The sequence below is a fragment of the Hyaena hyaena genome, unplaced genomic scaffold (genome assembly GCF_003009895.1).
Source record: "Hyaena hyaena isolate Hyena2069 unplaced genomic scaffold, ASM300989v1 scaffold_352, whole genome shotgun sequence".
Classification (NCBI taxonomy): Eukaryota; Metazoa; Chordata; class Mammalia; order Carnivora; family Hyaenidae; genus Hyaena; species Hyaena hyaena.
The window spans coordinates 164,518-226,390 of record NW_024080984.1 but is presented as its reverse complement, the minus strand read 5'-3'; the positions used below and the strand labels follow the sequence as shown (position 1 = coordinate 226,390).

At 41.4% G+C, this 61,873-nt stretch overlaps 1 protein-coding gene across 1 annotated transcript; it reads right to left on the bottom strand.

The window, feature by feature from the left end:
* Positions 1-3,348: 3,348 nt before the first annotated feature.
* Positions 3,349-22,625, bottom strand: CSRP2 (cysteine and glycine rich protein 2). The gene is made up of 6 exons (XM_039249928.1): positions 22,534-22,625; positions 11,696-11,808; positions 8,606-8,774; positions 5,032-5,161; positions 4,250-4,343; positions 3,349-3,662 (listed from the first exon to the last, which is right to left on the bottom strand). Exons 2-6 carry the CDS (start codon positions 11,805-11,807, stop codon positions 3,586-3,588), a joined length of 582 nt encoding a protein of 193 aa, XP_039105859.1. The 5' UTR covers position 11,808; positions 22,534-22,625; the 3' UTR covers positions 3,349-3,585.
* Positions 22,626-61,873: the final 39,248 nt, after the last annotated feature.

Genomic DNA, 61,873 nt, shown 5'->3' with positions numbered 1-61,873 from the left:
CAAATTTTTATTTAAGATGACTAATAATTTTTGAATTGGTGCCAGACACTATGAATTGAGTGCTGGATATTTTTGTATTCCTACAAAAATTTCAGAGCTTTGTTCTGGGATGCAGTTATTTGGAAGCTTCAGTCCTTTCAGGTTTTGTTGGCAGGATCAGAGCGATGTTCAGTGTAGAGTTAATTATTCCCCATTATTGACATGAACAAGAGCAATGTACTCCATCCAAAGCCCCACAAATCGTGTTTCCCCGTCACCAGTGGCAACGGAACTATTCCCAGCTTCCTGTGAGCACCAGACTTTGTTCTAAGTCTTTCCGTTGTTTTTCCTCTGGTCTTGGATAGTTACCTGGGAGGTGCTATCAGTACATGGCTGAGGACTCGCAAAGTGGGGGTTAGGGTGTCGTCTTCATGTCTGTGGAGTTCCTTTTCTGTACAACTCTCTCAGGTCCCTTGAACTCTAGCTGCCCTGGCCCCTTTGGACTCCACTCAGTCTCAACTTAGGGTGCCTCCCAACCCCAGCTGTGTTTTCCCTCCTTGCACTACAGCTATAGCTTGGAAACTCTCAAAAGTAGTGAGACTGCTAATCCTAAAACCGATCTCATTTCCCTGTTATTGTTCTTTGTAACCTGTTGTCCAGGGCCTGAAAACTTTTTTTTTCCCCCAGGTAATTTGTAGTTTTGGTGTTGCAAGTGAGAGGGCAAATCTGGCCTGTTATTTTCACTTTGCTTTTTTTTTTTTTTTCCTTTCTTCTTCACTTTGCTTTAAGTGAAAGTCTGAGTTAATACATTTTTTAAAATTTTATTTTAACTTCTGATACAGAAAATATTGGTAGACATAATTGGTCATAAACAAGAGTTCTTCGGGGTCCTCAATGATTTAAGATTGTAAAGGCGTCCTGAGATTAAAAAAAAAAAAAGTTTGAGAACCAGTGGGTTAGACTCCCAGCGCTTTGGATGTTAGTGGTTACATGTGCAACGAAAGGCTCTTGAGTTGCGGCGCCTAGGTGGCTCAGTCAGTTAAGTGTCTGATTGGCTCAGGTCATGATCTCCTGCTTCGTAAGTTCGAGCCCCGCGTCCAGCTCTGTGCTGATAGCTCAGAGCCTGGAGCTGCTTCAGATTCTGTGTCTCCCCCTCTGTCTGTCCCTCCCCTGCTCATGCTCTGTCTCTCTCAATGATAAATAAACATTAAAAAAATAAGAATAAATTTAAAAAATAAAGGTTCTCGAGCTAAAACAGATTTCTCTACCACATACTCTTAAGGCCTTCGTTATGCTAGTGTGTCCTGTGAATCTACAGCTGTTTGTGTGTTGATACAGATTGACAGGAGCAACACTTGTTAAACTTAACTGATCCTGAAGACTTTTTGGAACTAGAGTTCCCAGCCCTTCTTAAATACACCAAACCACCACAAGGGACTGAAAACATCCCAATTGGGTCACTTTAAAAATAAAAGTATTTATTTACCATTACAGCATTGGATTGCTTTTGGGCTACCCTGTTGACTTATGTCCAAATGATGAAAGTGATTCCTCCCAGAATAACCGAAGCAAAACCAAATTTCCTTTTCCACTCCTAGAACCACTGGTAGCTAATTTTACATTTTTGGAGTAGCTGTTTGTTATCATTCCCAATTTAAGAATAATTTCGAGTAGGTGTCTCGCTTTTTTATTGGGTAGAAACCTCAAATTACTAGGCACCTGGCAACTTTGTTTTGAGTAATTTCCTTTCAGATATCTACTAGTATCTCCAGTACAATTTGGGAAACTTAGTAGGTATGGGAAATGTTGGTCCTGTGTGGGGAATGGTTTAATAATTTACATTTGGGTTATCTGTAGCTACCTAACCAACCACTCAAAAATTTAGTGGCATATAATGGTGTTTTTGTTAAAAATCTCTAGTTTGCTCAAGACTCAACAGGAATAGCTCACCTTGTTCCACTTGGTGTGAGCTGGGATGTTCAAAAACTTGGGACTGGAATAATCTGAAGGCTCGCTCACTCACGTCAGTTGATACCAACAAAATATGGCAAAGTTCCAAGGCTAAGCATCCGAAGGGAAAGAGGCAGGCAGAAACTACTGCCTTTTCTAACCTAGCCTTGTCCATTATATTGTGCTAGTCAAAAATGAGTCACTAGGTTGGCCTTTATTCAGAGGAGAGGAATTAGTCTCCATGTTTTGATGGGAATGTCAAACAGTCTGTGGGCAGGTTTTAAAACTACCACCTACAGAATTAGAAGTTACTCCGTAACTGTTCTTCAGTTCAGCCTCTCTTCATTTAAGGCTGATTAACTTCCCCAGCCTGCCTAACAGAAAAGCCTTCCTCTCTCCCAAGTGGAACTTGCCTTCTAAGACCATGTGAGGTGCTCAAGGCTAAGATGTAAGTAAATAAGCATGAATTCTTTCACCTAGTACATCCTCAATTGATTTCGTCCCACTAAGTTTCTGCTTATGTTTTTGATGCCATACATAGCACAACCCCTGTAGCTTTTCAAAATAAGCAATATAGAATGTTAAAATAGGCTTTGGACAAGATTAAGATGTGTTCATTGATCACGCTGCTTCAGGTTTACGCATTTACAGACCAGTGTCATACCCTGAAAATTATAGGTTGGATTGAGTCTTTGATAAAAGTTTCTAGGGAAATAATGAAAATATTCTGTGTACAGTCTGGCACCTCCTTTTCTACGTGAGCCAGTTGAATGTCAATGTGTCAGGATGGTGGAGCATTCTTTGTTAACTCATGCAGGATTGAAATATTTAAAGAAGTCACTTCAGTTTCCAGGATTTAGTAAGTTACCATGTATCAGGTCAGGGTGGAGTCTAAAAAATGTCATACTAAGCCTCAGATTCTGTAGTTGTCTCTAGGTAGCTGTTTGTAAAGATCTTTAGGTTTAGATGAATCAAAAGAATACTGCAGAGTTTTCTTTATCTGTGCCCACCACCCTGGGTCCTTGTACCTTTCTGAGGAGCTTATTAGAATGGCTTCTATGGCTCCACTTCTAGAGAGTCGGCTTCTGGAAGGCCAGGAAATCTTTGTAATACTCCCAGGTGACTCTAATGCAGGTTGTCTAAGGAGAAGTTTAACCACCAGCTAGAGTGGGGCAGGCAGGTGGACAGGAGATGCTGCCCGCCATCTCTGAGGAGCTGGCATCCGTTGCCTAGCAACCCTCACTCTAGAGGCACACTTGCCAGGCTCAAAGAGATCTTTTCCAATATCTGTAATGCAAACATTAGCCTAGTGAGTCAGCTGCATAATGGGGTGCACTCTCTTTAACCACTAGAGTGCAGGTAGGGACCCAAGGGATTTTCTGGGTCCTCCAAAACGTGAATGGAAAGACACTGAGCACCTGAATCCAGCTGAAGTTTTATTTAAAATGTCAAAGAAACACTTCTTGAAAATGCCAAGGAATAAAAAGCAAAGGGATACAGTGCTCTCTTCACACTAGTCACCCAGCCTATCCATGTATGGGGCAACAAACAGTACGTAAGTGCCGGCAAAATTTCACAGTAGTTTAGTGTTAGGTTATCTGTGCCTGGGCCACGTAGAGACTTTCCATGTGTGATCTCAGCTCTAGGCTCAGGCCTTTACTGAGCATGAACAAGAGCTCCTGCTCCTTGGCCATAGCCAATTCCCTTGGGCCCGAAGTTCTTTGCGTAGCATCCTAAAAAAGGAAAGAGAATTAGCAGAAGGTCCATTACGCTTTGCCAGGATTAGGACTCACAAAACAACAGACCCCTGTAAGTTTAAAAAAAAATGGTTTGCCATGCCCAGAAAGAGTTCGACTTATTTAAGAGATAAAATGAGCCATGTAGCAAGTATCTGAATGCTACAAAGGCGAGTCCAAACGCTCCCGACTGCACAGTACTCGGGTCACAGTCCCACTTGGGTTACAAGCATAAAAACTGGGCCAGGCAAATTACGTGTTTCTCTGTTACTTTCATATATTCATGTGCTTTGCTGGAAATATAAAATTCAAGAAAGAGTCTTTACAGTGAGGTTTTGATCTTATTTGTTGGGGGATTTTAAATGACTACTAACTTTATTGTATCATCTCACATTATTTCTGTTATCTGTGAGCATCTCTAGATCCTTTATTTTCAAATAGCCAGTGGCAGTCCCTTCCTTTCCTTCCCAATTCCTTTCCCCACTGTTGCAGTACTTTCTTTTTCTTTTATGCTGGTGACATTTCCTTAACCAGTAACAGTGTGGGATATTCAGATGGAGGGCAATAATGGAAATTAATTTTACCTTTACAATAGATTTCGCCTTCTTTCTCAGTCAGAGTTGTTGATTCAAGACTCTTCCCACACTTGGCACACCGGAAACAGTTTTTGTGCCAGGGCTGGAAGAGACAACTGAGTAAGTCTGAGAGAGTGGTTCCTTGCAGTACAGTGTAGACACGTGGGCAAGTGGCTTGGAAAGGTCAACCCAACGCGAACTCCTGAATGCTGTACTTCAACTCCCAACAAAAAGCCTGGAACTGGACCTCCCTGTGTCTACACAGTTGGCCACCTGCCAGGGCTGAGTTCAAACTTCATTCACAGAAGACATGGGCTGGGAGCTGTGCCACGCAAGGGCCGTCTCCCCACGAGCTATGTCCGACCTCGCCTCAAGCACGCTGCACCCCTTTAAAGACAGCCCCCCCTATGGGTGAGAACACTGCAGCTCGAAGAGGTGACGTGGTTCCATAACTTGCTCAGAAGCACAGCTCAGGTTAGCATCAGGGGCCCCGGCTCTGGTTTCCCACTACGTGGAATAACGTGCAGAGTGCAGATGTGTTAACAGTCTGCCTTGTTCGCTAACAGCCTTCAGGAGCGCCCCTTATGAAAACAAGCTGCTTTCAAACACAGATGTGATTTGTCAAGTAAGAGCATCGTTTCAAAAAGTTAATGATTCAGATGGAAATCTAAGCAAAATCTGAATCCAGGGCATTTATGTAAGACAGCACGCCTGAGGGGATGTGAGGGGGACGGGGAGAAAGGGAGCAGAGAAGAGTCATTTCCTGCTACTAGCTCAAGACAGCACTTTACCTTTCCAGCTCCAATGATCTTCTCGGCAGCATACACGGAGTCCCCACATCGGGAACACTTCTCAGCACCTCCGTATTTCTGAGCAAACTTAGAAGTGTTTGGATTTGTTGTAGGCCTGTGAGGTTGAACACTTGTAGAAAGCGGGAAAAATTAGGCAGTGCTTACCGAAGGGCCCCTTCTAATTAATAAGCCCACGAGACAGGCACCGCTGAACGCTCAGACTTAACTGCTGTCCTGACTCAGGGCCAGAGGCCTTCACTGAATCACTTCCAGGGGAAAGAAGAAGAGCTGTATCTCAGGCGCTGGCCAGCTGGTACCTGAACCTACTTATGGGCTCATTACTGCCACAGATAAGGCCCCAAACTTAAATACCTGTCTCTGTGAGTCTAAACTCAACAGAGTTCAGTGACTCTCCAGTGCTGGCCTCTCCATGAAACAATTAAGCTATGCTTTATAAAAACAAGACACTGGACATATTTTTACCCCATATTCATATCATTGTTCATATTATCACTGGAAATCACAAGAGTTTTTTTACTTTACTAGAGTCTGAAGAATCACTGTTAACCTAAGCAGTTAAAGGTTTCTGCAGATAGGTCAGTGGACTCAGGCAGAATTAAGAACATTAAACATTACTAAACAGATTAATTTCCTACTGTATGTTAAGTAGGGAAAAGTGTGAATAAACTACTTAGCTTCATGGAAAAATATTTAGAAAGTTTGCCTATTACTGTATGATGTTTACTTTTTCTCTGGATAGTGTTATTTTTGTCACTTATTTACAAGTCACTGGGTAAACTGTTTTCCTAGCTTTCTTTAATTTTTGCCCCTTCAGTATGTAGATGCACCTACAGTGCAGAATGCCATTCTGGGCTCCGAGAAGATTTAAAGGCCCCTCTCAAGTCCTGTCAGTCGAGCAGATAAGAGGACAATAGCAGTCAGCTCACCACATGGTACAAGTGTCCCATTTTTCCTATTGGAAAGTTTTCTTTCCTCACTCTAGTTTAAATTACATACTTATGTAAAATAAAGTTAGTTTAGAAATCCTGCCTTTTCATAAAACAGTGGATTCCAACTCCTCTCCAGTATCTTCTATTTATTCATCTCCACTGTATCCACATTTTGGTCATCTGTTTTCTGCACTTCACGTGAGGTGTTGAGTCATGTTTGCTACAACCACTGGAAACGTTATCTAAACAGCAAGTACCAATTCATGGTACTGATTCACAGTATTGGTGTTTCCAGTTGTCCCTAATGTACGCATTTTTTTTTAACTGTACAATCCACTGTAAGTAATTTATTTTGAGAATGATCTTTATTTTAATTTTTTTATGGCTTTATTTTATTTTGAGAGACAGAGACAGAGAGCAAGCAGGGGAGGGACAGAGAGAGGGATACACAGAATCCGAGGCAGGCTCCAGGCTCTGAGCTGTCAGCACAGAGCCCGATGCGGGGCTCAAACCCACAGACTGTGAGACCATGACCTGAGCTGAAGTCGGACGCTTAACCGACTGAGCCACCCAGGCGCCCCGAGAGTGATCTTTAAAAGCTATTCACAATGACATCCAAGATTTGGAATTAGGAGTTTCCCAGGAAAAATGTCCAATATGTTATGTTAACAAGAACTTAATGTAGATTATCTCCACCTCCCTGCTAATGACACATAGAGTGTGGATAATAGTTAACCTCATCAGAGATGAAGAAATAGGAGCTCAGATAGTAAATAACTTGCTGAAGAGCTACAGAATTAGTAAATTGGTGGGTCTGAACTGAAAAAAACAGTTCTGCCTCAATAAAACATTCTGCCCACACAGTGCTGTCTCCCCAGGAGACTACTGTGAAGAAATGTGGTCCCCATATGTTCTATCATTACCACATCCCACAAGAGTGCTCCAGACTACAGGTGCTCCCAGAGGTCAGTCATTAAGAGAGAGTTCTGGAAAAGGAAGTCTCTATACCCGGCCCTAGTATGTGGCCAGGCTAAGAAGAGGAAGAGGCAAGGGCGCCGATCGACAGGCCAGCACAGAGGGCTTACCACTTACTGGAGAAGGTGGAGCAGCAGCAGGAAGTAAAGAGGTGGATCTGCTGGTCTTTGTGGCTTTAAGTCTATAGCCACAATCACGGACTTAACTCTTGGGGTCATGGATGAACTTGGTTTTGTAGGCGGTGGGGGGGAGGTACATAGATACGTGTGTTTTGAAAGATTTGAAATAAAATCTTAGGAAACAAGAAAGGATTTTAACACGCTGGAAAAGGAGAGGGGAACAGGAACAATGAACTTCAACAAAGACCGAGGTAAGCTGGGTTCCTACAAGTGGTGGCACGCAACAGTAGACGAGCCAGCCTTTGTACAGCTGGAGCACAAGGCACCATGGCTCAGAAACTCTGTGGAAAAAACCCAAAGGACAGACAGGTGGGCCTCAGTGCAGTGGAAAGCGCACAGGTTTGGGAATCAAATGGGCATGCAGTCAAATCCTGGCTATGTCGCTTACCTGTGTGACCTGAGCCCTAGTGTCCCATCTGTAAAATATGGACAGTGTATCTACACTCAGAGTTACTATAGGGATTATGTAAAATGAACATAAACATTCAGACAACAGGCACTCAAGCAGACTTAGTATTATTTCAGGCATACCGTAATGCGCTGTGTTTAAGATTATAAGCTATGGAGTTATACCAAGTTAAATTCTACAGTTAGCTAACAATGTGACTTTAGGCAAATTGCTTAATATTTCATTGTCTAAATTTGTTGGGTAAGATAGGAAACCTTACCCTGTTGGGTGGCTGTGAGGATTATGTAAGGAGACGTGTTAATACTGAATGGTGTCCAACTCAACAGGGCATGATTAATGGCCTTGTCCAAGAAAAGACCATCTTACAGGAGTGTAACACCAATTTTGGGCTCTTCAATATAAAGCGGATGTGAAAAATGTGAAGTTCAAATGAGAGAATGGGTCAAAAACAGGAATTAAGAGGAAACTCCAAATGAAGAAATTATGTAGCCTGAACGTAAATACTAAATGAAGTTTAGCAGACTTAGCACCTTGCTGTTTTGGCACTGGAACCTTTAAATTTTAATGCTAATCTCTCAGCAAATCAAAAACAAATAATCTCAATTTTAAGTAAGAATTTGGTACTAATTCGAGAAAACAATTTCTTGGTGAAACAGTTTTACATGGAGTGACTGAGGAGTTTTCATTGCTTAATTGCACTTGAAATGTATGTCTCATGATACAGACACTACATTTCTGTATCACTTGATTTCATGACATCTGGTCTCCAAAACACTGTGTAATGTAAGTAAATGTAAACCACGTGCTTTTGCGAACATGAGTTCTTGATACACTGGAGCATGCCACAAAATCAAGACTAGAAGTCACTGGAAGAATCAATAAGAATTCTCTTAGGTCCAAAGCTGTCCATTTCAAGCTTAAAGAAGAGTCACTGGTTTACTAAGAAAACTGGGAGTCCTTTTGTTTGCTTATTTTAAGCTAAAATCTGTCCCAGACTCCTCGTCACCAAGCAGCGTTGTTAGAATTCCTTTCTGCAAGGAACAAACATGGTCCTAACTCACCTCTCTGGCTTGATCCCCAGTCTCTCACCCCGGTCCATGTTGAGCGTGCCAGCGCCCTGGCCGTAACCGTAGCCTTTGGGCCCATACTTCTTTCCATAGCAGGATTTGCAGTAGATCTCTTCATCGTGAATTGCCACCGTGGTGCTATCTAAATTTTTCCTGCAAACCACTGAGGGGGAATAAGTTAGACCTTTAGAAACATGCCAGAGATGCAATTTTCCTAAGAACAGTGGTGGCCCTGACACACGGTCTACAAATGGCGAAGGCATAGGCTCTCTCACGTTCCTGTTTCTCGTGTGGTTTCCCAAAAGCCATGAGACAGAATCTGGACTGGGTCGCTACCGCTGAGGGACGATTTGCCTTTCTCCATGGACAGGATAGTTGTTTCAGAAATATATCAGGATTTTAACATCCTGAAGCCTCAACTTTTCAACAGGCTTGGCCTCTCTGGCAGAAGGAAAGGTTTCAGAGATGGATAGAATTACATGAACAAAAGGAACAAAACTAATGCTTCGCTCCCAACCCTCAGCACAATCTTCCACCTCTTCACCCTAGTGTTGCCAAAGCACAACCTAACAAAGAACAAAAGGGTGGCCGAGTGCCCTGGGGGGCTGGCTCTGTAGCCCTCCTCCCCTCAAGAGCCCCCCCTAGCATAAAAATGGCTTCAACTCTGGAATTCCAGTTTTCCTCACGGGTCCAGACGGGAAAACTTATTATTCTTTCATCTCGCCACTGGCTTCTCCAGCAGTGATGAGTAGGTCTGAAAATCGTAAAGTGGTTTCAAGTCTGCATTTGTGTTTCCCTTCTGTCCCAAAGGAGAATGCATTCTTTCTTGATGGTTTTCTCGCCACAAGACATTTCCATGGATCCCACTTCATAAAACTGCCAAATGTCATCATGTTTTACCCAGACATTATTTCACTTTCTAAAACTTCAATTAAGCTTGAAAAAACACACACACACACACACACACAACTGTGAGGGAACTTACTGGGCAGCTGGAAATTGGAGGTTAGTAGAAAGGGGGATTTTTTTTCCCCTCCTACTTAAAAGAGGGAGGTGGGGGGGGGAGAAATCAAACGAGAAAGGTAAGGGGGAAGAAAGGAAGGAGAGAAAGAAGGGCAGGGAACAGCAAGTGGCTGGTGTAAAACAGTTAACATTAGGAAGCTTCTATCTAACACTTTCTCTGATGGAACAGAATGATGTCATCTGCTCTGGAACCTTGCTGTTAAGGCTCAAGAACTGAAATGGGTTTGCTGAAAGACACAGTTAACCTAAAACCACACATTACAGAAGAGTAAACACCCTTAATAGAAAAAAAATCAAAATACAAAAAATGTTCCAAAGACCACAGAGCTATTAACCAAAGCAATTTTATAAAAACTGTCCTGTGTGACCATCCTTTCTTCCCTCCGTCCTTGCTCTCTACTTTCTACGGTAAGATTCTCCTAAGTTTACAAACTGCTCTGAATTATATCCTTAAAATTATATCCTTAGTCAGCAGGGACAGATACTAGGAAGTAGCGGTAAAATTGCCAGCAAAGAAGCTGACATTTAGTAAACAGTGAGTTTATTATGGTGGAGAGACTATCCTGGCTTAACCTAGACGAAACTAAGAACAATTTCTAAAGTATCTGGTTTCCCCTTTGTTCACGTACTCCTGGTTTCAAACCTGCTGAAAAACAGATTCTTTAAAAAAAAAAAAGTAACTTCTAAGAGAAGAAATGGTCAAACCAGTTCTAAGAAATGGTAGCTATTATAGGGGTGTACACAGTAAACATAGGTTATATTTTTATTCTTTGTAACTGCGACTTTCTGTTGTTTCTCGTTGCCTGCAAAACAGTTATACCATAAAAAGGTCCCGACATGTTGAATGCTGGTGCCTAGAGAGAAAAGGACAACTACAATTTGAAGAACGGTTTTCCTGGAGATGATTTCTTAATGTAACCAAAGGCTTTTAACACGTGCAGTTTCTAGCAATAATTTTCACTATACAGTACTATAGATACAGCAAGTATCCACATGTACAGGACGGCTCCTCATGAAACAAATCCTTCATCAAAGAAAATCTGTCCTTTGAATCAGAAGATGATGATTAATGAAGAGCTTTCTGAAGTGGCTTCTCTCCTGCTTGAAACTGAGGACTTTGTTATCACCCAGGGGGTCCGAGGGGGAGGGGTCCTGCGTCTCGTTCTGTTTCTGTCAGCTATGTACGGCCTTTCGAGCACACAGGCGTGTGTTTTATGTCCTTCCTGTCTGTATCAGACACTGATAATCTTCCATCTCTGAACAGCAATAATTCCCAGCTTGCCTCATATCCTAAGCTCCTTTCCCTCAATGAGGATATCAATAACCCAGAAAAAAATGAATTCTCACGACCAGAGAAAATGGAAATTTAGCTTCTAGACATTGAATTTCAACTAACAGTGTGCCAAGAAACAAGCAAATATGTTTCAAATAGGTTTCTTCCCTCCAGGAAGAGAAAGCTTGGGTGGATGAGGAGCAAACCTGTTCATTCAGAAACGCGAGCCCAGCCCTTACGATGCCCCAGAAACTGTGCCAACTGCCAGACTATAAAGGGCACTGAGCTCTTAGTGAAGCAGGGGGGGATGGAGGTGAGAACAAGTACAGTAGGGTAAAGGCCCAGCAGAGGCTAAAAGCCATGGAGATACCGCACGGCCACACGCCATGGGTCACCCCTGCCATCCTTGCTGCTAGGCTGAGTGTTCACAATGTCCAGGACAAAAGGGCAAAAACCACCTAAGCTTCTAAAATAATCTCTGTGGGGCACCTGGGTGGCTCAGTCGGTTGAGCATCCAACTCGATTTCAGGTCAGGTCATGATCTCACGCTGCACTGAATCGAGCCCCGCATCAGGCTCTGTGCCAACAGCATGGAGCCTGCTTGGGATTCTCTCTCTCCATCTCTCTGCACCACCCCATGGTCCCGCTCATTCTCTCTCAAAATAAATAAGTAAACATTAAAAAAAAAAAATCTTGTTAACAAAATCACAATGTTTTTCCTTAAATAGGTAAATTGAAGCTTTTTACAACCCATTTTTGTCCATGGTCGAGCCCCGGGAGATACTTACTGCACAGAAAGCAGCAGCGGTGGAAGCTTCTCCCATCACACTGCACTTCTTCTGCATGGTACACGGTCCTCCCACAGGCCCCGCACTTGTTGCCACCTCCCCACACGGGCATTCTGCAGGAATAAAGGATTCATTAGAACGTCTCCACACCAGGCTAGATGCCTGCCAGGCTCCTGGGAGGGCTGTTAGACCCCGGGGCCAGCTGCAGATTTTGTCACTTTAAGAACTACTCTAACCACGTCTTGAAAGCTCTGCATTCCTCCAAGCTCGCCTCATCTCATCTTCCAAATTGTAGCTCTTCCCTTAGCAAACTCTGGCTTGTCACGCACAAGTTTTTTTTTCCCTACAGAACAAAGGACCTGCCTTCAGTAGAACAGTACAGGTCACCAGGCACAAAACAAAACTATGCCACCAGAAGCATGGGAGTTGAGAAAGAAGTTGGGGTGGGGGGTGGCGCCTGGGTGGCTTAGTCGGTTAAGCGTCCGACTTTTGCTTAGGTCATGATCTCGCGGTTCGTGGGTTCGAGCCCCACGTCGGGCTCTGTGCTGACTGCCAGCTCAGAGCCTGGAGCCTATTTCAGAGTCTGTATCTCCCTCTCTCTCTGACCGTCCCCTGCTCACGCTGTCTCTCTCTCTCTGTCCTAGAAATAAATAAAAATATTAAAAAAAAAAAAAAGCGTGGGAGTGAAAGGCAAACACTGCCCACCCCCAACACCCCCGTCTTAAGGATGGGTTCTGAAAACTCGGCTGAAGAACATGCACTCGGGTGGAGGTCTTTATCACATGTTCACTTCATCGTAACACTGGCCAGTTCTTAACACAGAACCCTACACGAGCTCCGACACTTTCAAGGGACGAACAGAGTGTTATATGGCCCTGCGAGAACTACTCTTACCTTTGTCTGCTGAAGTTATGCAAGATGACGGCATAAATAGTTGTGTCAGTGACTGGTACAACTGTGTGCCTGGAGCCCCTGCTGTAACCACAACAAACAACCATCTGGATGGCTGCGATTTAGGTTTCTATGCTTCGCTAACCCCCGGGCCCTCTGCCCTGGCCAGCAGTTGTTTCCTCCTCTTCGACAGGCCTGCCGGTCCATACAGAGTACGCTACCAAGTTCCCTTCCCGGTGAAGTCGACTGTCTTTTGAGCACATCTGCAGTGTGGCCTGACTCTGGGGTAGAGCTCCCAAATTTAAATCCTGCTATGATGTGAACAGCCTGTATGATGATCTAACCTCCCTTCGCAATGAACTGGCCTAGCTGGCCGTGGTGTCAAAGCCTACTTCTGAATGGCCAACATACTCAGATGCCTTATTAGTACAGAAAGTTGTCCTTCGAGGATGGTGCCCTGCCCCACCCTGAGTCATGTCTAAAAACAGAATTTCTTTCTTCTCCAGCCTCATTCTCACACTTCTCTTCTGTGCATGGTACGTGTAGCCCTTAGTTGTTCAGTCTCAGATGAGACACACGCCTCTCTAGGAAAGAGCTGGTTGAGAAAGTGGAGACCTCCTTACTAACTTGGACATGGCAAGCTAAATAAGGGAAAAGGAGGGCTGCTAAGCAAACAGATGGAAGAATCTTCAGTCCTTAAAATAAAAAGGAAGGCGGTCAATCCCCATCCTCCTGCCCATCCTACAGCATTAAACAATCCAGAACCCAAAGACTTCCTCAACACTGAGAGGAGGCCTTTCTTTTTTTTTTTTTTTTTACAAATAGTTTATTGTCAAGTTGGTTTCCATATAACACCCAGTGCTCATCCCCAGAGAGGAGGCCTTTCTAAAAGCAAGTTTTTACAGAATCAATCACTGTGTTGGGCCCATTTCTGGGACACAGCATTCTCTTGACCCTCTTGTAACACTTTCTCCCCCAGATTTTCTCCAGGGAAGTAACCATCTCTTTCTTGGTCCATGTGGGTTAGGAAGTGCTTTTTAAAATATGGTCTTGTGATGGTCCACCACATATGGTACCAATTCAAGATGAAATGCAGGTGAGAATTCCAAAAGTTCATACAGTTTTATGCCACAGCAATCAAGAGCATGATCAGCAGACTCATCCTGTTGAATAGCATAGAAGCAGAGAACGTGTGCTTGGAAATTAAACAAACAAAAATGGTCCTTTACCAGATAGTTTGAGAAGTACTTGTTTAGATGGTATTGACTCTACCCTCAGTTCCAGGGCTGGGCATGTGACTCGGTCATGGCAATGAGGTCACTGCATCCCCCCCCCCCCCCCCCGCCCCGCCCTCATCATGGTGTCTGGTGTGGGAGTGAGCACATGACCCTAAGGCAGTTCAGTGAAAGTTAAACCCAGGGCTTTGGTTTAGAACTGTGTGGATGTAGGTGTGGAGCAGCTAGCAGCCGTCCAGCCACTGTAAGAAAGGAACCTAAGAATGAAGCTGGCACAGAAGAGAGATGGAGAGACTAGGTTTAGACACTTTTCATCTGTGTCTTGTCATCCTAGACATTACATGAGCCAATACATCACCTTTTCAAGTCATTCTGAGATGGAGCGCCTGTTCCTCGAAACACACACACAGCGACCTGACTGGTGGGACTAGTTATCGCTAAACTCACGTTGGTCTCAACTTGCAAAAAGCCTACTTCCTTATTCAGACAGGACCAACGTAATTCTGAGGGTCCATGAGGGTAACAGCCTATCGTGAAGGCATCCACAGAGGATCAATAGCTAGCAACAACAGAATAAATCTGCAAGCTTTCCTTTAGTACTTGCATAAATCTCTTATTCCCTTCCCTGGAGACAGGTGCTCCGTTGTTTAAATCCACAATGAAATTTGAGCCTGACTGTAAAACCTCAGACACAAAGCTTTGGCTCCAACAGCCTGCACTGGCTTGGGTCTAAAGTGCAATTAGGGATATTGACTTTGCCCCCTGGCTCCAAAGTTACCAGAGTTCTGGAATGCTCATGGATGCCACAGACATCTGTTGGAAGTACCCTTATGATTCTGGAGGAAACCTAAAACCAAATCCAGGCTTGTAGGTAATGACCTTACAATTACTACTTAAAATTGGATCCCAAGCATCAACAGCCCAGCTGGCTTCTAAAATGTTTTGTTATTGTCAAGACATTTCTCATCATGTTAGAAAGTATACTATTTAATATCAACCTACTAGCTTATATTTTCCCACCTATTTACTTTGGAGCTATTACCAATAATGAATCAGATTTCTATCAGGACTAATGCCATCTTGGGTTATCTTTGAATGCCATTTAAAAATAACATTTTCCAAAAATGAACTCATCACTTCATGTTATTCCCTATTAAAGAGCAGCTTGGACTTTTAAAAAGGGAAGAAGATTGGGGTGCCTGGGTGGCTCAGTCGGTTAAGCGTCCGACTTTGGCTCAGGTCATGATCTCGCAGTTCGTGGGTTCGAGCCCCACATCAGGCTCTGTGCTGACAGCTAGCTCAGAGTCTGGAGGCTGTTTCAGATTCTGTCTCTCCCTCTCTATCTGACGCGCACGCTGTCTCTGTCTCTGTCTCTCTCTCTCTCAGAAATAAATTTTAAAAAATTTTTTTAATTCAAAAAAGGGAAGAAGATCTTTATGTAATAAAGTTACTTAAATTCACTTATTGTAAGTCAAGTCTGATTTCGACTGCACAGGCTATACCAGCCAAATGTGTCTTTTCAGGAAATACCCATCAAAGTACTACAACATTCAGCCTACTATGTTAAAAAGCTTTTTCCCCTCTAGGCCGGGGACCACATTTCTGTATTCCCCACACCATCTGCCAGAGTACTTGGCACATATCAAAATAGTTTCTATTGTTTTAAAGAATTCTTCCTTTTTTAACCTGCCTATACAATTCCCAATTCCATTGTATGCTTATCAAGACAGATGTGCCACTGGTCTACTTTCCTTTGTCACATTTTTTGATTCTCAGTAAAATTTCCAAGTCATTAACTTTGCAAAAGTTCCATCCAGTTTCAAGGCTTTCCTGAGGATTTCTGAATAAACCTCTCTGTGGTCCAAGCACACGGTATGATAGAGCATCCTCACGAAGCTTCAGCTGGAGTAATGCTTTATTTTTTTTATGTTGGATACTGGGTAGTTGGGTGTTCCTTATATTATTCTCTGCTTCATATGTCTGAAATAGCTCATAGTGGAAAGAAGCTGGCGGGGAGGGAGGTTGGTTTGGATAAATCTGTTATTTAAGATGTTATTTAAGATAGCTGTGCAACCTCGAGATTAGTTTTCTCATCTGTAAAACAGGGAAAGGCAGCCCTCGCTAACCAGTGGAGATACTGTGAAAGATAAAAGGGGGTAAACAGATGTCTTGGCAGCTGTCCTGTTAGCTGTTTGCTTGAAAACACGGGCATCTCCTAACTGTCCATCCTGCTGAAAGTACTCCAGTAAGAACACCCACTGGCTGGGCCTATAGAAAAACAGAGCTCAGAGCAAAAAAACAGGGGAAAGAAAAAACTTAGAAGGTTAGTCACTCATAAACCTTCGGGGGCATTACTACGCACTGCAAGGACAATGGTAGTTCCATTTATGGTGACAAGAAATGAAGTTCAAATTTACACTTTTGGGGCGAACCCCTGCAGCCGTTCCCTGAATTTGGCAGAAGGAAGTGTGATGATCTTCCATTTCTGTCACTCTTGGCATCGCTATACATAGAAAAAAATTCTGAAGCCTCATGTTTCCTACAAGCCCTTGGCCGCACTGCTCCACAACAGCTGACATTAATCACAGCAAACTGGGTTTGCACTCAGCAATCTGGGCTACATGCCTCTCCCCAGTCCTGTGCATTAATTTACAGAATGGTGAGAGGAGAAAAGAAATCCCACTTTACACATTTCTCGCCAAAGAGGCCAAATAGGCTTATTCTCTATTTCTCAGCCCGCTCTTTGTTTTTCAGTGTCTGAAAGAGTTCTAATACTGGGGTTTATCCACTGTGTTAGATTAAAAAGCTTGGTTTACATCTGAACACCTGTATGCAATTTCTCTTCGCTGCTTCTCCCCAGGCAAAGACACCACCCAGAATTTCATAAGACTTAGCCCTGGGAGAAAATTACTCTCGTCTAAATCTGAGTCACCTTGTGGTAAAGTTACCGCATTCTCCAGATAACCAGCAAGAGCTGCAAAGTGGCCGCATGGATCATTCTCACACTACCTGTTCTGCATTTACCATCTTCTTTTAGACTCTGAATGTCTTGGATGCATGAGTCTAGACTCTACATGTTGCCACTGGCAGTTTCAGTCAGTCACTCTATACCAAAGGTTTGGAATGAATCTGTCTATAAACCCAGATTCTAAATACTTCCAGAAGCTTTGACATTTTATTACTACATACAGGGTTTTGTTATGACTCTAGAATCTGGCTAGAATCCAATTTCCAGAAAGGGAGAATTTATTATAAACCGGTTTCATCTTGAGACACATGGAGAGGGTCGCTAGTTAAAGACTATGTAAATTAGTAGCACTGTCGCGAATTACAATGATTTTTTAACAGAGCCAGAGTTTGAGAGTCATAGTTAACTGGAAATTAAGCCCTTCTCTGTGCCCATTCTAAACATTTTTCCTTCTGCTTGCTTACCAAACTATCTGGTTGGTCTGCTTCCCTTATCTAAGTGAATTACCACTGAACCATGGATAGACTGCGCATGTTAGTAATCAGCTGCATGTTCCATTTGGCTCGCTCCTTCTGCCAAAGCCAAGACTTGAAGACATTTCGGCCCAAGAGTCCATTAAAAGCATGGCTTCTGGAGTCAACACAGTCTCATTTCCCTCATATGTAAAATGAGGATAATGTGCCTTTTTTACAGAGTTATTAAGAGACTGGGTTGGAAAAGTGCTTATAGGAGGTAGTCCGTGGAGAAGGATATACTCAGTATACCCAAGATAGAGGTTTTGTTCTCAGTTCTCATCTCCTTCCCACCTCATATGGCCATTCCTTCCTTATACCCCTAAGCCCTCCCCATCAGGGCCACTGACTTCCCACCCACCCTCATTTAGCTACATCTGAACTTCTTTCCTGTATCTCAAGTAACTCTTCCAGAGTAGGGACAGCTAATAACCGCTGTACAGTGCTTCACTGTACGGAGATTTTGTATAAATGTCTTAATTCAGCACTCTGTAAGCCACATCCTGGGTCAGGAACTGAGGATAAAATAGTTCTTGTAAGGAAGGGTGCCTGTTGCTCAGGAGGTCCTGATTTGGCGCTAGCACAACGTCAACAAATGGCGATACAACAGAATCCATGGCACAGAAGCAGGTAGAAAGGGATTCGGGAAGTGTGCAAGGTCTTCTTGTACAGGGATGGCAAAAACAGTTTCAATTCATAGATGTACTGATCGTGCGTTCCTGGAACTACGTTCAAGATACCGCATTAAAGATGACTGTGATTAATAACGTCTGCCGCGGAAAATGCAGTGCACCTGCCGCCTTTAACATGTCCCTGGTGTAAGAGAAAGAGTGCGGAGATAGAAGATTGTAAGTCCGTTACTGGCTCTGTGATCTTGGCCAAGTTCTTTAACTTCGACACCCTCAGCTGCCCCTTAGAAATGGATGAGAACGCTCATCGGGTGGTTGGAGGATTTAATGAGATAACGTTTGTGAAGTACCTGGCAAAGAGCCCGTACTCCACGAATGCCAGCTTCCTTTTCCTTCAGTGGCACTGCTGGGCCTGAATACGGCTACCGGAAGTTCAGTCCTTAGGTGACTTGCTGAGGTCACTGACCTCCAAACACCCAAAGCCCGGCTCAACCCACTCCTGTCAGATTCCAGAACCACCATCCCTTCCCCAAACCCCCATATCTGATTGAAGGGTGGAGTCCATTCAGGTCACCTGAGAATTATCAGTCCTTATGTTACCAAATTCTTGTGCACAGGAACGCCTTCTTCTCTGACCAGTCTTCATCTACCCAGCTACCAGTGGGTGGGTGTCTTCTCTGTGCCTGTCTCCCACCCAAACTGCTACTTTCAACCAGAAAGGTCTCTATCACTCCTCTCTGCTGCCCTAAGTCTGTCCTCACTACAGAGGAATCCCCCCCTTCTCTCCAGTAAGTTCTCCTGTGTTCACCTCAGCCTCCTCGTTAATTACTAGTTCTATATACTGTTTCCATTTATGTCTTCAATGTGGAGAACAGCAAAATCCTTGACACAGATTTGAGTTCTACATGCCAAGTCACATATTGTCATTAGAATGCAAGTAGGCTATAGATTTGGTCACCCGGACCCCCAGCATCTGCTGTAGCAATCCTCAATCTGTGCAATCTACAAGATACTTAATTAGTCAAATAATTTAACGTTTGTGTGATTTTTACACGGAGTCACACTGAGATTTATATGCCGAAACTACTGCTTATTTGCCAAGTGATCTTAGGTTGGTTATTTGGGCTGCTGGTTTTCTCATTTTAAAAAATGAAGACAATGCTTACTTATATCATAAACTAGTTTTGAGATTAAACAATATATAGAAAGCATTTACAATAATTCTTGCCACGTGGAAGGTAACAGTCATCACAAATACTTCTGTAATACAGGCTCTCTGCCAGGTACTTCACAAACGTTCTCTCATTAAATCCTCCAAAGCTTACTCCGTGTGTAATACTACTTGTATTACATAGTTTACTTATATTAACTCACTTAATCCTCATAACAGCTAAGGTAGACATTATCATTATACCCATTTTATGGGTGGAGAAGCTGAGGTGTAGAGATCAAGTGACTCATAACTGTGACACCAAAACAAAATTACCATTTCAATTTAAAAATGAACACCAATAAAATTCAAGTGAACTAGAGAGTTCATTTCACTATTAGAAACACAAATATAGTAGTAACCGGTAGGCTCTGGCACAGGTTCTTTTCAAATTGGGCATTTCCTGTACTACGCGAAGATTCAATTCTCTCTTCACTTTTCTCTTTTAGAAGAACTATGAAGCCACCACGAAACCTGCTTTCCTGTTGTAAGCTGGGAAGCTATTTGGCCCCAATGTATTACATGGTTACCTGTCCTCTTTCCATTACTGAAGGACAATTAGTACTGTTGGCACAATGAGATAATAAACAAAAACAGGGAACCTGATATCCTTTGCAAATGATTCACAATGTACATCAATTGGTTCTTCTTCTGACTTACACAAACACTTAATTTTTAAAAAATTTTTACTTTATTTCGAGAGCGAGAGAGAGCACGTTTGAAACTGTATGTGAGCATGTAAGCACGGGGGAGGGGCAGAGAGAGGGTGGGAGAGAGAGAATGGGTGAGCAGGCTCCACACCCAGCATGGAGCCCGGCTTGGGGCTTGATCTCATGACCCTGAGATCATGACCTGAACTGAAATCAAGAGCTGGACGCTTAACTGATGAAGCCACCCAGGCTCCCCCAAAATTTAAAAATTTTAACAATCAGAACTTGTGCCAGGTTCATCCACAATCCAGTTTGAGAAAGCTCCAAGTCAGGGTTAAACTGGGACCACAGATACCTTGAAATACCCAGGACTAATGAACTTGGTACTGTGTACTTTATTTTATGCACTTAAGAACATCTTGAAAAAGGGCTCAAAAGCTTCACCAGACTGCCAGGAGGGTCCACCACACAAAAACAGTGAAGTATCACCACCATGGGTAATCAAGGCCCCACAGGAGTCTAGAGATCCCCACCCAACAGAACCCCAAGGATGCCATACAAATACCAGCCCAGGAAACGATAGAGTACCTTGAGGAAACCGATGAATATCAGCAAAGGGAAGGAATCTGTCCTCGGGGCAAGGCCTGGTAGATATTGATAAGTCTGCATCAGTGCTCTCTCTCCTGGAAGAGGCTTTCACTGATAACCATTTCCCTATATATTCAATAAAATTCACAATCGTGTCCAGTTATAAGGAACCTCTCTCTGGCAACCCTGTTGTATGTGCTATTACATCCATTTTATTAGATGAAGTAACTGAGGCCAGACAGTAAATATGCCCAAGGTCATCAACCCAATGGGTGCCACACCTGGCATGTAACTTGGGGCATGACTGGCTTCAGTCCTGCCCTTTTCACCGGGCCATGACTCCCCACAGGAGGCTTCCTCTCCCCAGCTCTCCGGATCTACCTCATTTCTGGCAGAGAGGAACAATTAGATGTCCACATTTCCATGGCCGCTTAGTGGCAATGCTGAGGCTGGACCTAGATTTCTTTTAAAGCTCATTTATTCCTGCCCCCTCTATCCTACGCCAACATGCTTGCTGTTTTGGTATAAAATACAATTTCTCCAAAATCCAAGTTATTTCGCAATTTCATCAGGCTTCCAATGAGTATTGCTTTCATCACAGTATTTAGCATATCAGTATTTCTATTAATCAATATTTGAATACATCTGGGATAACCATTAAAAATTTATAACTGAAATCCTAAATCAAATTTGCTAATATTATTATATTCCTGAGTTCAATTAAATACTTGTGCCCCACAATTGCGATCTTACTCCTTCCTTTCTTCATTCAATTAACCAATACTGGCTCTGGTCCGTGTTCAAGGCACGCAGGTAAGTACTGTGAGTCTCAAAGACTCATGAGATGCGGATCTGGTGCCCTGTAATTTTCACTCTTAAAAGAGCAGAGAAAACTAGAAACCAGAGTAGAAAGATCATTGAGAAATACTGATCAAGTACCAGCTGCAATCAACCTGAGATAGCAATGACCAAGGATAGCCAGGGCAGACCAGGGTGGACTTCATAAAATCACTTATGGTTTGGTACACAGTTTTGAAATTATGTGATTCATTTAATCCATCGCCCGTCTCTTTCCTGAAAAATCTGAGTCAAATCAGAGCCAAATCTGTGGTTGTCCTGTTTGAATTCTTGGCATTTCATAAGTAGAGCTTTAAAACAGGTTAATTAGAAAAGAACCAAGGACATCATTTTTACTGCCGGGGTTAAAAAATTCCTACCCCAAATTAAGAGTATCCATATTGAAAGCATATTAAAGGTGAAAATATGCTCAGTCTGTAGATGGCAATAAAACAGAGACAACATTTTGGGTAAGCATTTAAACAAATATCCTTCAACAAACGTCCCGGCTTGGGAGAGTGGGAGGAAGGGAAGGTGAGTGTCTCCCGGCTTAGAAACCCCCTCCCCCCCCAGGGACTGCCTACGTGGAGCTTTGGAACTCAGGATGTGATTTCAGGACCTGTTGCAGAATTTCACAACTGTTCTTGCTTTCCCGTTTATACCTGAATCGTAGAAAGTTCTGGAAAAAGCTCGAACTGATGTTTCACTGCTGTTCTTTCAACATTTAAGGTTAAATGCTTAGTGGGCAGAGACCACTGAACAATGGGGATGCCAGAATCCTTCTGGGCTCGGCGGGCTGTGGAACCCCCCCATCTCCCTCCCAGGACTCCCAACCATTCTCTGGTAAGGTCGCCCTCATCGCAGCACACTCCGGGCAGTGGAGACCCGGAGACTCGGAACCCACCCCCTCCCCAGCTCGGAAAGAGAACCGGCTGCTGGAGTAGGGGGCCCAGTGCTACTAAAAGGCGGAATAGCAGCGACGCGGAACTCTCGGCCCCGCCTCTCTCCCAGAGAAAACGGTGTGCAGCAACCGGTAGGGAGGTCACGCACTATTATTTATCTGCCCTCAGGGCCCGGGATCCCAGGACAGGGCCGGGCAGCTGCGGGGAGCGGGGCAGGTGCGTGGAAGCGGGGTGGGAGCACCGCGGAGCAAGGGCGAGGAGAACGGCGGAGGGGAGGTCTAGCGGGGATCCGGCTGGGGAGATCGGAGATGGGGGACCGCCTGCAGGACGTCCCGAGGAGCCCTGGAGGCTGTGGGAACCTGCCCCCGTCCCCCCCGCCGACCGCACCCGGGGGGGTAGGTAGAGGCGCTACTCACTCGAGTCGGAGGCAGGACCACGCACCGCCGCGAGCAAGGCCAGATCCCAGGCACTGCTCCGCGAGTCCGCGAACGGAGGACAACCGAGAGCCCCCACCTCTTAAAGACTCCGGGATGGGCGTGGCCTGCGCGCCCCGGCCCCGCCCCCGCCCCGCCCCGCCCCGCCCCGCCCCGCCGAGCCGGGCCGATTCCAGGACCCGCTCTGGAGCGCTGGGGGAGTCTAGCGCGGGGGCTGCTCGCCGCTCCGCTTCAGGAAAGGGACCGCGAGACAAAGGGCAGAAGCCCGCCTCTTCCTGCTGTTTCCCGCCCGCCTGGCATCTTCCCACGTCCCGGGACCCTTCCGCCGGCCTTACCCCTCTCCCTCCCTACTTGATCCGACAGTTTCCAGAAGTGACTAGCACTTGGAAAAGGAGACTTCCTCACCCTGCAGAGGGACCGGGCCGCGATCCCGTCCCGTCGGGAAATAGCGCCCGCCGCCTTGTGAGGTGCCCTTCCCACGGCGGGCACCAGGTCTCCTTCAGGACGGTGCAGGCCAAGGCCGCAAGGAGAAAATCCGCCAGATCCGGGGGTTTCCACCGCCCGCTGCCTTGCCTTATCCTTGTAAGTAAACTCAACGTGATTAACTTCCCCAGTGCACAAATATTCTCCGGTCCGATTTCCAGCTTCTGGGAATCCTCAACCTTCCTGTTCTGAAAGAGCAAAATATCTCATCTAGACTAAATAAATGACGTTACGAAAACCCCTCATTCCCCAGGTGTTTTTTGCATTTCCCACCACGGTTGCACATGCGGAGTGGGGAAGAAACGTAAACCCAGTAAATCCAGCCGGAGACCAGGGCACCTAAGGGCCAAGGCTGCCAAGTGACAACACAGGGGACCTCACCTTGAGCTGCAGGATGATTTATTGTTTTAGATGTAAAGAGAAACAATGTCGGCTCTGTCCAGTTCACATTCTAGGCCTACTGATGACCTCTGTGCCAGAAGCCATGATCCCTGAGAATTGTTATCTTGGAGAAGGGAGACCGGCTGTTACTGAAACTATCCTTCAAGCCACAAATGCTATAGAGCTCGCTCTGGTCCAGAGCTTCTCAACCTGGACACTTGACATTTGGGGCTGGCCGATTCTTTGCTGTGGGAGTCTGTGCTGTGCATTGTAGGCCGCCTCCAACCAATAGATGTCAATATCACCCTTTCCCTCCACTTCCTAACAGTCAAAACCACAATTTGACTTTGCCAGATGCCCTGAGGGGAGAGGACACAGGGCACTGGTTGAGAACCACTGCCCGTGTACATCTGCATGACAACAGGCAGAACTGACTTGTGATATTACTATTGTTTTATTTTATATGCTGAGGCTAACTCAGGATAAACCCATTATAATAGCAGCTTTATAGTTTCTGCCCACCAAGTACTGTGCAAAAACACATAGTGGTGATTGACATCTCCTGATATTGTGGCCGGAGTCTGGAAGTAGAACTGCCTGCTGTGAGCTTTTCTAAATATGGGCAATCTGTATTTTCGTGGCATCAGCTAATGTGAAAGTGACCTGACTTCTGGGGCAGACAGGAAAACTCTGTCCTTCAGGTTCTACACTCACTCTAGCTCGGTTGCTTACGATAGTCATTTTGTCTTACGATACTTATTTTGTCTTGCATAGGTTCTGCAGTGTTTCTACTGAATGAAACTGTGAACTTGCCTGCTGTACTGGTTTTCAGCAAACCATTGGTTTTTCTCCCCTACGCTTGGGTTCTTGATGCCTCCAGGACCTGACCTGTTTGCTCTCTGACACTCATGTTGTCCCTAAATTTCACAGCCTCATCCTATCATTTGAAGTTGGGCTTACTTCTAACCTGGAAGTATTTCCATTATCTGTTCCTATGAGTATTTGTCTCAGTGTATTTTACAGCGAGTTTAGGGATAATGTACATTTGATTTTTAATAAGTCTGTGCTTGTATTTAAGTATCAAACATGTTTTTAAGTATTTAATTTCCCTTTAAATATTTCTTTAAACTGCTGACTCTTTTTGTTGTAAATATTAAGAAATGCTTTCAGATTATTAGACAGAATGGTACAAAAAGAAAGAGTTTGGGCTTTAGAATGAAACAGATGTGGTCTCAGCATACAGTTCTGCCACCTAGTAGCTCTGTGAGCCTGGCCTAATCCTTGATTTCTTCACACCTTTTTATTTATCTGTAAAATGAAGATACTACGCAATTTGTAGGACTGTTGGGAGAATTACAAGAGATTATGTATGTAAAATGCCAGGCAGAGCTCCTGACTCATGGTTAATTCTCAATAAATGATGGTTGTTCTGTTGAGCAAGACCATCTTGATACCTTTTTCTGCCTTGAAAAAGAAATAGAAACTGTGTTTTAGTGAGCATTCATCTTATGTTGCCTAATGAAAGGTTTGGTAGTAAGAAGGTATTAAGTGTTTTCCAAAACAATTGAGAGCCTTTCACTAGAAAGTAAATTGTGTGTCTGGGGGGAGAAGCTAGTGGGAGAAATTTGCCCTCATGGAGAAGAATAAAGCCTTCTTAATTCCATAGGCCCTAGTCTGTTTGACCCCTTCAATCTCATAAGAGGCCAAACTGAGGATTAAATGTGTCCAGCAGGATGTTTCTTTTTCCCAAGAAATGCACATTATACTTGTAACAGTTCCTTCATTCTCTGGAACCCATTAAACAATTTCAGATGAAAGTTCTTTGTCAAGGTCACTGTCCTGAGGCAAGTTGAACCAAGGTTGCCTTTCTTCATGACCTTGTGCTCAAGTTCAGATTTTTCAAATATTTTTATTATTTTTATTTCATGCTACTTTTTCTTAACAAAACTCTGAACCAGATGAGTGTGAATATAAACATAGGGCCTCTTTGTTTTATTTTAGGGCAAGGATTCCTTCCCAGAAGCCAGTTAGGCTATGGTGAAGAGGAATTTTTTAGTATATGTTAAATAAAGGAAAAAACAAATTCTCACTTTGCTAATCTACATGCTTAATAAAAAAAAAAAATAGAGAGAGAAGAAGCAGCAGCTGTTCCCTCTTATTTCTTAGCCAAGATTTAGCAGCAGTGGTAGGAATTAAAAAGCACTCATACTCAATCCTAATAAACTGTGATGCATTTTCTGGCAGAGAAAAGAATCATATAAGTTATATATGCTTAAACTTTGAAAGGTAGATTAGAGTTCCTTATTCTTGATATTTGCCATAGTTGCTTTTTTCTAAACTGACTTATAACTTCCACTTCCTTATAACTTGCATTATTTCTTAACCTTCTTTCTCCAGTGAATACTATTTCTTTCAGTGCTATCGCTTCTATTACAGCATTATTGATGTTGTTGTTTGTTGTTGTTTTTTTTCCATCAGAGCTTTCTGGATTTTCTATCTATGCTTGTGCCTTCTTATTAGAGCAGATTTTTCTAGCCCAACAAGCATGAAAAATATTATTAACCTTAATCTCCAAGACAGTCTATTCCACCCATCTTAACCACATAAATGTCCAACTACACTTTTCTCCCTCATGTTTAGTTGATGACCTCTCCTCCTTCATTCGCATTCCTCAACACAGTCAACATTTGTTCAGCCTACCTCTTCTAACTGGCTTTGTTTTCTCCCTTGTTTATACTTGCTGTTCTCTATGTCAGAAGAAGAGGTGGTTTTCTGACCACTTACCAAGAATATCCACTGTGCTGGTGCCTTTGAACCAATTTTTCAGCACTCTTAGTTGTTATATTCTCTTGCTCACCAATTTCTCAGTCTCTACAGCTTCCTTTGCTGTATTACAAAAATGCTGTGTACTCCATTTTTTTTTTTTAAAAAGCTGGCAAAACTTCTGTGACTTTCATAGGAGGCATTCATGATTGCCTTCGAGCATCTATTCCTTGTTCCCAGAGGCCCAGGTTTCTGTTTAATGTCCGTGTGGTTTCAGGGACATGCCCTCCATAAGCTCTGGTTCAGGGATAGGGCCTTGGAGGCACTGAAGGCCTTCTAACCCTGGTTTGGATGGGGGTGGGGGTCATGTGACCTAAACCCATCCTATCGGAGTGAATCTCCAAACCCTGGGGGGTGCTGAGACAGAGCCATATTTACCTGTTCTGGAAGGTTCTGTGTGCATACATGGGGCCCAGAGGTGCTGCAGTTGTTTTTGCTGGTAGGAAACCCATCTGAGGATGATTGAACATAGACTGGACAGAGAAATGGAGCTGGAGCTCTGAACAAAGTGCTCCTGAAGTTTGTCTACCTGCAGGATCTTTGAACTCCCACTGTTGTTTATTCCATTTTGAGATAGATTTTCTGTTACTTGCAATCAGGACTTCTGGTTGTGGTGGTTTAAAATTATGTCCACAAATTCTTTGATATTTCTCCCTTCCTTGGGTAGAATTTAATTCCTCTCCCCTTGAGCACGTGCTAGATTTAGTGTCTTGCCTCTAGAAAATAGAATGAAGTGTACGATTCTAAGATTAAGTAAAAAAAAAAAAAAAAGGCATTGTGACTTCCTTCTCATTCATCCCTCTAGTGCCCTTCTATCTCTGTCTCTGTCTCTGTCTCATTACTGGCTCTGGGGAAGCCAGCTGCCATATCGGGAAGACACTTTAGTGGCCTTGAAAGGGCCTACATGATGAAGAATAGAGGCTTCCAGCCAACAGCCCCGAAAAGTTGAAGCCATCTGCCAACAAAAACATGAGTGAGCTCAAAAGGAGAGTCTACAGTCCTGCTAAGCCTTGAAATACCTCGCTGACACTGCCCCCTCGTGAGAGACCCTGAGCTGCTCCCTGTGGTCATCAGAGAGACCTTAACTACCAAACCAATGACCATTTCTCAGTCCTTACCCTACTTAACCTCTTGGTTATAGGACAACACTGAATAAGTATATGATTGTGTATATATGCACAGAATGGAATTTTCTAAGAAGGTCACACTTCTGAGGTTTCACATGAATGTTAACTTCTGTCTTAAGATAGTATTCTGATGAGAAATGGGAATAAGTTCTCAAACTCATAATCACTGGGAAACTTATTTCTGCCCTCCAAAAATTGTACTGTGAGGAATAAAGTATACTGGAGGACATATTAAATAATCTATTATCTCACTTGTCACAAGAAGTGCCAGACACTTACAGGAAAATAAAATATAAATATCCTAACTTTTAACAGAATTTTTTGGGCTACAGATTACGTAAAAATAAATGTATATTTATCCACCAAATTTCAAGGAATATTTTTAGAATTTGCAGTAGGGCTTATCAAAGAATTTTTATTTTTCTCCCCCTCCCCCTCAGAAAAAGTCTAGGTAAATTAGCCTAATTTTAGATTTAAAAATTAGCATTTGGATATAATTTATTTCAAATGTAGTTAAATAAGATTTCCATATGTATTTTGATCACTGAACAGAGAAAGTCTCATAAAAATTTCCATTTAAAACATCATTCAAATATATACATATATGTATACATATATATATACGTGTGTATACATATACTTATTATATATACATATGTAATGCTTTGAGGGAAGTGATATAAAGAAGGTTAACAGGGTTTTGGAAACAATGGGCAGCTGCTATAATTGATAGGCACTTGATTATTTATTGCAAATGCCTGCCAGGATTTTTGCTCACATATGGGATTAGAAGTCATTTGTAAAATGAGATTTCTCTTGTAAAAGAAAAGAAAAACTGTCATGTTTCTGCATCTCTCACCTCATAAGAAACGTGTTGAGCTATAGACAAAAGATTAGTACTTAAGAAAAAAGCTCCTATAAATTTTGTATACGTTTATGAGGAAAGCTGACTTAGATTTTACTTTAAATATTTTTGACTTACCTCGTTCCAAAAAGGATAGTGGGAATACCTAATTCGCATTCCTAATTCTTGAATAATGTCATGTGTTAAAAGACTCAAGTTTTGGATTTATTTGTCCCTGTGTTCGCTTCAACAGAAACCTTGAAGTGCCGGAGCAGAACGAAACTCTACTGGCCTGGGAATGGCTGGGTATGAGCTCAAATATATATGTTTACATGGACTTGCAAAACCGTCGGAGTCCTCTGTGAAAGGGCATTGGGCTACCCTGGAGCAATCTTCGCCTCCTGTCGGAATTCAGCAGCAAAACCATAAATGGGAAAGAGCCACAGTTCGCACCATTGGCTGTTCTTCACGCCGACTGCACATGTTATGTCCCCAGTAACAATAACCATTTACCAAATGTCCCTTGCGTGTCAAACATTATAGGAATGCTTTTTCTGGTCCAAACAACAGCCTTTGAAGGTCATCATCTTTCTTTCCATTTTATGGATGAGTAAAGTGAGGCTCATGGAAAGTGACTAACTTGTCCCACAGCCACATCGTAAGTGGCAGAGCCGGGGCTCAAATCCATTTTGGATCCAGACCTCATTCTCTTTCCATTACCAAATGGTGTCTTTCAACAATGATCCTTCCCTGTCAGACAAGAAGAGCAAAAATGTAATTTTGTCTGACAGCACTAAGGACCACTAGCTCCTTGGGAGCAAGTCTTCAGTCAGGTAAAGCAAAAGTAAACCTTTGCAGTCTGCTCCACACCATAGCTGACTGGTATGAAGGCTACGGTACGAAGTGGCACCAGGAATAAGCCTAGTTGCTCTCAACCAGGAGAGCAGGTCTGGGCATGGGGCCTGTGCTGGTCTGGGAGGGGTAGAAATGGTGGTGGATGTAAAGAGGAAGCAAATGCACTAAAAAGACATCACGCTCTGGGGCACTTGTGTTGCTCAGTTGGTTAACCATCCGGCTCAGGTTATGATCTCACGGTTCATAGGTTGGAGCCCTGCATTGGGCTCTGCTAATGATGTGGAATCTGCTTGGAATTCTCCCTCTCTCTCTCTCTCCCTCCCTCCCCCCCCCACCCCCCTTCTCTGCTTGCTCTCTCAATCAAAAATAAAAAGGGGTGGGGGCATCACACTCTGACATGAGTGCTTTGGGCTAAATCCTGCCAGATGAAGGGTGAGCATACTAGGCAACTCAGAAACACCAAAATCTAATTTGGGCACAGCCATTGTTGTCCCATCCCCTTTCTGGGGCACAAGGGTGGAATAAATTCCTCATATGGAGTGGGAACCAGGCATGTGGCCTTCCCTCCACCTCTATCCATCTGAAAAAATGGTGAGCTCTTTAAGATTTTAGAGTTTAATTTTCCTCTATGTCTAGCTCATCACTATGGACCCTTTCGCTCTAAAATTCTATGATTCTGCTAGCAGCAATGATATGATATTATGGTCCTATATTTTCTGACATGGAAAAGTGTTCACATGTAGTTAGATAACAGATATTTGCAGATAACAGAATTTCCAAGAGAAGCAGGAAAGCAAGCGATGTGTCTGACCCCAGCCTGGTGCAGTTTTCAGGGGACCCCTCTGTTGCCCAGGCCTGCCTCTCAGTGTATATTATGCTGGAGCCCAAGAGAACACCCTCTACTTCAGGTACTGGAAGATCTGCTGTCCCTGACCATGGCCGTCACCTCATACTACTCACTCCCCTTCCAGATACACAGGGTATGTATCTACCATTAGGACTTGGTGAGAATTTGGTTACATGTGGAGCCCAAGCTGCAAGGGAGTTTGGAAATGTTTCGCTTTCTCGCCTCTGGGAACAGGGAGCCAGGTCAGAAGTGTGAGTGGGTGTTACAGTGTTTGCCTCATCCTGTTATTTTGCTGGGTGCAAAATGGGGAGATCTCTTATAGATGTCTATTAAAATACTATACAAAATGTCTGAAAGGGTATTCACTAAAATGTTAGTAGCCTTGGGGTGCCTGGGTGGCTCAGTTGGTTAAGCATCTGACTCTTGATTTCAGCTCAGGTCATGATCTTATGGTTTGTGAGTTCAAGGCCCAAGTGGGGCCCTGCACTGACAACACAGAACCTGCTTAGGATTCTGTTTCTCCCTCTTTCTCTGTCCTGCCCCTACTTGCACACACTCTTTCTCTCTCTCTGTCAAAAATGAATAAATAAATATTATTTTAAAATGTTAGTAATGTTTTGCTTTGATCAAGAGTATAACCGTTCACTTCTCTGGACCAATATCTCTACCATGAATGAGTATTGCTTGTATTATTTTTTGAAAGAATGTCCTTGTTGTTTAGGTTCCTATGATTCTACACTAAATAGAGGTGCTGTTACTGCCTCTTTGTGTCTTATAGATAATCTGTCTTTAAGATACAGGCTCACAGAATTAGACCTTGGAAAGAAGGTTGAAGGGTGTGATATCATTACCCCAACTCAGATTGTGTTACCAAATCTCTGGATACTTGAATCACTTTTTTTTTTAAGTTTATTTATTTATTTATTTTGAGAGAGAGAGAAAGCACAAGCCAGAGAGGGGCAGACAGAGAGGGAGAGAGAGAGAATCCCAAGCAGGCTTTGCATAATAAGGGACTCAAACCCACCAACCATGAGATCATGACCTGAGCCAAAGTCAGACACTCAACCAACAGAGCCACCCAGGTGACCCCTGGATCAGTTTCTTAATAAAGATTCATGGAAAATATAGTAATGACAGGGAAGCAAAGTGGGATTTGAGGAAGCATTATTATCTGGGGGAGTTGGGTTTTTTCTTAAAGCATGTATCTGGTTGCCCATTTTAAAACAATGATAAATTTTCTTATGAAGTAAGATCTGTGGTATATGCAGTTTTCTTGACAAAGATAAGCCTGAACTACGAGTCAACTGCACATACAGAAATACAGCTGGCTGGGCAGGGAGGTGAGAGCTCAATAGACTATTTATTTGGGTCTTTGAATGCTAAGTCAAGAAATATAACTTGATTCAAATTGTATCTCCTCTAACTCCTTCAATGAGTGCTGATTTTTTCAACCAGAAAATATTAAATATATTTAATCCATTGCTTAATCTTGAATATCCATTCTGAACTTGGAATAGCGTATGAGAAGTCTAAATCAATAATTGTGATTCATAAAAATTTGCTTAAATCATATGATCTATATGATGCCACAGAAAATGCTGTGAACTATTTAGGTATTAGATTGCTATAGTGCCTTTCTTATAAAAATCCTTGATGTGATTAGTGTAGTTACTTAATCTAGTATTTTTTAAATGCTTGCTATATGCAAGGTACTTTGCTAGGCTTTGGGGGATATAGCACTTAAAGAAAATTTCTCTTCTCAAAGAGTTTAAGGTTTAGTTATGAGAGGCTAGACATTCATAAAACCCTGCAATATAAGAGTATAACTTGAGACATATTACAAAACGGGAATAATGGAGCCCAGAAGGGAGAAGACCCTGATACAAGGATGCAAGAACAGGGACTTTTCTTTTGGAGGTATAAGAAGGAAGGTGAGTGGAGAAGTGAAGCAGATTAGAGAAAGTCATGGACATAAACACATTATCAAGCCAGTCACCACTATGGGCAAACAAAGCTTAAAACCCTTAGCAACCAGAGAATCATATGGACAGAACCTCAGAGTTATTCCACCCAAGAAGAAAAAGAGGTGAGGTGCTTATTCACCAGTGTTGAAATCTTAATCCCTGATGTGATGGTATTGGGAGATAGGACCTTTGGGAGGTAATTTGGTTCAGATGAGCTCACGATAGGATTAGAGCCCTTATAAGAAGAGACATCAGGCAGCTTGCCCTCTCTCTCTCTCCCTCATATGAGAGCAGAGCGAGAGTCTACTGTCTCAAACCAAGAAGAGGGCCTCACCAGGAACCAAAGAAGCTGGCATCTTGATTTTGGACTTCCTAGCCTCCAGAACGAACAGAACTAAATTTCTCTGCTGATGCCATCTCGTCCATGATATCTTATTATGGCAGGCTGAGCACACTAAAACAGGCATGTTCCATCCATCTTAGAGCAGGGGCTTTCCAGAGGAAGTTACTCCTCTAGCACTTCCAGACTGCCAAGCATGGGCAGAACAGCCTTCTCCAGGTTTGTGGGAGGTTCTAGACCAAAGACATGCTGCCCCTAGCCATGGGAAGTTGATCTGTGAGCACTGAAAGTAAAGCTAGAGGCATAAGGGTGAGAAATAGCAGCATCTGCTGGGAGGTTAATTCTGAGGATAGAGGGACGTGGAAGTCTTGATACTTCAGGGAGGATGTAGTGTTTCATCTGAGCCTTAAAGAGACAGATGTCAACAGATAGAGTCAGGAAAAAGCCATTCCAAGCACAGGGCATGGCTGGAGCCTAAACCTGGTAAAGGCAAAGTTTAGGATAATTTAGATAGTTAAGACAATTGCTTTAACTCCATTTTACTTGTTTTTCTCCTTGACATGATTTAGTTCTTGGGTTTTATGTCTAAAAAAATTGTATGTACCTCAATTTAAAGATTGCTTATTGCTAACAGACTCTAACCATCATCTGAGCTTTCAGCGAGTTAGAATCACTGATCACAGATCACTATGACAAATATAATAATACTGAAAAAATTTCAAATATTGTGAGAATTACCAAAATGTGAGACCGAGACATGAAGTGAGCAAATGCTATTGGAAAACTGGTGCTGACAGAATTGCTGAAAGCAGGGTTGCCACGAAACTCCAATTTCCAAAAACTGTCATATCTACAAAGCTTGATAATGCAAAGCACAACAAAACGAGGTGGCTTGAATCTAGATTGTTTTCAAGCTTTATTCTAAGGAATATCCATTTAATCAGTAGGTATGTATTCCACAGTATGAAGGTGAGCAAGACAGATCAAACAGCTGCCCTTATGAAGCTGACAATTTAGTAGGGGTGCCGTTGAAACCCAGCTACAGATGGTCAGTCTATAATAGATCACAAGGCCTCCACCCTTGGGAGAACAGGCAGTGACCTCAGGTGACTGTCATGAGCTCCCGGCAGGCAGGGCACTGCCTTCTTTATGTTTAAAACCTCTGTAACCATCATAGCATCTGGCCCTGAGTTAATACTGGGTAACATTGGTCAAATTATGGGAGAATATGCCTAAGCATGGTGTGAACAGGGTAATAGAGAACTTGAGTTTCGGTTTTATAAAAGAATCATTGTGATTAGCAGCACTTTTTTCCTCTACAACTTTCTGCATGTCCTGAGACATGAAATTTATTTCCCGGATATTTTCTTCTGTGGGGTCTTTAGCTTAGGATGAAATACATTTCATTTCCTTGGAATGTAGTCAGTGAAAGCCACACCTCCCTTGTTAAATCATAATACAGAAAGACAAGCTTCTCTTTAAATTCTAGAAGCAAACTTTATTTACTGTGTAAGTGTCTTCACCTCAGGTGGCTTCACAGAAACACCTGCCCAGGCTTCTGGCTTTCTCTTGAATTACATTTTGGTCAGCAGTTGCACATGTAATATTTTATCTCGTTAAGTTTTGTCTCTCGTTAAAACAGTTCATGAATCACTTTTTATGGTTTCCATATAGGTTACAGAATGAGCTCATTTACATAGAGATCCTAGTCCCTGCCAAATTTAGGAGACCACCTTTAAAATGTATCTCAAAACTTCTATTTTCTTGCTAAGACCCCCTTTCTAATATCACGTCCATCTCCACCTCCTTTTTTTTTTCATACTAATTTCTTTCCATCGCCAAAACCAACAGTTGACATTTTTCTCAGGGACATTTTCACAAGTCAAACAGATTTTTACTACTATTAAAGCTACTGCCTGAAGAGCAGCAAACTAGAAAACCACATTAGGGTATGTGTTGTGGGTCGTGGGCTGAGCTCATTCATTGGCTGGGCAACTCACTCCCCGGCCTCCATCTTGGCCCAGTAGAATCCCAGATTACTACAGCAATGGAATGTCTTCTGACAAATAGCTAACTCTGAAAATGTTAAGCTCACAAATGCCAAGGGTTTGTTCCAGTATTTCTGAAGCTGGCCTCCAAGGAGCATTAGAGTTCAAGTTGCTAATGGGTGTTTTGCAAAACAATACAGTTTTGTGGTCAAATAAGTTTGGGAAACTCTTCATATTCTATATTTCTCTTGGATAATTCATAAAATACATTAACATGTTACAGGTTCCTAACCCTATTTGACCATAGAAACCTTTTGTAAAGAAACTATTAACAACTCACCGATTATTAATATTCTAAGGAATATTGTTTGGGAAAGATTGGTCCACATGGTTTCTATGGAGTTTGTTTCCTGGATTTATCAGATAAGAGGACATGAACAGTTTTTTTAGTTCTTGATATATGTGTCACTGAATGGATTCAAACAACAATATATTTACTGATGACTGTTTTTCTATGACTGACAAGCTTTGCCTTGATTATCAAAGCGGTTCACACTGTGTTGATGATTCATAGATGAACATCACCTGATATGTTCTTAGTTGAATAGTTTACAAAGTAGTTCTCAAAGTGTGGTCCCTAGACCAGAAGCTTCCATCTGTGAACTTGTTAGAAATGCAAATTTTAAGGTCCCATACCTACTTACTTAGAAACTCTAAGGAAGGTCTTGTATCTTAACAAGCTTTCCAGTTAATTCTGATGCCCACTTAAGTTGGAGAACCATCAGTTTAAGTTGGAGAACCATCAGTTTAATACACTTTAAGACTTCTGCTTTCAGCTCAGAAGGGGTAACAGGGATTAGATTTACCCTCCTATCTGAAAGAACTAAAAAACTGAACAAAAGATAGGAAGCAATGGTTCTCAGACATTGGACATTAGGCAGCTCACGACAGTCATCCTTGAGAAATAGAAAACAAATGAAATGATCCCTATCTCTGCTCTGGCTTACTACTTAGAGAGAGTTTCCAGGTTGAAGGCAGGGGGAGGGATTTTGGGGGAGGGATCTCGTTGCATTTAGGGGATGAAGCTGGGTGGCTAGATTTTTCGGGGCAGAACACCAGATAAGAGAAAGCTACATAGAAAAAACGTTCAGAGAGCTGCAGAGGGTCCCCCTCAAGTCTTTGGCTGATTGCTGATCAGAACATGAGTCTGAGAAAACTACCCAAGGGAAAGATCTGCCCAAATGGAACAGAGGACACACCCCCTACAGCTCCCACAGGGCTGGAGATAGGTTGTGTTCCCACCATCCAGAGGCAGAACCTTCTAATTCACAGAACACTGGTAGAATACTCAGGGGTATTGGCTCAGTGGTGGGGCAAAGTTGGCTCTCGACTAAAGGCTGTTCTGGTCCTGGCCAATAAAACTTGGAAGTCTTGAAAGGATCACACTACTTCCAAATAACATAACTGCATCCCAGAACAAAGCTCTAGGATATTGATAGGAAAATGACTCGTATCTAATACAACCCACAATGAAGAGGGGGGAAAATCAATTAATAGGAACAGATCCAGGAATGACACAGACAATAAAATCCATTAAAAAAAAGACATTAAAATGGTTCTGACTACATTCATATGACCAAGTAGAGAAATACTTGAGCATGTTAATTGGAGTCATGGAAAATATTAAAAAGCCTAAATTTGACTTCTAGATATAAAAGGTACAATGTCTAAGATGAAAATTGCTATTAGATGCAACAGAATAAGAAATTAAATAACTTAAAGACACAGCTTCAAAAACTATCCAAAATGAAACTCAGGGTAAAAAGACTGAGGAAAGATTGAAGAGAGCATCAGTGAACTGTGGAACTTCACATGACCTGATATAGTGCTTACAGTTCCTTAAAGAAACAGAGACTATTTGAAAAAATGATGACCAGACATCTTCCAAATTTCATGAAAACAAGTCCAAGTCCAAGAAATTCAGCAAAGTCTAAGAACAAGAAATATGAAAACTATACCAAGGCATATTATCATTGAGTTGCTTAATCAGTGCTAACGAGACAATCTTAAAAGCTGTCAGAGGGTAAAATGCCACAGAATATGTGGAGTGGGGGCTGGCCAGTGGGGGTTGGAGGGAGGGGTGAATATAGAGGTAAGAGCAATGGCAGATTTCTTGCGGGAAGCAATGTAAGCCACGGGAGAGTGGAGCAATATCAAAAAATATCTCTCAAAAATGAAGGTTAAATACAATTTCTTTCAGGTTTGTAGAAACTAAAGAATTCATCAAGGCAACAGACTGAAGCAAAACAAATTTTTTTAAACAGTCCTTCGGGCAGAAGGAGAGTGATATTAGAAAGAAATCTAGAGCTACTTAAGGAATGAAGAACATTGGAAATAGTACAGAGATAAGTAAATACAAAACACCCCTCTACACCGCCTTTGTAAAAAATCTGCTTAATAGATAATTGACTGTTGAACAGAAAAAAATACAACATATACAATGTACTGTAGGGCGTATAATGTAGAAATCAGTTGTCAAATAGCACAAAGGCCTGGAGGTGGGAAAAGGCAGTGTGCTATTGTAAGGTTTTTATACTGTTTGTGAAGTGGCATATTATCTCTTGAAAGCTGGCAGTAATAGATTGAGGATGTACACCATAAACTCTAAGCAACCACTAAAACAAAATACAGTAGTTATGGCCAAGAAGCCACCAAAGGAAAGAAAATGGAATCATAAAAGTATTCCAAAAGAGAGTAAAAAGATATAAAAAAGAGAATAACAGATGGGCCAAATAAAAATCAAATTGCAAGATGATGGATTTAAAACCCACCATATCAGTAAGTACTTGGACACATAAACAAGATTTTTTTTTTTTTAGCCTATAAGTCTTAGGCAAATAAACAAGTTTTATCTCCCATCAGCATTAAATTTCTCTCAAAAAGTTGTGCCGTGAAAGATTAGAAAGTTGAACTAATCATAGTTATAATAGCAAAATGATCTTGGCAGTGATTCCTTTTTGAACTTAAGCATATCGCAGAAAGATGTCTAACAAGTTCAGCCAAGAGACACTGCTGAAGGCACTTTTCATTTCTTACTTCACAGAGATTTACGTAACTCAGATTGCTGTAGGGTAATGATCCAGGCATGGAGGGCTTGAAAGGGATTTCTTTCTCACAAGGCTGGGGCTCAGGAACGCTATTAAAAGGACTTTCCTTTGTTCCCCTGAGACTCAAGGCGACTGCAGGCCTTTGGAGCCCACTATCTCGTGTGGTCAGTGGTGTCTGCTCTTTGGCAGTCCAGTGCTTGAGGAGTAAGTACCTGGGCCTCTCCTCTGCCTCATCTGTGTCTTGCTCCCCTCACTCGGATTACACCTGCTACTTTTTCGTTCCTCCCTCCCTCCAGGCTCGGACCCTGTCCAATGAAGTGTTTCTTTCCCAGAACACTTTTTCACCCAGTTCACTCGTGTTCATCCTAGATCTTAATTCAGAAGCCCTTCACGGTGCACCTTACTCCCATCTCAGATGCTCATCCCGTGTTGAAATGAAATACAGTGGGGTATGATTATTTGGATGGAAGAGATGGAGGGAAAAGTGATGAGTATCTGTATTTTTCACCTCCTCAGATTAAATTAGTCCAATCTTTTGTTGCCACTCAGTGCCTCTCAGCTCCGCTCCACTCCTCCATCCCCACCTTTAAAGGAGATTTCTGAACTTTATTAAGCAGCTTGGGGTAATCAGTGGAGGGAATACTTGAAGAACAGGAAGCCTAGAGAAGCCACGCTGGAGAAGGAAAGAACTAGAGGTAACGTAAAGGTGGACTCGGACAAGGAGAGTCAAGGCACAGAAAGTGAGGCAAGGACAGCAGGCTTGTCAGATGGAGCTGGGAAGAGTTTTGTTGGGACTGGGTAACAGCCTGGGCAGAGAGGCACTGGGACATCGTGGGATATGCGAGAGAGTGAGAATGAGAGAAGAAGACAGAATATCAAGATGTGTGTCCGTGGCTGTGAACTGAATCCCCTTTGAGAATCATTGAGAGGCATCATTGAGGAGAGAAATTGCTTTCAGTGGAATTTTGGCTGCTGTATGTGACTCCAGGAATAGGAGGGCACAGACGACTAGACCACATGGGGCATATTAGCGGACAGTAGCTAGGGCACTTTGGCTGCCAGTGTCCATTTCCCCTCCTTTTGGTAAGGCATCCCCAGTTTCTTCTGGGCACCAACTCTCTCCCCACTGTCAATTCATGGGCTGCTCCTGGAATTGGCTCCACCTCCAAGTCTAAGGAAGAGCGTGTGACTTAGGCCTGGCTAATCAGAGCATCACATTCCCCCGGCCAGGATGGGTTTAGGGAGTGTGCATGAGTTCTCTTTTGAAACAGGGAAAGTCATGCCCAGGATATTTGCTGAAGGCGGAGAAATCTTTCCTTCACTACTGTTTTGTTTTGTTTGTTTTGTTTTAATTTATTTACTTCTGAGAGAGAGAGAGAGACAGCATGAACAGAGGACGGTCAGAGAGAGAGGGAGAAACAGAATCTGAAACAGGCTCCAGGCTCTGAGCTGTCAGCACAGAGCCCAACGTGCGGCTTAAACCCACGAACTGTGAGATCCTGACCTGAGCCGAAGTCGGACAGCTAACCGACTGAGCCACCCAGGTACCCCTTGAGTTTTAACATGGAATGAAGCTGAAACGTAAGTGAACAGGGCTGAAGTAAGGAGACAGGAGGTCCTGGTAACATTGATTGAGCCCCTACACCAACCCATGCCTCAGCTAGCCCTCAGCTTTTTAACTACATAAGCCAATAGATACCTTATTTATTTATTTATTTGCTTGTTTATTTATTTATTTGCTTATGGCAGTATGAATTGAGTTTTTGGCCATTGGAACTGAAAAAGTTCTAAATTATACAGCATTCAACTTATGTCCATGTTGCATTTGTTTAAGGCCCATCTCCACAACTATACTTCATAAGATAGGGTCTGTGTCTTTTCTGTTCTCTACTGTATCCCTACCACCTTGTACAGTTTCTGGAGTATTCATTGGATAAATGATTAGGTGCATCTTTGTGGCTGGTTATTGTCTGTTTTCCTGCTTTCTGAGGGTTTTTATATATATAATATGACATACATATATATACACACATATATATAATCTATATCTCATTTATCTTGAGCTTTCAGCCTAATGTACAAGACTTGGTGCTTCACAAATGTTGGTAGAATGAATGAACAAATATAGGAAAAAAGATATAATACAAAGCAGAGCAAGGGATAACAGTGCCCATCATGAAAAGGCCAAGTAACTCTTTGTAAGTTGATTTCCCAGATACATATATGCAATGCCTATGAAGTGAAACTTTGCTTTGTTTTTTATTTTTTGTATATTTTTTTAATTTTTCTATTTTGGTTATTCATTTATTTTTGAGAGGGAGAGAGAGAGAGAGAGAGAGAGAGTGTGTGTGTGTGTGTGTGTGTGTACATGAGAAGGGGAGGGGCAGAAAGAGAGGAAGAGAGAGAGGGATTCTCACAAACTGTGAGATCACGACCTGAACTGAAATTAAGAGTCAGATGCTTAACTGACTGAGCCACCCACGTGCGTCCTTGTTTTGTTTTTTTAAAAATGTTTATTTATTTATTTTGAGACAGAGTTCAAGCAGGAGAGGGACAGAGAGAGAGGGAGATAGAGAATCCCAAGCACTGGCAGCGTGGAGCCTGATGCCGGGCTTGAACTCAGGAACCGTGAGATCATGACCTGAACCAAACCAAGAATCAGACACTTAACCAACTGAGCCACCCAAGCACCCCAAGACCTTGGTTTTAATGACGGAATTAGAAGACTGAGAATGAATCAGGCAATCATCACTATCATATTTTCCTCTCTGCTCTTCTACTTATCAAAAGTGATGATATCAGCTTTGTGAGTAGATCAAACTCAAAGTTCAGGGTACTAGACATAGAATCTTTGTAGAGCTAGGAAGCAATGCTATTGCTAAAAGTGCCAATAAATTTAATCAATTTACCAAACAAACAAAAAAGTGATGATATCTTTTTACTTCATGCATGTTCCTCTGACCTAACAAGGCCCAAGCTTGTGTATAAGACTTAAAACAGAGTAGTGGTTAACATATCATTATCATAGCTTATGAATTTGCATTATCTAGAGAAAGAAAAGTGGGGCTCCATAGTAATTACAATATCAAAAGATAAGGCAAAAGTTCAAGTTACATAAGCTGTATTTCTAGGTTATTTAAAATTGTCCCTTATAAGTGACAAAGAAGTGAATATCTGGTAAAGACCCTAAAAAGCCCACAAGTGATTCTAATCCATACTCATGGGCCCATTCAAGCACCGAGTCTATTCCAAGACCAGGAAGAAACGTTTTCATCATTTCCTCTCCCTGCCTAAGTATTGTATATGATTCGACAAAGAAAGCAGAGTTTTCTGGAAAAGACTTGAATGGTGGGAGTTGTCTAAACCATCTTCAGTAGCAGGGAGGAAAGGCTGCGATTCCAGGAAAATGTGGTTTTGCCTGGGCCATCTTTTTGTGTCAGGACAGTGCTGGTGAGCAGGCTTCTGGAATGAGCAGAAGCATTCCTTTTCTCCAGCAAGCCCAAGCCCAAGCCAAACCCAAGTCTGAGAAACAAAAAGCAAACAGAGAGCAAAAGAAGACTTTTTTGCTAGTTTCTGACAGCCTTCTCTCGTTTGTGCCTTTTCCCCTGCCCCTCCTCAGGTGAAATGACCCATTAAGTGCACAGAGTTGAGCACGTCATACAGAGGAATCTCAGATTTCTTAGGTTGATTTTATCAATTAATTAATGCATGATGTTGGAAATTGTGGGCGTTGGCTCACAGTATCATGAGCTCTAGAGAGTATAAAACAAATAACTTTCATTGTAAATGAACTCATGGTTAGAAAACATGTCTGTAAGAAACAATTAATATTGATTTTGTGGGGAATTAACAAGAAAGATTGAACTCAGAAACAAGGGAATATTTCCTTCTTTATGTTAAAGTCCGGAGCGAGGATTTGAGAATTTAGATGACATAGGAAGAAATGAGTGCTTCTTTGACATTGGGACAAAAGAAATGTGTGCCTTCAGCTGCTATCCAGCTCGATGCCCCCTCTACGGGAAACAATTACAAAACTATAAAGTAACTTTTTTTTATAGAGAGACATGAAAAACTACTTGTCGAACAACAGGAAGAGTATGCTGTGGTCCGATCAATAGCACACTGACATTGTGGGTATTTCTGCTGTGATATTTATATATCTGCACGGTAGAGTCTTTCTTGAAAACAGTGTTTATAATAAGAGGATTTCATGTGTGCTATTAAAGTGATAAGGTATCCTTTAAGTACTACTTATATCCTAAATATGTAAATCCTAATGTATATCTTTAGTAGCTAGTATACGATAAGTACATAACATTTGTTTGTATCAGATATATCATGGGTGCTCATCGAGTGTTGAAATAAAAGGATAAAATGTTGATTTGTTTTAGCAAGCATTTATTTTAATCTGAAGTTTTTGGTAAGAGTAACCTGTTATGACTCAATGTGTTTATACCTTCCCTATGATGTACATCGAGATCCCACAGATGTCTGAAAATCATTTAATAGCTTCTTAATATTACAGTTAAGCACTCCTTAGCTCAGATTATAATTTTAATAGCCTTGGATGCCAAAATTAGTGGTTCTTCCCATGCTTCATACATAGGAAAGATTGTTTCTCTATGTGCCACATTCTCAAGGCAAGCTTTGCAAATTAAAGAGGAAACATCCGATCAAGTTTTTTTGTTTTTTTTTTATCATCGACTAATACTATAAAACGTGAATCCATGTGATAAGTATAGGGGGAATGAGAATAGCTGGTTATTCAGGGACTCCTGGGTGGCTCGTCGTTAAGTGTCCATCTTCGGCTCAGGTCATGATCTCCATGTCTCCCGTGTCTGTGAGTTTGAGCCCCGTGTCGGGCTCTGTGCTGACAGCTCGGAACCAGGAGCCTGCTTTGGATTCTGTGTTTCCCTCTCTCTCTCTGTTCCTCCCCATTGAGGCTCTGTTTCTCTTTCTCTCTCTTCCTCTCTCTCTCTCTCTCTCTCTCAAAAATAAATAAACATGAAGAAAAAAAAAGAATGGCTGGTTATTCAATTATCAATTATTTTTTTACTAAAATTAATACATATATTTTTAAATGTTTATTTATTTATTTGGCAGGAGGCGCCTAGGTGGCTCAGTCGGTTAAGAGACTGACTTTGGCTCAGGTCATGATCTCACAGCGAGTTTGAGCCCTACATAGGGCTCTGCACTGACAGCTCAGAGCCTGCAGCCGGCTTCCGATTCTATCTCTCCCTCTCTTTCTCTCTGGCCCTCTCCCACTTGTGCTCTCTCTTTCTCTCAAAGATAAATAAATAAACATTAAAAAAAAAAAGAAATTGCCAAACTGTTTTTAAAAAGAGTGTGTGTGAGCAGTGGAGGGGTATAGAGAGACAGAGATAGAGAGAATCCCAAGCAAGCTCTGAGCTGTCAGCACAGAACCTAACATAGGGCTCAATTCCATGAACCATAAGATCATAACCTGAGCTGAAACCAAGAGTCAGTCGCTTAACCGACTGAGCCACTCAGGTGCTCCAAAAAATGTATCTTTGAGATATGTATATTTTAAATGTTTATTCATTTTTGAGAGGGAGAGACAGAGACAGAGTGCAAGCAGGGGAGGGAGAGAGAGAGGCAGACATAGAATCTGAAGCAGGCTCCAGGCTCTGAGCTGTCAGCCCAGAGCCCGGTGCAGGGCTTGAACCCACAAACAGTGAGATCATGACCTGAGCCGAAGCTGGATCCTTAACTGACTGAGCCACCCAGGTGCCCCAAGATGTATTTTTTTGAGAAAGTCTGGATAGTGATAGAACTTTTCTCTTAACCTCACAGTTGCTCTGGATGTTTGCTGACCTTGATTTTACCCATACAAATTAAACATGGAAGGAATTTGAGATACAAGGCAGAATGTATTTTCCAAAGATGGGCACCGCAGTATATCCTACCCCTTACAATGTGACGTTGATACTGCTTCTATCCAGAGGTGGCATCTGTCTTTCCTCACCTTGAATATGATGGACCTGTGACTATGATAGAAGTGACTCTATGTGATTTCTTTTAATGTTTATTTTTATTTATTTTGAGAAAGAGGGAGGGCAAGCAGGGAAGGGGCATGAGGGGGGGGGAGGAGAGAAAGAGAACCCTAAACAGACTCTATGCTGTCAGCACAGAACCCAACGCAGGGCTTGATCCCATAAACCTGAGCAGAAATCAAGAGTCAGATGCTTAACTGATTGAACCACTTAGGGGCCATGACTATGTGATTTCTAGGCAAGATAGCTTCTGCCTAGTGCTTTTGGGTCCCTTGATATTGTAACCCAACAGCCATGTGTGAAGAAGCCCAAATCACAGACAGAGGCTGTGTATGGGTGTTCTGATCACAACTTTGACTGACATTCCTGCCAATAGCCAGAATCCACGTGCTATGCGAATGAAGAAACGTCCAAGGTGACTTCAGTACCAACAACTGTCAGACTGCATAAGCAAAAAGCCTCCAAGAGAGAATTGTCCCCTTTAGCCAAGTAAACCTTCACAATTGTGAACATCAAATAATAATAAAATGATTGTTGTTTTAAGGCAGTAAGTTCTAGGGGCACACATTATGCAATAATAGGGAACTAGAACAAGATAGAATGAGCTTCTCTTCAATTCCCTATGTGGTCTTTTGTGGTATAAGAATTCAGTGTTCTCTGTTCTCTGGAAGTTTTCCTTCTGATCACATAGCATCAAATGATGGAAAGAGAAGTCAGACTGGACTGGCAGTCATGTAGCAATCTGTGATCATCTTATCTTTCAGTGTAGTCACGGCTACTGGGAGACTAAAAAAGCCTGACAATATGAAAAATATAGTATCATTTTGGTTTTGGGGGGTTTTTTTGTTGGTTTTGTGGATTTTTGTTTTTTCTTGGTGCATAACTGAGCTCACTGAGGGCATAGATTTTGTCTGTTTTATTCTTCATGCTATACCCTCAAAGCCTAGAAGAGTGCCTAGCAGAGAGGCTCCCTAAAAATATGTTGAATAAATGAATGTAAATGCATTGAACCAAGTGAGCACCAAAATTTATTCCTGGCAGATAGAATTATATATGGTTTTCTTTCTTGTTTTTCTTAAATTCTCTACCATGATCATGGATTACTTATATAATGTACTTGTAAAAGGTCATGACATTCTATTTAGAATAATAAAAACTCTCAAATACTTAAATATAAACATATATTCAAACCTTTCTGTAAGCAAAATATCTTCTAGGAAAAAAAGGATGCATTATAATAAGTCTCAAGAGAAGGCCTTGTGTTGTATAGGCGGGGCAGTAATAAATGCAGATTTTCTTAGTTACTGTATGGATTCTCCACAAGGTATCATAGAAATACAGATTTCTGTCAAAGTTTAAATTAATTAGTTGGCTTACTTTACGGTCTTGTTATAATTTCTTTATTTAGCTCAGCTGAGATTCGTGTTATCCATCCACTTAAAAATATTGAATTTTCACCTTGTGCCAAAATAGGCCCTGAGAGAAAGTCTCGTGCCTTTATAATTGTTCAGACTTAGGATGGAAAACAGATTTCCAGTTCTGATCGACTCTACTGGAGATGACCCAGCATGCCCTGCAGAAAAGGTAACGAGGATGCCTAGTTGATTAGCAGTGTCTGCCGTGGATCAGGTGGAGAGAGCAACAGGTGTGATGGCCCTTGAGTGCATGACTTTGTCAATGACTATCTTAATCTGTCTTGTATCAGGCCCTACTTGTTTACAAGCTCTAGGTCCTAATTAGTTTCTCAGGGTGAGTTTAAAATGTGATAGGCAGAACAACGACTCCAAAAGACATCCACATTCTCACCCCTGGAATTGGGATCACAGTTGGTTTTGACTGAACTGAGAGATAAAAAGATCACTGATTGCAACGTAATTGGCAGTCTGGTTAGACTTCTCTTTCCATAGCTTGTCTTTGGGAATATGTTATGTCCCATGGCGAAGGGAAATTAGGGAACAGATGAAAAAAATTACCAGCTGGCTAACCTAAAATAGAGGGAGTACCATGGCTTATCCAGATGGGCCCATTTTAATCATAAGAGTCTTTAAAAGTGAAGAGAGAGGCAAAGAGTCACAGTCAGAGGAGAGTGTGACTGTGAAGAAGAGAACCGGAGAACTGGTCGCATGAAGGACTCTGCTTCTAGTTGCTGGCTTTGCAGATAGAGAAGGAGCTGGGAGTGAAGGAAGTCAGACTCTAGAAGCTGGAAAAGGCAAGGTAAGGGGTTCTCTTCTTGAGCCCCCAGAAAGCAGTGAGCCCTGCCAGCACTTTGCTCTTGGCCCAGTGAGATCTATGTCCTATTTCTAACTGTAGGGAGGAAAAACAATATTCCCTTTACCTTTCTGAGTTCACAGATGAGACCCTCTGTACTAAAAGACAGATTAACAAGAGAGAGGGGAAAAAAAATAGAAGTTTATTAACCTATATACTTTATGTATAAATGCGAGATGCCCAGGAAAAATGGGTAACTCAAAGAGGTAGCTTTAATTTGGGATTAAATACCATCTTCATAGGCAAAGGAAGGGCAGATGTATTCCTCTTCGGGAAGAGTAAATTACTTTTATGAAAGAAGAGTGAGCCTTTAGAAGAATAGATGGGAGATGTGATGGTCTGCGACAAAGTCTGTCTGGGTGTGGTGCTGACCTCTGATCTTCTCAGCAGTGATAAGAGTTGTCTTCCTCAGTTAATGAAGCTTGAAGGAAGGGGATTGATAACAGTTGAGTTCCTTTTGGAGAAAGGGGAGATAAGGGAAGTTCAGAGAAAGCCTCTCTGTGCATCTGCTCTTTTTCAAGTGTCTATAGCTCAAAATAACCAGTATGCCAAAGCGGCACATTTGGGGGCAGTATAGTTCATTACCTCTCATAAACTACAGAACTGTAAGATGATAAATTTGTATTAAGTTAGTGGTAATTCGTCACAGCTGCGGTGGAAAAGTGAGTCTGGGCTATTCTACCTTTAAAAAAGAAAGTGCTATTCTACAATCCCCTCCCCAACTGCTGACCCATTGGTTTTCTAGATCTCCCTTTAAAATTCATGGCCAGTTTCTTCTAATAGTTTGAGGGTCAAGTGTCTCAACTGAATAGGTTATATTGCGTGAGACACAGCCAAGTTTTAACATGGCTGATAAATGGTCTAATTTCTCTTTCTTGCAAATGATTTTTTTCTATTCAGCAAGACCACGTTCATCAAACAATTATAGGAGAGTACAAAATAAAGCATTCAAAACCGGACTGCTGCAAAGAAGGGGAGAGATTAATATTAGCTAGAAATATTGACTATGGCTTTGAGGAAAAACTATAACCACTGAATTCTGGATTGAAAAAAAAAGCTACCACTTAGGAAGAACAAACTATTGCTTTATATACATCATCTTATTTAACCTTTAGAACAACTTTCAAAGGGAGAGATTGTCGTGTTCTTTTACAAATGAGGATATCAAGGCTCAGTCCAGGAAATAACTAGTTCAAGACCAAGAAGAACTGTGTAGAGGGTCCCTTGATGGACCAGATGACCTTTTCCTTTGTGATAAGATTTCACCCCGTGACCTCCTATTGTCTCAAATCCTTAGTTTGATGACCTGATATACCTTTAAGAAAGGTTATGTGTAAACCCTCTCCCTCCAGCTATGGGGAAAAGCAGATGATTTTCTTTACTCTCAAGAGGTATGATTGGCTTTAAGAAACAATAGTCCTAATATGTAATTATAGCTGATGTAATGTCAGCAGTGCTTCTAAAGTTGTGTCATATGTTAAAACACTTGGGGAACTTTAAAAAAAATCCCAGCGTCCAGGCCATACTGCACACCAATTACATCCTAAACTCTTGGAGTAGATTCAGACAGCAATAATTTTTTAAAGTTTCTAAGGCGATTCCAAGTTTAGGATCTTTTTTTTTTTTTTAATATTTTTAAGTTTACTTATTTACAGAGACAGCATGAGCAGGGGAGGGACCAAGAGAGGGGGAGAAGAGAGAGAATCTCAGGCAGGCTCCTCACCATAAGCAGAGATCCAGACATGGGGCATGAACACACAAAGCCTGGAGATCATGTCCTGATGAGCCAAAATCAAGAGTCAGATGCTTAACCGACTGACCTGCCCAGGTGCCCCCCAAGTTTAGGAGATCTTCATCTGCAAACTAGAACCTCATTGTGGTTGTTATATCCCCAGCATTGATTGGTTTATGATATGTAACCAAGAAATGGGCACCCAAGCTCTTAAATTTTTTTTAATGTTTATTCATTTTGAGAGACAGAGACAGAGCATGAGCAGGGGAGGGGCAGAGAGAGGAGGACACAGAATACCAAGCAGGCTCCAGGCTCTGAACTATCAGCACAGAGCCCGACACAGGGCTCGAACTCAAGAACCATGAGATCATGACCTGAGCCAAAATCTGAAACCTAACTGACTAAGCCACCAGATGCCCTAAGCACACAAGTTTTTAAATGAGTATTTTGAGAAGATCACCATAAACTTGGTTTTTCAAACTTAGAAGCTTAATGAGATTCAGGTTGTCTTGAACCAAAGATTCACTGAACAGATTTTGGATGTCTGAGTGTATTGATGAAATTTCCTTTTTTCTATTTTTCTATTCACAATCCTTCTAGTGCCTTCATTCTCTGTAACTTCTCTATTTATATCACTATACATACTTAGAGAGAGTCTACCTTTCCAGCCTTTGACCACTAAGGTGGTCCTACTGTATTGACTTTAAGACAAGAACTCAGAAGCAGGAAAAACTTTTAAAATGTAATATAAATAAAGGAAATCCAAACAAAGACAGTACCAGTCTTGTGATGTGGGGTAGAAAACTCCTGTCCCAATGGGGCCAGGCAGGAAATCTAAATAAACGATACGGACTAGTGCTTTTAAAGAGAATGGGGGAGGGAGGGAGAGGGAGAGAACAGAGGGAGTAGACCATATCCATTGTTGCCAGATCTTCGTTTTTTTAAAGAGAAGCCAACTTGGATCTTTTATTTTTAAGTGTCTATATGTTTCTTGATGTCTGTTCAAACAATTTTAAAACACTGTGTCATTCAAACAAAACATGTGTTTGCTTGGGATTCAGATGCACCCGGCCTCTGTACTTTGAAGCACAGACTATGATGGATTTATCGGGCCCAGTGTCCTCCAGTGAGTCTCCTTGGGATTCAGCCTTGATTAGAATGATAGTAGATGGTGTAATCCTGAATTTTTTTTTTATTCTAGAGATAAGATCATTGGCCGTTGATTGGACCATTAGTCATGATTAGTCATTATTGGACATTGAGATAAAAATGATCACAAGGTCGAACAGTTCTGTATTAAGAGCATTGCCTAGAATACTATTTTTTGTGTGTTCTGCATAGCTAATATATATTTAATTATATAATTATTAAATATATAGAATTATTAAATGTATATTTAATAACAGCCTCTAACAGTAAAGAATTAAGACTAATCCATGGCTATGGAAGAGATCATGGAATGGTGGTAAAAGTGGCTTTTGAGATAGAAAAAGCATTGAATGACAGATGTAAGATGAGGAAAGAGATGAGAACCCAGGAAAACTGCATTTGTATCTCTTTGAGGGGAAACTGATAAAATTATTTACTTAAAAGAGGTATTTTTTATGAGGATGGAAGAATTATAGAAATCCATTTTTATAAATACTTTGATCTCTTACTTTATTATTAGCAAACACAAAGGAAAGATTTTTTTTGGCTTTGTTGCTTATTACTTACAAAGCATTTATAGACCAAATTCACTGTTTCTGACGCTTGTCTGCCTCCTTTCAGCTTTCAGTTCCTTTGTGCTAGATGCTTTGAATTACATCTAGTAATAGAGACTGGCTACAGTTGATTAGTTCTGTACAGTTGATTAGTACAGTTGGTTACCACTGGAGAGTGGTAAGATTAGTCACCTGCCAATCCACAGTGGCCAGAAGCATAAAAAAATCTTTTCATTTGCTTAGCCTCTGACTCCCAAATATGCAATTCCTTGATAAACCTGTTACTTTCCTTTCAACCCCACCCTCTGTTCAGTTTCCTGCTTTGTTAATGGAAAAATTCTTAATCCCATATAATAAAAGTAATAATCAAAAAGGCCAGTTGACATTCACCCCTTTTATTATAAACATAGCCACAGCTACCAAAGGTGAAAAGGAAGTGGTGGTGATAAGTTTGTATTTTTTTTAACATCATAGAATTTGATAGCTGGCAGAGATTAAAACCTATCTGGGCATGCCCTTGTTTTTACAGTGTGGTTAGTGACTTGGCCAAGGTCACACATCTGGCCAGTGGAGGCACTGGACCCTAAGCCACATGTTTTGACTTTGACCTCACTATAAAGTTGCTCACAATTTCCAAGACCTTCCCATATTTGGTCCTTATAACAACACCATGCAAGAGGCAGGGTAGGAATTACCATCTCATTTTACAAATGATTAAACTGGGTCTCCAAAGTATAGAACTATCTTCAAGGTCAAATAACTAGAAGCCAGAGTTCTGCATCATATTCAGGACCTTTTAGAGGTTGAGATTGTCTAGGCTAGTTCCATTTCCTGAAACTCCCATTATCTTGGAAAAATATCCAAACAAGATCACATTTATTTTAAAGGTTTACATCTAACAAATTATTTCTTCTAACAACCCCCCACCTCCAAAGATAACTGTGAGTCGAAGCTCATCTGGAGACCAATTCTAAAGTCTATGTTTCAGACTTCAGTGAATATGAGGGCAAGGCTAATTTGTCCTTTTGAATGATCCCTGACCTTGGTGGAGGAAGGAATGGGAGAGAGGCATAGAGAGGCAGTGAGACCATAGCACCTGCTTGAAATAAAGCAGTTGAAACTTTGAGTTTCTTAGGCAACCCCATAATTTCTATATAGAACGGGCAGCAATTGCTGGAATCTCTGGTTTGTAGGTGCATTTACATAAAACTTTAAGAGCACTTTTCAAAGAATGGAGATCTCAGAAGAGGTAGGAACTAGCAGATATTATTGGTTGTGGATGGAGAGGCCAGGTGGGATAGATTGGCCAAATTATCCTTGGCTTTCTATATTTGATACAGTGTAGACTGAATCATCAGTGGACTGCTTTCACAGAGAAGTGAATAAAATCTCCATCCACACCCTCTGTCCCTCTATTTATGCTTCATTTCTAACAAAGACGGTTCTGTCCTTCTATTGTTGATTGTGGCCTTAAATAAAGAATTCTTTATGGGTGCCTGGGTAGCTCAGTTGATTGAGCGTCTGACTTTGGCTCAGGTCATGATCTCATGGTTCATGGGTTTGAGCCCCGCATTGGACTCTGTGCTGACAGCTCAGAGCCTGGAGTCTGTTTCAGATTCTGTGTCTCCCTCTCTCTCTGCCCCTCCCCTGCTCACGCTGTTTCCTCCTGTACCCAAAATAAATAAACATTAAAAAAAGTTTTTTAAGAAAAGAATTCTTTAGATTCCCTCGTGCTCACCACCTCTGGCTCTTTCCAGACCAACTTTCAGAACCAATGACCATAGTGAAAACTGAAACGTATCTGTGAAATAATCTGTCTCATTGTAAAGGTACTCATAGTTTTGAAGATATTTTCACATTTGGTCCTTTTAAAGCACCAGGCAGGGTAGAAATTGTTACCCTATTTTACAAATGCTTAAGCAGAATCTTCCATATAAGCTTATATACAATGTTCTAGAACTGTGTCCCAGAAACAGTTTCCACAGTTCCATTTCAACTTTTTTAAAGTGTATTTATTTTGAAGGGGATGCAGAGAGAGGGAAAGAGAGAGAGATAATCCCAAGCAGGCTCCACACTGTTAGCAGAGAGCCCGATGCAGACCTCGAACTCACAAACTGTGAGATCATGACCCAAGCAGAAACCAAGAGTTGGACACTTAACCTACTGAGCCACCCAGGAACCCCTCAGTTCCATTTCAGTTCTATAGATTCTCTAAAAGGACACTGCTAAGGACTCAGGACTTAGGGAAAGTTCATGTCTGATTTTAAAATTCAGGATATTTTTATCTTGTTTATCACAGTATACCCAAAACTTCAAGAGTTTTGTGTGTTTGTGTTTGAGTGTTTACGAAATCCTGCAGCTATTTTTAAACAGCTCAGTATTTATTTTGGACTCTAATCCAGATTTCATTCACTCCTGCAGTTTTCCAGCGGTCAGCTGCTTCCCTGTTGTAAGCTGTTTATCATGACCACAATCAGTTTGGGAGAGATTTGAGGGAGACAACTCAATTATTATTGGTGTTTTTGCTATTCAGAATTTGATAGATGGCTTTTCAGGAATACTTACGGAGATCATGCTTACCATTGACTGACTCACAACACTCCACTAAAATTGGTCTTTTCTAAAATCATGGGAAACTGTTCTTGTTTGACATAAAACAGCTCTTCTAAGCACTGGAATGTATAATTTAAGGCTCTGACTATTACTTTTTATTTTTCCAAAGTACTTTCACATATGTGATCTCTATAAAACCTAGGAGTGGGAAGATTATGTACCATTCTTTCAGTTTTCACAGTAGGAAAGAGAAAGGCTAAATTTGCCCAGTGTTGTTTAGATAATTAGTGGCAGACCATGAGCCCTAAGTAACTCCCAGTTTGCCTTTTGACCATGCTTTTTATGTGTTGACATAACAGGGGAGCAATGATTTTGGCCAACCAGCTGGCGTTTTAATATTTGAGAAAAATAACAGTTTGTGTCCCCTCCTTCTGTGCCAGCTACCAGTTCCTTTCTATCTTTGGCCACATAAAAGAATCCTTGGATCTTAGATCAGAGGAGCCCCCTTTTGATTTGAAATACTGGCTACTCTTTTGTCAACATCTTCATTATCTGTCATATATATTCTGCCACTTGGTTTATAGTCACTGTAGCTCTTCAGTATGCCATTTCATCTTTTTTCAAGTTTTATGTGTTTAACCCTAGTCTTGCCAATATAACAAGGTTTTTATAGATAGGGACTGACACTTTTCCAGATGTGTCCTTTTTATTTTTTTTTAGTTGATTTCTTTATTTTGAGAGTGAGTGTGAGAAGGGGAGAGGCAGAGAGAGAGAGAGAATCCCAAGTGGGGCTCCACACTGTCAGTGCAGAGCCTGATTCAGGGCTCAAATTTCCAAACCATGAAATCATGACCTGAGCTGAAATCAAGAATCAGACACTTAACCGACTGAGCAAGCCACCCAGGCACCCCTCCAGGTGCATGCTTGAATTCAACTGCCTATTTTGTTTTTTTCCTCAAAGTGTCTTGAGTTTGGCTTCACAAGATGTATATTAAAAGATTTTTTTCCCCTTCCTTTTATTAGTTAGTTATCTTCTCCTACTAAAGATAAACAGAAAGGACTACTGCCAGATGCTTGTCTCTTCTTACATGCCACACTTTTAATTTTCTTCCTAGTGAAAAGATCTCCTTTTGTTTCAAATTAATGTCCAGATTCAAATGGTGAAGCTTCAAATGAAAATCAGGGACAGCTGCATAAATTGTAGGGTCCAGTGCAAAGTGAAAATGTGGGTCCTTTTTCCTTTTTTCTCAAAAAGGAGAGAAAAGTGCCATTAAAGGCACTGAAATGTAATTTTCTTTCAAAATACTTTATTCTAAAACTTAATAGGGGTAATAGTGTTACATAAGTAATTTTATAAATTGCAAACAATATTTTTGGTGTCCTAATCTTCCATATTAAAATTCTACTTTATTAATGTGATATCTTGGTTGATCATATAATTTTCTGGCTTAATTTTCTGAAATTCTAATAAATTTGTTTATTAGATCATCAAAGTTTATACTTTTTCATCAATGGGTTTAAAAGGGTTGTTAGTCATGCTTGGCATATAAAAGATTGCAAATAATTTTTGATGCCTATTGTAATTTTGAGAAGAAATTTCTGCTGCTGGCCCTGTTACAGGAGCTGTTAATATTCTACAGAATGTACCAACATTGGATAAATTTCTGATAAATTATTTTGATGTAAATTTCAGTATCTCTAGAATGGAGGATTCTTGGAACAATTTTTCTAAAACTTCATACAGCTCAGTTTTGTGTAAGTTTGAATTAATTAAAAGAATTTTTTTAATGTTTGTCTATTTTTGAGAGTGAGAAAGACAGCTTGCGAGCAGGGGAGGGGGAGAGAGAGCACGGGGGCACAGGATCCGATGCAGGCTTGAATTCAATGTGGGGCTTGAATTCAAGATCAGTGAGATCATGACCTGAGCCAAAGTTGGACACTTAACCTGCTGAGACACCCAGGCGCTCCCTGATTTTGTTTTGAATGTAAATTTATACAATGGTATTTTAGTTTTTCCTCTGAATTTCCTGTGATTTGGGGGAAGAGGGTCATACAAGAAACTGAAAGAGGCTTTAAGATCTGTATATTGTTAAATACTCATTCTATCGTGTATCTTCAATTACAAGAACAAAAATAATTTAGGGGCACCTGGATGGCTCAGTCAGTAAAGCACGTGACTCTTGATCTAAGGATCCTGAGTTCCAGTCCCATATTGGGTATAGAGATTACTTAAGTAAATTAAAAAAAAAAAAGTAAACATAATAAAGAACAAAGATAATTTAAAAACTGTTTATTTGGTTCAGCCAAACGTTCATGTAAAAACAGTGGTCTTTTTCCTTGAATGTGGTAATTTTAAAATTATTTCCATTTCCAAGTATGTAGATACTTTATAGTATTGAAGCAGTTTTCAAAACCAGTTTCCCAACTCTTTGAATAGTAATAATAATTCTCTGACCTGCTTTATCTGCATGTCCATGTGTACATATCTAATTTTGTAATAACTTACTGATCAAGTTTACCGCCTGAGTGCAGGCAGTTATGATCACATCAGTTCAGCCAGAGGGAGAGTTACTATTTTTGCAGATAGGGTAGTGACAGGCCCTGGGGACAGATGAGCAAACTGGCCTTCCCCAAACCCTTTCTCTCTCCTGTGTAGGCCGCCGCTGCTGCCGCCGCCCGCAGTGGCTGTGGCCGTTGCCCATCTAGGCCCAGCTCCCAGCCCCGCCCCTCAAGCCCTGTGGCCCCCGGGGTTGGCTGAGGCTTCGGCTCGGGTGGGTGTGGTTGCTGGCAGCCATGCCCTTGGACCTGAACCCTCACACGTGTGGACCTCACCACTCGCGCGCCTGATGCCTGGGTTTCTCTGCTCATTCCCATGCTCCACTATCCCATTAGAATTTGCTGTGAAACACAAGTTCAAGAATAAAATAGTACGAATTTTAAGACGGCAGAAGAGAACATTAAACCAAGTGTGACACCTTGCAAAGGCACAGATCGCATGCCCATGAAGTCCACCTTGACAAGTAGGCCTTTCTGAGCAATTTCTCCAGCCCCTAACGCCGAGATTAGCTAACAAAATTAGCACTCTGTCTCTACTGCCCTGCCTGGCTTTGTGACCTTGTCTGACATCAACCCCACCCACTCTCTTTGGACCTGTCTCCACGAGGTTTATTGGCCTTACTCTTGGATACCACTTATTGCTTCTCTGCTAATACTGCCCCCTTTGAGTGTATTGTGCTGCTGTATCAGTTAGTTGTGTGTATTGACTTTCCTCCCTCGCATTTCACGAACTCTTGTTTATTTTATCTCTCTGTCCTTCAGTCCTGATACCGGGCATGAGTGCCTTGGCCGCAGTCTCTGTTTTCAAGAGAATCCAAGTTCTACAATTAGTACAATGCTTGGAGATGTGTTTTGAGGGGCTAATTTTACTCAGCGATTAACTAGGCCTCTAACCTCTAACTTGCTGGCAATCCCATTTCAGATGCCAACATTCATTCATTCAACAAATATTCATGGAGTGCTTACTCTGTGCCAGGCAAAGAATAATAGGAAACCAAACACAAAAAATTCCTGCCTTCGAAGTGCTCAGGTCAGAAATGTTTTAGAGAGAAATAAAGCAGGAGGAAGAGATTGTGAATGTGGGACAAGGTTTGCAGTTTTAAAGTGTTGCAGAATCTGGTCTGGATCACTGGTGGAAGAACCAAGCGGCACTCGGAGATCTTGGAAGGGAGGAAGTTTATTTTACACCCGTGGGCTCAGAGGAGATCATTCTCCAGAGGTCTGAGCCCAGCGCATCAGCAGAGGGAGTGATTTATAGCTGTTAACTTCTCTATTCCCCATTAATGCGTGTGACAAGCAGGGTGGGAAGAAGAACCTGGAAGAGGGAGCCTTTGATCAAGGACAGGTATTTCCTTATCAGTCCTGTCAGCCATCTTATAACAGATTTTTCCCTATCAAAAGAAGGTATCCAGAATGGCCTCACTTGGATAGACTTGAAGGCTAGAAGGAACTGTGTAGAAGCCTGAGAGAAGAGAGTGCAAATTAGAGGCGAGGACGAAGGGAAGAACCCTGAGGTGACAGAGGGCCTGACTGTGGTCTGGTAGTAACATGGAGCCAATATGGCTGGAGGGCAGTGGTCAAGGGCATAATCATAGCGGATGAGGTAGAGAAACAAGCCCAAATCTAGTACCATGAAGGATACCATCCGGGGTTGGTGTTTATGAGGGAAACACAGACTTCCTGCAAAAGAGTGACTTTATCTGCTTCCAGATGCAGCAGAGCCTTGCATATGGAAAGCCATTCCCACTGGGTACCACAGACTCAACCAGTTTTCCCAGTTCTTTGTCCTGGCTTTCGAACAGTTTTAAGCAGAACTTTCTAAATTGTATCTGATGAGATGTTCAAACTTTCCTCCTAACATGGGTATGACACTTTGATTTCTTGATTAAAAATGCTTTTTGAAACCTATTTATTTTTATGCAGCAAGACATGTAAATTACTTACGCTATTGTCTTTATTCAGGAGAGATCTTTTGTTTACTGGTAGAAATACTTTACTTCAGTCACTGCCTACAGTCTTTGAAGAGGAGCTTAAGACATTGTATACATAATTACTCTCATTGTTTAAAAATGCATAGTTTCCACCCATTTGAATTTGCATTTTGATCTTGTTTCCTTTGTATGGCAATCAAATATCATTTTCTTGTAAGCCAAGTATGTAAGTGAAATCTAAACCGAACTGTTTTAACTAAGAGGTAGGACGTGAATATATCATTCCATTTTATATGGAATCAATTATTCTCTGCCATAATTAAGTCAAGATGGCATAAAATTAGTTTTCTGGGTCTTTAGTCAATAGTGTTTTTGTTCAAAGTTTTGAAGATCGCTTGAAGTAAAGTCACTGGATCATTGAGAGGAGGCATCTTTCCCAGAACTCTAACTGCTGACTAGACTGATAGTCATACCCCAGAAGGCACAATTCAATATGTATCGCCTCCGTTCCTCCCCTCCCCCCGCCCCCCCCCCCCCCCCCCCCCCCCCCCCCCCCCCCCCCCTAAGTTTCTGCTGTTTCTCTTTTTATGCTTCTGGTCCTTTCTTTTTTTATTTTTATTTTTATTTTATTTATTTATTTTTAGGTGTTGTATGTTTTATTTTATATTGCTCTGGTCTTTTCTTATATTCTGCTCCCTTTCTCCAAACCATCTATATTTAAAAGTCCACCGCATTGCAGTGGGGAGGGGAATGGGGGTCTAGATGATGGGTGGGGCAAATGGTTCCAGCTCTACTTGTTCTTCTACCAAAAGCCCTATCTCCATGCTAGGGACCTGCTCCCAGGGCTGAGAATATTATCATAAGAACAACATGTTCTCTTCACCTGGCCAGATTAATGACTTGTGAAATCTGAAGTGCAAGACACTTAAAAGGGGTGTAAAAATAACTCCCACACTTGAACAATTCTACTTCAGTGTAGCAGTTGAAAACTTTTTTGTCTCTTAGTCTCACTATTGTCTGTTCCCTGAGGGTAGGGGTCAGGGTCTTTGTGGTTTGCTCCTGTTTCCCTAGGAGAAAAGGAAATGCCTAGAACATAGCACTTACCTATTTCTGGAATACATAAACAAGGAGCGAACTTTATACAGAGTATTGTAGCCTTTAGTTTATGGAAGACCTACCTGAAAGTAGCAACGTGATTTAGGAATTGATGTTGATAAGTTGTTGAATCTGTTGGTTAACATCTGTCAAGAACAAATCCCTATTAAATTTGCCTAAACTCCTATAATCCCTTCTGACAAAATGGCCTGTAACATTCAGGTGGATGGGGTAGGACTGAATCGTTTCGTGTAACAGATCAAATTTATTTTGTTATGTAGAGGGACATTTGGCAATTGACTGATCTTGGTGACCTCATGGTGCTTAGGTCCTATTTAAAATAAAACCTATTGCTCAAGTCTGTCATGTAGTACACCTATGTTCTTTCATGCCCTAGAGCACTCATTCGCCAGTTGTCTTTACCTGCATCTTAATGTGGTTAATGTGTTACCAATGGTGTTGCTTGCTCTAAGCAGAGATCAGGGATTCAAGCTCAGCCAACCAGAGCATCCCATTCCCTGGGCCACAATTACTGGATTAGGGATGGGCTCATGAGCCAATCAGAACCAATAAAGTGCAATCATAAATCTACTGTGACACTGGAAGGAGATCCTTCCCTTTTTGCTCCAGAGTATAGTTGGGAAGATACTGACTTCAGGTGTGCTGCCCACGGTGGGGTGAGTCTGTTTGATAATAATGAAACTAACATGGAGGAGAGTGGAACTGAGAGACTGTGAGAAAGAGCATCAAATTTGGGTCACAGTAATATAATTAAAACCCCTTAATGAGTCTAGACCTAAAGCCATGCCTGTCTCTGGACTTTAATATGATCTGAAAATTTCAATATTTAAGTGAGTTTATGCTGGGTTTTTGATCCTTGATGATCAAAAGAATTAAAAGTAATAATACATATGATTAAAAGAAAAAGCCTACTGAATCCTTTTTTAAAAAATTCTAATATATTTGTGCCTATCTTTTTTTTTTTTTTTTTTTTTTTTTTTTTTTAGTGGGTCCCCTGATCAGACTTGCCAACAATTTGTTTCTGTTTTTTCAGCTTTTCAAAAATTATCAGCTTTTGTTTCTTGTGATTTTTTTTTTTTTTAGTATTTTTGTTTCCAACCTTAATAACTTACATTCTTATCTTTATTACCTCTTTACTGTACACCCTTTGGCTCTGTTCTTTGTGCTTTTTTTCACTTCCTATGTTGAAAACCTTAATTTTTTGTGCTTTGTCCTTTGGAATAAATGCGTTTAACAGTTTAGATAGCTAAGTGCTACTTTAACTGCATCCAACAGGTTTTAATATACAGTATTTCATGTTACTTAGTTTTAAAAGGTTTTCCTTCTTCCATTTTGATTTAATTTTTGATCCATAGACTCCTTGTAATTACATTTAAAAAGTTTCAAATGTGGGAATTTTGGGAAGTTATATTTTTCTTCATATGTTCTAACTTTAATGACTTATGAGCAGATAATGTAGTGAGTATCATGCTGATTTTTTTTGGATAGTATTGAGATTTGAGTATTGAGTATTGAGTATTAGTATAAAGTCAGATTTTATAATCTGTGTGTTTTCATGTGTTTGGAAAGTTGTGTTCAGGATTCATATACAAATTTCCATTAGACCAAGATTCATAATTAGTTTAAATCCTTAATATTTTTACTACAGGTTTGTTTTATCTATAAATTGCTGAGAAGGATGCTAAAATCATCTATTGTAACTATAGATTTGCAACATTCTTATAATGTGTCAATATTTTAGCATATATTATAGTCAGGTTAGTTAACTATATGCTCAGCATTATTCTATTAGGTAAATCATGTCTTTGTCATGTAATATATTTGTCTTAAAATCACATTAGTAGGATATTAAAATAGCCACACCAGTTTTTTTCTGGTTAGTATGCATCTGTTAAATTTTTTCCAATTCTTTTTCTCTGAGTTTCTCTATGTTCTTCTGTTTAAATATTTTTGTCAACATAGACTTTAAAACAATTACAATTTTTATCTAACAGGTTAATCATTAAAAGAGAGATAATGCATAACTAAAAAGCTATAAGAGAAAACTGGAATAAAAGTACTAGATTAATCCAAAAGAAGAAAAGAACTAAGGAATAAAGGAACAAAGAACCAGACAAATACAAAACAAAAAGTATGATATGAGATTTGAACCCAATGATATCAATAATTATCATTATAATTCACATTCCAACTAAAAGATGGAGATTTTCAGAGTGGATTAAAAACCCTGACTGTATTCTCTGATTCTTTCTTCTTATCAAGTGAGATCACTAAAGCTCAGTTTGGACTCTTACTCTAGTTTATAAAATGCTTCTTTTGCCTGAGCTATATGTTACGCTGTCTGCTTGTCGTGTTGCTTGATGTAAGAAATGGCCATATAAGGAAATCTTCTGTATTATCTGCAGACCCCTCATTAAAGACCTGATGTACTGTGTGGCTCAGTGTTTTGTATAAGGTTTCGTGCTATAAATCTCTCCTAGAGTTAGTGCTAGGAAAACGTTTGGTTTCCTGACAAACTGAAAGCTTTCTCTCATTAGTTTCATAAAATGACATTTTTCCTTTCCTGTCTTATACACAATAAGCTTAGGAGGAAATCTTGTGATTATTTTTAGTGATTGTCTTTGGTCTCAGTTTTTGTTATAACCATTTCTTTAGTTAACCACCACAAAGTGATTGAGTACTAAGTCTATTTAGAGAAAAAAGGATACAAGTATTTAAAAATTGGTGAAGCCATATAAACAAATAATTACATTATAGTTAGGGAGTGCTATGATAGAGGTATATACAAAGCGCTCTGAGGATGTAGGTGGAAATGTTTAATTTTACCTGGAGTAGAGGAGCTAGGAAGCCTTCAAAGAAGAGGTGATGACATCTGAAGTAGAATTTTTTTTGGGGAGGAGTGAAGGTACACGTGTGAGCTGGGGATGGGCAGAAAGAAGATGAGAGAGAATCCCAAGCTGATGGTGCAGAGCCCCACATGGGGCTTAAATTCACAAACCTTGAGATCATATCCTGAGCCGAAATCAAGTGTCAGAAACCCAGTTGTCCCTGAAGGAGGCCCTCTTAATCAAAAGGGGAAACTATAAAGAAAAAGATGGAAATTGTGTGTGTATGTGTGTGTGTGTGTGTGTGTGTGTGTGTGTGTATAAAAGATATATATTTGTTATTTGCATATGCATATATCTACAAGTTCTGAACACCCAAAGTCCTTATTGACAATATAAAAAGAAAACTAGAGACTAGAAATATTTGTAAAATATGTAAGTGGTTAATATATACTATATTCAAAGAACTACTAAAGTGAATAAGAAAGTTCATTTTTTTAATGTTTGTGTGTGTGTGTGTGTGTGAGAGAGAGAGAGAGAGAGATTGAGAGAGACAGAGTGTGAGCAGGGGAAGGGCAGAGAGAGAGGGAGACCCAGAATCNCCCCCCCCCCCCCCCCCCCGCCTCCCTAAGTTTCTGCTGTTTCTCTTTTTATGCTTCTGGTCCTTTCTTTTTTTATTTTTATTTTTATTTTATTTATTTATTTTTAGGTGTTGTATGTTTTATTTTATATTGCTCTGGTCTTTTCTTATATTCTGCTCCCTTTCTCCAAACCATCTATATTTAAAAGTCCACCGCATTGCAGTGGGGAGGGGAATGGGGGTCTAGATGATGGGTGGGGCAAATGGTTCCAGCTCTACTTGTTCTTCTACCAAAAGCCCTATCTCCATGCTAGGGACCTGCTCCCAGGGCTGAGAATATTATCATAAGAACAACATGTTCTCTTCACCTGGCCAGATTAATGACTTGTGAAATCTGAAGTGCAAGACACTTAAAAGGGGTGTAAAAATAACTCCCACACTTGAACAATTCTACTTCAGTGTAGCAGTTGAAAACTTTTTTGTCTCTTAGTCTCACTATTGTCTGTTCCCTGAGGGTAGGGGTCAGGGTCTTTGTGGTTTGCTCCTGTTTCCCTAGGAGAAAAGGAAATGCCTAGAACATAGCACTTACCTATTTCTGGAATACATAAACAAGGAGCGAACTTTATACAGAGTATTGTAGCCTTTAGTTTATGGAAGACCTACCTGAAAGTAGCAACGTGATTTAGGAATTGATGTTGATAAGTTGTTGAATCTGTTGGTTAACATCTGTCAAGAACAAATCCCTATTAAATTTGCCTAAACTCCTATAATCCCTTCTGACAAAATGGCCTGTAACATTCAGGTGGATGGGGTAGGACTGAATCGTTTCGTGTAACAGATCAAATTTATTTTGTTATGTAGAGGGACATTTGGCAATTGACTGATCTTGGTGACCTCATGGTGCTTAGGTCCTATTTAAAATAAAACCTATTGCTCAAGTCTGTCATGTAGTACACCTATGTTCTTTCATGCCCTAGAGCACTCATTCGCCAGTTGTCTTTACCTGCATCTTAATGTGGTTAATGTGTTACCAATGGTGTTGCTTGCTCTAAGCAGAGATCAGGGATTCAAGCTCAGCCAACCAGAGCATCCCATTCCCTGGGCCACAATTACTGGATTAGGGATGGGCTCATGAGCCAATCAGAACCAATAAAGTGCAATCATAAATCTACTGTGACACTGGAAGGAGATCCTTCCCTTTTTGCTCCAGAGTATAGTTGGGAAGATACTGACTTCAGGTGTGCTGCCCACGGTGGGGTGAGTCTGTTTGATAATAATGAAACTA

Coding starts and splice junctions, on each gene's coding strand:
- CSRP2 (XM_039249928.1), bottom strand. CDS start 11,807: ATGCCCGTGTGGGGAGGTGGCAACAAGTGCGGGGCCTGTGGGAGGACC. Junction 8,775..11,695: donor CCGCTGCTGCTTTCTGTGCA/GTAAGTATCTCC, acceptor ATTCCCCCTCAG/TGGTTTGCAGGAAAAATTTA. Junction 3,663..4,249: donor AGGCGAAATCTATTGTAAAG/GTAAAATTAATT, acceptor TTCCTTTTTTAG/GATGCTACGCAAAGAACTTC.